The sequence below is a fragment of the Pteropus medius genome, unplaced genomic scaffold (genome assembly GCF_902729225.1).
Source record: "Pteropus medius unplaced genomic scaffold, Ma_sr-lr_union100, whole genome shotgun sequence".
In the NCBI taxonomy this organism is placed as follows: Eukaryota; Metazoa; Chordata; class Mammalia; order Chiroptera; family Pteropodidae; genus Pteropus; species Pteropus medius.
The window spans coordinates 578,313-650,401 of NW_024347788.1; positions in this window are offsets into that span (position 1 = coordinate 578,313).

Below are 72,089 nucleotides of genomic sequence, written 5' to 3' on the forward strand. Positions count from 1 at the left end.
GAGCTTTGGAGAGTTTTGTTTTCAAAATCTGAAGAAAAAATCGAACCTACCAGACTTTGAAAATCAACAGTAGACATAATAAAATCCTTCAATGCCTCCCCACAGCCTTCAGGATAAAATCCCAACTCCTCAGTGTGGTAAGAAAGCTCTCCCTTTATGACTTAGAAACACTCAATTCCTCCCACCCCTGAACAAAGCCATCGTCCCAGCCATATACGATGACTTATGGTTCCCAAGTGCACAAAGTTCTAACACTTGAACCTGTGCAGGCTTCACTCCTTCTCATAGTACATTCTTTCTCCAACTGGTTTTCTCCTATCAACAGCTCCAAATCTCTGGGGAAACAAATTAACATTAATAAGGTCTCTATGCTTGAATGCTGTAGCAAGAAAGAACCCAAGGAAGGTCACATAAAAATCAAGCTATGGAAACAAACGGATCCACCAGTTAAAGTTAAAAAGAAACTTATTCTCTTTCAGAAATCTATGTGACCACTGGGTACTGTCTCATCTAAAGCTCATGCTGTCAAGAGCTGTTTTTACTTTAAGTCTTAAAATAATATCATGTGGCATAACTGGTACTTATTTCACAAGAGATTGAGTAGTTCATAAAGTTCTACATTAAGAGGACTAGAAAAAAGTTCTAAAAATAAAAATTAAAAAAAAAAACCCTTCAAAGGGGAATGTAACAGTTTAAGTGGATCAGAATAATTCTCTTATTTGGATTTGCACTCCTACCCCAATACTGATATGTAGAGAAAAGATTCTTTTTTCAGAGTTTTTGTTTTGTTTTGTTTTGTTTTGCTGGAGGGATGGGTAGAGGAAGAAGGACTTCTGATTAGGCTGACGCTTCCATGCTATAGTCTACCTAAGAGAGAATGAAGTTCAGGAAGGGATGGCACTGAAAATGGACAAAGGAGGACAGATTTATGATACGAAATTTGAACATGTTAGTGATGGATTGATTTAAGGTAGGTGAGCAAATAATAAAGATGGCTTCCATGTTTGATGCTTGAGCAGTTAAGTCAAGGCAGTGTCATTTCCCGAGATGTAAAAGACTGAGGTGAAAATTAGGAACTAGAGAAGAAATTGCAGAAACTGAGAGTAAATTCACCCACTATAAACAGCAAATATTTCAACAAACATAAGGGAAAACAGTTCACAAAACAAATCACCTTTCTATAGTGCCTTATGAGAGCAAGGCAAATATCAGAAGTATTGTTATTATGGAAATCTGCATCAATGAAAATCAAAAATTCATTTTCTTCACGAGAGTTGCAACCTCTCATTTTTATGCCAGTAAACTTTTTTACTGATATTTGGTAAACTGAATTTAAACATAATTCCACTTCAAATGTGAACATTCCTAGGATCTGGGAAAATATAGAACCAATTGGATCAAGTAATTATAAAATACAGATCCAGAAAGTATCTATTAGCAAAACCCATTATGCCTCTAAGAGTTTGGCAAATTGCTCCCCAAAGTGCTTTTGGTAATGCTTTTATGTCTTTGCAAGCAGCATGTTAGATATAGGGTGGTAGTCACTGGTTTATCTGAAATGAGAAATTGTCAATAATACAGAGCAGCCCATGAAAGGGAATCTTGAAATCAAAATGACACACAGCATTTGGAATCTTAAAATTAACTGAAGTGAAAATTATGTAAAAAGATTTTTGTATATTAATTTTATTCAACAAAGTAAAAGATTATTTTGATACTCGGTGAAAACAATTTGAACATGTAAAAACAGAATAATTGATCCTAAAGTCTTTAACAGATAAATGAAACAGAGTTCTGAATAGAAATGACTCTATGCACCTCAAAGTATGTAAATAACAAATTTTTCAATAATGACACACACTAAAAGTCATCTGAAAACCCTTGTAACAAGCCCAGTGAACCCATTTGTTGCTTCCTGAACACACTCATTGCCTCTCCTTTTGAATTAAGTATCACAACACTGCTGTCTATACTTCCAAAATGCTACAAATAACTTGATCTTATTGTTAGTGTATTTATAAAAATGCAATATGTGATGAATAATTCCAGTCTTCCTCCTCTTCAAAAAGAATCACTTCTTATAAAACCACTAATTGAAGCACTAGCTGTTTGGGGTTTTTGCTTGATCAGTCAATTTGACATAGCAGAACCAAATGTGTTGTACTTAATGTAACATGGAATTCTCCATTTAACAAAAGGAAAGGCATCTTTTCTGGGACTCAGATCACTCATGGAATTCAAATCCTTTTTGTAAAAGCTATAGAGAGTTCCTCTTCTTTTGCAAAAAGGATTTCAATTCCATGAGCGAACTGAGTCCCAGAAAATTCCTCTTGTTTTCGTAGATAGAATCCTTGTTGATGCTGAATATATATTTGTTGCACAGATGAATAAACAAACAAATGCGTGGAAGGCAGCCCTTTCTGCTTCTGCTCTTCCCACAACTATGTCTATGCTCAACACATCATCTGTGACTCTGCTGACATAAGAGTTATGTCACTCCTCTGGCTAAACTCTCCCATATCTTCCCACCGGACTAAATTGCAGTCATTTGCTTTACCTACAGGCTTAATAAGATTGAATCCTCATTTCTCCTCTAACTTCACCTCCTTCTACCTTATCTTTGCTTGCTTTGCTCCAGCCCCCAACCTCCTTACTGATAACCAAGCCGCCAAACATACTCCAGATGAGGGCCTTTGTGCACTGATTGCTACATCCTTCACTCAAATGACATTCAGTTGCTGACTGCAAGGTATTGACTTAACTGTAAACTTCTCAATGAAACATTCCCTGACTACTCTATTTAAAAACATATCCTCCATTGCCTTTTGTCTCCATTCTCTGCTTTATTTTTCTCTCTAATATTTATCACCATCTAGCACTTCACAAATTTACTTAATTGATTTTCTGTCTTTACAGACTACAACGCATACATACTCCAAAAGGTTGTGGTTTTGTGTCTTCCATAGTCCCCGTGCTTAGAACAGTAGCACATAGTAGGCATGCAATAAATATTTTTGAATGAGTGAACTGAGCCAAGTATCCTGACAGCTTATAATAGTCCTATGATTTTTTTGTAAATGAGATATATAGTTACTTTATATATAGTTACTTTGATTAAAGCAGTGACTATTTTGCAAAAACATTATTACTCATGGAGATTCTTTCTGGGCGCTCTTCATTTTCAGCCAAATAAACCGGCAAAATGAATCATGACTAGTAGAGCCCTAATAGTCAACTACATCCCACATGCACCAGCGAAGTTTATTAAAGGTTTATGCATGGGCTCTACAATTATTCAGTCTGTACTTCAGAAAAACTTTCATTATCTTCAAACTAGTAAATAGTCATCATAAAACTGTCCATGACTTCCGCACTGGGTTTTTTTATGTACAGTAATCCCTGTCTCACTGCAGTGGTTATCTACATTCCATTCCTCTGAAATGATAAAAGGGAAATCCGGAGGTTGCTGTTTACTTTGATAGCAGTCAATGTTTCAATTGCTATTAACTTCCGCCCTGGATAGCAAAATGGAAGCACTGAAGGACTCATAATGATCTGTCAGGATGGCATGGCTAAGAAGAAATTAATAAGAATATTTTGCAATGAGAGGCTCTTGTCTATGTTTTAATATCTCACCTGTGGTGAGCCATATTTCCAATTAGTGCTAAGTATGGCCCACAGGTGACCTGATGATGAAATGTCTCTACGTTCTTTTCAAAAGCCTGTCAGGGAAATGGATTAACGAAAGGATGAGTGACACTTATAAATTAGTTTGGTTAACTTCCAAGCATACCAAATTAAATAAGCTTTAGCCTTGCTTGATTTATAGAAGATTGCTTGGTCTTTATAATAGCCCCAAAGAGAATCTTTTATAGTAAAATATATTTTATAAAATTTCTGTGGAAGACAAGATTTCTCTTATTTCCCAAGCCTTCTCGCTTTCTTGAAATTATTAACTAAATCAGTTTTTAAGGTTCATTATATGTCTACTGAACTCAGATTCATCAGAAATCAGCCAATGTGCCAAAGGGATTTAGGGCTTCGGGTAAGAGAAAATTGGTGAATCTTTGATTCTTTGCCATCATCCTAGCCTAATAAAAAGGCACTGCTTATTTAATAGCATGATTCATTTAGGAAATAGTTATTACATACCATGAGTTAAATATTGTTCCACGTTTCCTGCAATTCAGAGGCTTATTTTCTAAATGCGAACTACAAAAACGATGCAGATAATTAAAAAGTCCACAAGGTATTAAAAGACTGTGGTAAAAACTCAGAAAGGAGATGCTATGATTCTCATGGGCCAGAAGAGGAAAGAGAGGTTTTCAGAGGAGACAATCATAGAAATCTGTTCTGCTTGGGGATAACCAGTCTGACTCAAATTCATGAAGAAAAAAGAGTCTTAATAGTATTCACCCCTAAAGGCAGAGTAACGTTTTTTGTCATTTGGATGATATGGTATCATCCAACCGGAGAACTGGAACAGGGCATTTTAAGAGCATGCAGGGTAAGGAAATGCTAGGAAAAAGACCAAATTTGGAGGAAGACACGAGTAGCTATATGTGTGTATCTGTGTACGTGTGTGCGTGTGTGTGTGTGTGTGTGTGTACACCTGTGGGCATTTTCGTGAGTCAGAGTGTCCCAGTATATGAATGTATAGGTATGCCAGTAACCACGAGACTGTGAGTGGTGACTATCCCACCACCAGAAAAATACTGTCGGTCCTGGCCACGCCTTCCAGGCACTGCCCATTTGTTCTTATAGACAACCAAAAGTGCATGCCTACAGATTGGTCCTTGATGCCCAGTTGCAGTGTGACCAAGTATCACCCATTAATCATGTAATATGTGAACAGTGGTGCGAAGTGGCACAGGTGGGGTAGTATGAAACTATACCTGGGAGGGAGAAGATTTTGGATCTAGGCTATGTGGCTGGCTAAATGCAGTTTTTGAACCATAAGAAGGGAGAGCTTCAGACTGACATGGCTGTCAATAAGGCCTCAGTCACAATTACCCCAACCAGAACAGCACTGCCACCAACCCCAGCACTTCTGTGAGTTGATCAATAAGACTGGAGAAGCCATCTCCACTGAATATCTCCTGGCCTGATGCTTTCCCAAAAATATCTCTTGATCTCATATCGCAACTAACTCTAACTTGCATTTTTATTTTAAGAATAAATACACGAGTATTCATTTCCATGCAGCCTCCAACCCAGCCCTCCGCATGATCTTAACAAGATAAAGATATATGTCTGTATGACTATAAAAAATGTAAGCAATAATGCCTTCTGAAACTCTGTGCATAGTGTCTCTTAAAACATTTTTTTAATCAAGGGGGAAAAGTATATTTATTTTGACTAGAAGTGTGTGGGAGGAGATGAGATATATAATATGGAAATAAACTCTTAATCACCAAAGACCTCTACAGTTTAGAGATACAAATTTCCATCATAAATGCAGTATATTGACACTATTGCCAAATTATTCGTCTGTATAAGGCAAAGAAGTATTTATGTTTTATGCCTCTGGTGTGTGATTCAAGAGATACTGGAATCACAGCGATGGCAAATTGTTTTATCTTGAATCATTCGTTATACCTCTGCTTTAATAGTGCTGCCCTGAATGTTGAGCTAAGAAGGATTTTAACGTAATGTTTAGAATCAGATAAAAAGTGTGAAACGACCTAGGAGCAATTACAGTGGGAAAACTTAAGGAGGTACATATGTCAAATATTTGCCCTCCCTGATGCTTAACAATTTAAAATAGTATCTTCACTTCACTAAGAAAAACCGTAAGCACTCTTCAAGCAGTAATACAGCTAACAGAAGTAGGCAGGGAGAGAACGATTCGGCCCCTCCCCTTTTTGAGAGAAAAGCCTAGTGTTTGTTCCAAGGCCTGTGGTTTCTTTTGCTCTGACTGGCAGGATGTCAAGATTTCACATTAATGGAGACAAAACAGGACTGAACATCTGGGATTATTGAAAAGAAAAAGATATTAGATAATTTTTTGAAGTTCATTAGACTTTAACACTTTTTAAAAAATGTTCAATGGCCTAAGCAATATTTCAAATGCTCACAAGTTCAAATGACCAGAAGTGAGAAGAAGAAAAAACCAGAAATGAACTTTCCTCAAGTTATAAAAAATAAATTTTTGTCCTTTATTCTTCTACTTGGGGATAAATGACCCCCACTATGTATTATTGTATTTATTTTTATTTGTTCCACATCTATATATATATGAGTTTTTCAGAGAAAAATTTTAAACTATTTACGAATTCTTTCAAATTATCATAACACCATCTCCATAAGCCGTATTGTTTCATTTTGTTTCCCTCGGCACAGCGGCGGCTTCTGACTCCTTTTCATCTCCCTGACTTCTAAATGTTGGAAAGCCCCAAAGCTCATTCCTTAGGCTCCTCTTTTTCCCTATTTGTAGCCACTTTCTTGATTATATCATGGCTTATAAACCATCTTTATACTGAAAAAAATACGTCTTTAATCAAGAACTGTCCCTGAACTCGTTTTCAAGTACCTACTCCATATCTCCAATTGTGTGACCAACAAGAATCACAAACATAACTCATCCAAAACTAACATCTTAATCTTTCCCTCAAAACCCGCTCAGTTTAGTTCATTTATGATAATTCCATTTGTCCACTTGCTCAAGTGAAATCTTTGGTATTATCCTTTTGTTCTCTATTTCTCCATGCCACTTATTGAATCCCTTAGAAAATCTAGAAAATCCTATTGGTTTTATCTTCAAAATATACCCAGAATCCAACCATTGCTCATCATTTCCACTAACAGCACCTTGTGTCAGGCTACGGTCATGTTTTGTAGAGGTCACTGAAAGGACTTTCCAGCTGTTTTCTCCATTTCTACCCTTGCTTTCCTAGAGTCTGTAATTCTCAACCCACCAATTGTATGAGTTTACTACTGTAACTGAAATAAATGATCACAACATTAAGAGCTTGAAACGAAAACTATATCTTACAGTTGCCATGGGTCTGACGTCCAGGCACAGTATGGTTCAGCTGGTTCTGTTTATGCACAGCGAGGTGTCGGCAGGGCTGTGATCTGGAAGCTCTAGGAAAAATATGCTTCTGATCATTCGGGTTGTTGACAGAATTCAGCTCCATACAGGGTAGGTCTGAGGTTCCCGTTTTCTTGCTGGCTTTTGGTGAAGTGTGGTTCTCAGCTGCCAGAAGCTTCCCACATTCCTTAGTTTGTAACCCCCTTCTCACATCTTCAAAGTTAGCAATGGTGGGTGGCATCTTTCTCACACTTTGACCCTCCTCTATGCCCTTCTTCTGCTACATCCTTCTGACAAACAGCAGATGGAGAAATTTCTCTGTTTTAAGGTCTCAAGTGATTGGATTGGACCTCTCCAGATAATCCATGATGAGCTTACTATGATAAGGCCCATGATCTCGGTTACATTTGCCAAGTCTCTTCATAGCAGTACCTAGATTGGTGTTCATTTGCCTAATCAGGGGAAGGGCACCTTGGAGAATATCTGTGGAATTCTGTCTATCATGGCAGCCAAAGTTAAAATACAGATTACGCTTCTCTTCTGCTCTATACCATATAATGGGTCCGTATTTCATACAAAGTAAAAGCTAAATTTCTTAGAATGGTCTACAAAATCTAAGGAGAAGGCATGTTTAAATATCTTAGTCTTTTTGAAAAATTTTAAATACATTTAGTAAACATTCTTTTATCTATGATTTTAAATAACTTTTTAAATTTTATTTGTGTAAACCAATAATTGTGTTTCTCAGGGTCAACACTATTATATTTTGGACCAGATAATTCTTTGTTGCTGAGGGCTGTTCTATGCACTATAGGATGTTTAGTATATCCTTGGCTTCTACTCACTATCTGCCATTAGTACACCCCACTTGTGACAACCAAAATGTCTCCAGACATTGCCAAATGTCTCCTGGTTGGCAAAATTCCCCCTGGTTCAGAACCACAAAATGTCAAAATAAATCTCTTTTTATGTGGCAATAAAAAAGGATGGCTTTAATACTAAAGGTAGGCAGATACTAGTGCCCTTAAACTTCTACTTTTAAGAGTTTCAGAATTTATTTTCAAATATATTTTATATAAACATATTATTTTGAGGAAAAAAAAACTCAGAAATTCCAGAAGTTTCTATATTAATGAACAATCTTCATTCAGTTAGAAACATAAATCAAACATAAGTTAACAAATAAAAACAAAAAAAACAACTACCCAGGAATAAATTTAACCAAGGAGGTGAAATATCTATATACTTAAAACTATAAGAACCTGAAGGAAAAAAAACTGAAAACTCAAATAAATGGAAAGATATTCTATGCTCATGGATTGAAACAATTAATATTGTCAAAATGTCCATATTACCCAGTGTATAGATTCAATGCAATTCCTATAAAAATGCCACGTTTTTCCTCTATTTTTTATAGAACTGGAACAAATAGTTCTAAAATTTACATGGAACCACAAAAGATCCCAAATAGCCAAAGCAATCTTGAGAAAGAAGAACAAATCTGGAGGTATCACACTTCTTTGGTTTCAAACTATATTACCAAGCTATAGTAATCAAAAGAATATGATCCTGGCATAAAAACAGAAACACAGATGAATGAAACAGGACAAAAAGTCCAGGAATAAACACACATACACAATCAATTAATTTAGAACAAAGAAGTCAAGAATATACAATGGGGAAAGGACGATCTGTTCAGTAAATAGTGGGGGGAAAACTAGACAGCACCATGAAAAAGAATGAAACAGGACCATTATCTTACACCACATAAAAATTAACTCAATACAGATTAAAGACTTGAATATAAGACCTGAAACTGTAAAATTCCTAGAGGAAAACATTCTTAGCAATGATTTTTTAAAATGTGACACCAAAAGTAAAGGCAACAAAAGCAAATGCATATGCACAGCAAAGGAAACCATCAATAAAATGAAAAGACAACCTACTGAACTGAAGAGAATATTTGCAAATCATATATCTGGTAAGGGGTTATAATCCAAAATATATAAAGAACTCATACAAATCAATAGCAAAAACACAACGAATATGATTAAAAAATGAGCACAGGATCTGAATAAATATTTTTCTAAAAAAGACATACAGATGGCCAACAGATACATGAAAAGATGCACAAGTTCACTAGCTACTAGGGAAATGCAAATCAAAACCACAATGAGATATCAGTCCCCACCTGTTAGAATGGCTATTATCAAAAAGACAAGAAATAACAAGTGTTGGCAAGGATGTGGAGAAAAGGAAACCCTTGTGCACTGCTGATAGGAATGTAGATCGGTATAGCCATTGCAGAAAATAGTATGAAGGTTCCTAAAAAATTAGAAATGGAATTACCATATTCAACTTCTAGGTATTTATTTGAAGATAATAAAAACACTAACTCGAAAAGATATATACACCCTCACATTCATTGCAACATTATTTATAATAGCCAAGAAATGGAAAAAAATTGTCTATTGATGGATGAATCCTTAAAGAAATGTATATATACAATGAAATATTATTCAGCCATACAAAAGAATGAAATCTTGCCATTCATGACAATATGGATGGAACTTGAGGACATAATGCAAATTGAAATAAGTCAGACAGAGAAAGACAAATACCATATAATTTTACTTATATATGGAATTATCTCCCCCGCCCCAATACCAACTTTACTGATGTAAAGAACAGACTGGTAGTTGTCAGAAGTGGTGGGTCAGAGGTGGGCAAAATAGGTGAAGCAAATCTAAGGGGACAAACTTTCAGTTATAAAAATGTCATGAGGATATAATGTACAGCACGAAGACTATAGTTAATAATAACACTGCATATTTGAAAGTTACTAAGAGAGTAAATCTTAGAAGTTCTTATCACAAAAGCACATTCTGTATGCATGGCGACAGATGTTATCTAGAGTTACTATGGTGATTTCATAATGTATACAAATATCAAATTATTATGTTATATACCTGAAACTAATACAATGTGGCATGTCAATTATGTCTAGATTTATATTTTAAAAAACTAAAAAAAAGAAAAAAAAAAAGAGGCATCCATATTTATTATTCCCAGATAAACTATTCCAAAAATAACAGGATGGTAAGTAAAAGGTGGCTAGGACAAAATGTCATGACAGACCTACTTGGTGTTGTCAGAGCAGTTATTTTTATTGATGACCCACCACCTATTAGCAACATCAATGTGTTTGATTAAATATACATAGATATAATGAATCACTGCTCTTTAAATCTCGGACTTTCTATCATAACTTACAAAGTAGAAATAAAGACACGGCAAAATGAAAGTAACATTACAGCTACACACACGATGCCAGAAATATGTTAAAATACCTTTAAAAAGTCAGATGATGAACGAAAATCATCAGCCTGACTTCACAATAGGACAATCCTGAGAACAGGATTATAAAAGGTGGTTAATATGTTCCCAAATGTCTGAAGCTTCTTAATATATTTTCTTCTTAAAATTAAACCAGGGATACCAATTCAGGTGTAGTTTTATCAGAATTTTGGCAGAGAATACTATAAATTGAAATACAACACAGTAAATCTAATAAAAACAAAAAGCTAAAAACTCTCAAGGATCAAAAACGTGATGTGAAGTCCAAAAATACACAACAGAAGCACATGTAGGAAGTTAGTATGGATCTATGCTGGAAAAGAATTTTATTTGGTTTCCTTTAAAAATGCTAAGGATGTAAGCATTTCATTTCTATTCTTGAGTATAATGAGAGCACAGTTGTTGATTAATTTGCGTAGAGATGAGGGGAAAGCATTGAAAGAGAAAAGAGGTAGATTAGTTATTATTTTATTGACATGATTTCAAAAACCTTAGACTATGGTTACATTTTTTAAAGAGTTGTTGTTCCACTCTTCTTCCTTGCCCAGGTTTGTCTTGGTGTATAAAGACGGAGAGAGATGGAAAATGGAAAAAAATCAAAAATGTTATTGATTATAATTGTGATATATACTAGTTGAATTTTTGTAAGAATTCCAGAAATAATGAGATTTTTATAATTTGTTAAGTGCTATGGTAGCATCAGTTTTTAAGTGATTAAACATGTTAAAATGGAAAAAAGGAAAACAAAATAATAAGACTTTGGCTACAGCAATTACTAGTACAGAAAAATATAAGTGGACTAGTAAACATTATGCAATCCTCATCAGTCCTCTTCATAATACATTAACAAAACCTGTCTTTATATGAATGCCTGATATAAATATCCAATCTCCTGGTTTTAGGAAATCCATTTTCAATAAACTAAGGCTGCATGTTTAAGAAGTCTCTACTGAATATTTAAAATGCATCATGAACAGATTTTAAATGAGAGCTTATTGCATGTCCTCTGGCATTTGGCATAAAGTTAGTTACTGTAGAATTCTAAGGTACTGCAAGATTTGGGAAATAAAACTAATAAATGAATCCAAGTTATTCTCAAATGTTTTGGTGGAAAAATTAGGTGTGATGTAATGGTTACATGTTATTTCCGATTTTGGACAGAAACAAAAATATCAGTTCAGAAAGAATACAAAGCCAAGGGCACATTCTAGTAGCAGCAGAAAAAGAGAAATAAAGCCTTCGGTTACAATGGCTAGCCACCATAATTAAAGAAGTTATCTCCGAGGTCATCAAAGGATGTTTGTACCTTTAAATTAAAACATCATTAAAAGTACACAGCAATGTGCTCATTTCACCAGTCTGTAAGCACACTAAGGATGTTCAGAAATAAAAAAAAAATCAAAATCACTTATTCAATATATTTATTAATATTAATATATTTTTGGTATTAATATAATTATTTTTCGGTATTAATATAATTATAAGCTGATATAATTATTAACTATATCTAGAATATTGCTAGAGTTCACACTTTTCATGTTTAACATTCTTTCTAAGATGACTTAAAGTATGTTTAATTCTATATTTTCAGTTAAACAAAATTAAGAAAATATTTTAATGGTTACTGTTTTATATTTAGAGGTGGCTAGCATCACTAATTTTAGAGAAACTTTCCTTCATCAATAACCAGTCTGCCATTCGATCGACATTTCCTGAGAGCCTGCGCTATGCCAGGCCCTGTTCTTCCTCAGTAGTGAACAAGAGATCTAGTCCCTAAAATCATGAGTTTTGCGTTCTAGTGGAGGAAGAAGCCAAATAAACAAGCAACGAGTAATAAAACATGAGTCAATGATAGCAATAAGGATAAAAAGATAGGCCTGGTAGTTTTCTAGACCAGGTGGCTGGGGAGGGCTCCCAGAAGTGGGTCTACACCAAGCCCAGAATGACAAGAAAATCTCTGATATTCCAGGAAAAAGGAATAACTACTGTGTTGTATAAAATTAAACAACGCTTAGTAGAAAGCTGGAATGTTTTGTCTCAGTCTTGGAGTCCAAAGCATGATGTTTCTCCCTAGAACCGTGGAAGAGGGAAAAGTAAGAAGAAACCAGAAAGCCACAAGATGCGCTTATTACCATGGGAGCAGACGACATAATTTAAAATACATCGTAGAAAGGTGACGCTTTTATGACCTTAGTAATTCTTCAAGCAGAAATGAGTCCTGTGATTTCCAAATGAAAAGTGCAGAGGTCCAATCAAATAGAAAAGTTCAAGTTTATGTGGAAAGAAAATCAAAATTTCTAAGTAGTAAAAACAGTAATCAAATACCTAACGAGAAAGTTCAGAGGGGCTCTAAGATCAAAGGGGAAGATGTGGCTGAAATCAAAGAAATAATTGAAATGTATGTAGGTCCTGGAGTCCTGGGGAGAAGGGGTTAGGGAGTGTTCCGAGTCCAGGAATTCATGATTGTCCTGCAATTTTGAAGAACATGCACATTTCAAATACTCTGTCCTATTTTCTTCAGAGGCGAGGCAAATTGGTGTCTGTCACAGCATTTGTCCTGAGGACGAGCTTGTAAAACTTTTTCTATAAAAAGGAGTGTAATAGTCATGAGTAGGAATCCAATTTTTATTTTGGGGAGCAAAGTTATCATCAGCTCCTGCTCCTGAAAAACACATGACTCTCTAATATGCCAATCTTTCTATACTGATTTGGGAATATGAGTGAGTCCCACAGTGAAGTGATGGGGAAAAATGAGGTTAGGAATTAGGTAAGAATAAAAGTCATGGAATAAGGTAAGAAGAAAGGTGACTTTCTGTTGATATTGTCAAAGGCAAGTAAAGTTATCTCTATATTTAACATCTCTAGTTCTCTGTTCCATTATTATTCATTTTCAGTATACACCCCTCACCTTCTCCAATCTGAATTTTAGACATCTATAACCCTTGGTAATTTCTTTATCAAGTTAATTATAAACATTAACTTTTTACCATTGTTGATCATTAAATTTGAACACTTTTAATCAGTAGTATCAGATTATTTTCCTCGTTTCTTATCCAAATGAATAACTTTCCATTTGAAGTTTTAAGAATTTCTGTGTACTCCGAAGGACCTGAATAAATATGATGAAAGGAAAAATTATATAAAATAATACAATCTTTGGTCTTAAAATAAAAATTCTAAAGTAGAATGGACAAAATTTTGCCCTTTACCCCCAAATATATTGAAAATCATTTGCAAGTCCCTGCAAAGGCCTGTGTGTAATATCGTTCTTTAAAGTTATTTATTCGGAAGTTCTTTCCACCCATTTTCAGTGACAGAAGATTGCTACATGGTTAATTCATTTGTGTAAAAAGTGAATAAGATCTATAACGAGGCATAGGACATTGTCGTTATTTTAAGTATGTGCATTTTAAAGTGGTGATTCTGATCTCCATGGTGATATATGAGTCATTTCCACTTGGTAGATACATTAAATTTCCCAGGATATTGGAAGATCATTTTAATATAGCAAACAGTGATTTATTAAGTGGATACCTGTTGAATGGCATTGTAATTCTTAATATGAAACATTTTCCCTTCTCACGATTGAGACGAGAACCTTGGTATCACTAAGTATTTGTAATCAAATGCCATACCTGTATTTTGAAAACAGTATTAAACATTGACACCCTTAAGTATAAAATGACAGGGTGATTTGTTTTGCCAGAGATTTGATAAATTGCAGTTTAGCATGAGTAATTCTTATATGCACCTATAAATGAAGTGTGGACAAAAATATTGTTTAGGGAATTTTGTATTTGTGTATATTAATTGCCTGTGTTTTCAAGGATGACTGATGCATTATAATTCAAACTTCAAATGTCCTTCAAATTAACAGCCTGTACATGAGTTTAAATCCTCACAAAGAAATAGCATTAGAAGCTCTAAGAATATGAATCTGTTTCTTTTTTCTTTTTTTTCAGAATAAACTTAGCCTACTGATCATCAAATATTTAAATATACCTAAAACATTTTTTTTATAAAAACTGCAAAACATAGTTTGTGTTAATGAGTAAAATTTCAGGGTTATGGGAAGAAAAAAAGAAGTGAAAAATGCTATTCCAAAGCTTCAAAAATTCACTTCCTTGCAATCGAGCACTGGTAGTACAATAAATGAAATAAGTGTCCACTCCTCTCTTCTTAGCATCAATACACTGTAGGATGTGGAGCAAGGAGATCTTTTCAGCATTTGGACCCAATCTCGGTATTTAAATGAAACAATAATCAACTTAAAACCCACTTAGTGTTTAATCTTAAAACAACCCTTTTTCAAGTCTCATAGTCCCTAGATAACTAAATCAAGAAAGAAAAACTTAAAAATATTTTTGATAGTTTTTCTTTACCTATTTTTGTCATTTCATTTCCATTTCCAGACAAAATCAGGGAGTGCTAAAAATAACAAACGTGACTAATTCTCAATTACCTGCAATAAAAAGAAGGCAAATGGGGAACTGGCATGATGGAATAAATTACATCCACTGATAGTTTAAACATCCAATTCTAACCGTTACTTTCAACCTCCTTCTTATTAACAAATAAAATTGGACCTCTCTAAGTTCCATTTCCTTTTCCTTCATCTGAAAAATCTTCTGATACAGTGGCTGCTGAAAATAAACATCTCAAAGATTGGTAAGAGGAGACAAAAGAGAGCAAGAAACATGTATCATTAACAGAGCCGATGTTTCACTCCATATAAATAAAATTAGAAAAAATAACTGAATTGCCTTAAACATGATTACATTATTTCAAAGTACCCTTACTTTAGAGTCAGGGTAATTGGGCACTAAATTCTACACGATACTAAGATTCCTTCCAATTTTAAGAGTACACGATTTTGTATATGATTGAAATTGTATGTCCATATATGGACTGCAAAGTAACATTATATGTCCATATATGGACTGCAAAGTAACTTTTTACATTTCAATAGTAAGAATGTATTTCATTCATTTAAAATATGAATCATTAATATTGTGAGGAAATTTGTATTTGTGCACAGAATTTGGATCTAGAAATTATGAAATCTGGTTCATGACTAACTTTCTGAATACCTGAGCAAATAATCTAATTTGGCTATAGTTTCCTCATTTGTGTAATGGAGAAAATGAGGACATTGAGAACTACCTGATCTCCAAATTTCATTCCCCATTTAATTTTTTTAACTTAAGAAAGAAATATCAGATGTAGAAAAAAACAATTTTTTATAGGGTGGCAATCTGTGCCTGAGGTCTGTGTTATTCTCCATTATACGAATGTATTCTCTTATCCTTTAAAGTTAGGTGGTGAATGGATAAAGGGAGAGATAAGTGTATAGATATGCTAGAAAGCAAATATAGCAAAATAATAATCATGAAATCTAGGTGGTATGTACATGAATATTCATCGTATAATTTTTCCAACTTTTCGGTTTGAAATTTTTCATTAAAAATTTTGTAAACAAAAATCAGAAATCTATGAGAACTTTTCTTCAAACAGATTTAAGATATTAGAATTAATTCATACAATTCATACAAGTAAATATTGTATGAACTGGAGTTCTCTGACCATATAAGTGTTTTTGAGTATATGGAACTACTAGAAGCTTCATACACTGCTGGTGGGAATGTGAGATGGTACCAGTACTTTAGGAAACAATTTGGCACTTTCTTAAAAATTAAAGCATACGATTACAATGTAACCCAACCATTCCTCTCCTAGATATTTATCCAAGGAAGGAGGAGGGCGGGCAAGAATGTACTTCATACAAGGAAGGGTATTCACGGCAGCTTTACATTTAAGAGCCAAATACCAGAAAGAACTCAACTGTCAACCAACATGCGATAAACAGTTTATCCATAGGAATACTGATCAGTAATGAAAAGGAATGGAATACTAATACATGCAGCAATATGAATAAACTTCAGAATGGTTCTGTTGAGTAAAAAGAGCCAGACAAATGTATGTATTTTATACTTGTAGAAAATTCACACTAATCTACAGTAACAAAAAAACCTATGAGTGGCTGCCAGGGCACAGGGCAGAGAGGAGGATGGACGGGTTACAAAAGAGCACAAGGAAATATCTGAGGATGATAGAAGTATTTGATACTTCTATTGTGTGATGGTTTCTTGAGTATATGCCTATGTTTCAAATTGCCAAGTTTTACACATTAAATATGTGTATAGTTTATTTCAACTATGCTTCGACAAAATTCCTCAAAAAAAAAAAAATGGCACAAGTTGGGCTTTTTAAGCATTCTTCAAGACAAAACAAGTAATACCATCAGAAGCACTATAAAGTAATATGAAGAACACAATTTAAAAATGATATGTACAGGGCTTTCCTTGTACATGATGGCTCTTAATGGGTATCATTTCCTGGACATGCGTCTTATCAGATATGCCAGTTTTGCCAATGTGCTTTGTGGCTGTACGACCTGTGTAGTCACAGAGGATTCCACGCTTAGTTTAATGCACTGCTGTTGCTATCTTAAAATGCTTAATAAGCTTAAACAAAGGGTCTCTCATTGTCATTCGCCACTGTACGTGGCAAATTATGTTGCCAGTCCTGTCCCAGATCATGAAATCTTCATAGAGGCAATTTAACCAAGCCTTGTGGCAACAGAGAGTAAATGTGCACTCAGGGCATCTCTATTCATGTTTTGGAAATTATACAAGGGACAAGATACAGAAAATGAGATTGCACAGTGTAGATTTTCTGGTAACGTGAGCAGGATAGAATGTCTATGGACTCAGAGCACACGCGGAACAAAGATTTTCCTGACCAAGCCAGGAAATAACAACTACCACAGCGCTAGATGGTTAATGGGAAACTTCCAGCAGGTCAAAAATTTTTTTTTCTCTTTCTGCATCAGGATATAAATTCTACATCATCGCCCTGATGTGAGCTCGGTAGTTAGAGGCCATCTCTGAGAGTTATTAAAGAATTGATGATGTACGAGTTATTTGCTAAGGGGCTTTGCAGAGACAAACATGTTAAACCATGCGCCACAGATGTTTCTCGTACCACAGTTACCGAAACAGCCATGTACTTTACTAAAATTTCCAAGCAGAAACAGAGACTGATTGTAAGAATGATGACATTATTCACCCCCGCCCCTTCATCTTACGAACAGACATGATGAATATCATCAACACACTGATCCTGTGCTCTCAACAAGAGAAGCTGATTAATAATTTATTCCTAAGTAACTTGCTGGGATTTCTTTGTGAAATGAAAACTTACTTTCTCTGTTTCCTCTCTCACTTTAAAAGCTTTAGGTTTTTGCATTATCGTTGAGTAGAGGCCAAGAGCGAGCCCTTGCCTTAGCTATACAGACACTGACAACAGACACAAGTCCTGTGTCACTTTCTCGATGTCTTATAGCTAGATCCAGCTGCCTCTCAGAGCCTGTTTATGAAAACATGTTTTAAGACTTTGCTGAGCTATGAAACTCCTTCTTCATCGCAGGAAAAATACAGAGAGTAAAAATTCAGAAGCCGAAAGCAAAAAGGAGTTAAGCTATTCACATTAGTAACTGTGAATCAGGTCTGGAGTAACAGTAGATTTATAATAATGTGTATCATACTTCACATTTCAGCCCATAGGCAAATGTTCATATCATTCAGGAAAGTATTATAAACACATTATTATAAGTTAGAGTCAGAACTTGAAGGACACAGGACTGCAATGAGTCAACAAGCACAGTAGATTATTATCTAAGTGTAATGTCAAATGGCCTGGGGCATTCCACAAAAATGGATTTTATGCCTTAAATACTGATGACTTATTTTATCCATGGTTCAAGGGTGTCCTTGAGCTGATTGTTCATTGGTCAACTGGCTGAGGAAGATCTTAAGATCTGTACTTGCAAACGGTTCAAGAATTTGACTCTGTCCTGATTCTTCCTACATCCAGAAAGTATGAGGAAAACCAAGGCAATTACTAGACCACCTCAGGGCTCCCAGGCTCCAGACAGGCTTCCTCAGCCAAACTGTGCCATAACCTTCAGGGTCACAGGACTGCCAAGACTCTGATATCATAAGTAATTCCAACTGCTCTAATCATTTTTAAACCCATTTAAGTGAATGTCCTATAAATTCAAAATAATATATCTCACAGAAAACTGAAATCCCTAATTCGAATTACAGTTGGCCACATAAAAGCAAAGAAGGAAAAGTTGTAGAACCACAAAAGGCAGAAACTGTTAACCCTCTGTGGTGTGAGGCTACGCAAGCAGTCCACCCAGCAGTGTCTCTGCTAAGATCACAGGGAAGAGCGGAATTCCACCTGCCAGAATAAGAAAGACCTCGAAAGAAGGCCATCTAGGTCCTGCTCCTATTCTAACTTTAAAAGCAAACCTTTTCATTTCCACTATAATACTATTATTTGAAATAGAAGGGTAAGTGGAAAAATAAATACTTAAAAAGCAGGTATATAATAAAAACCATTTCACATTTATTTGGAGAAGGGAAAGGCACTAATGAAATTCCTTCCCATGATATCATACTGAGCCCAGCTTGGTTTGGTCTAGTCTAGAGTTTCTCAATCCTGTCACTATGGATACTTTGGGCCATAATTATTTGTCTTGTGCATTCCAGAGTATTTAGCATCATCTCCAATCTCTATGTATTATATGCCAGTAGCCGTGTTCCCCACTCCCAACAAGTCACAACAAGTAAAAATGTCTCCAGGCACTGTCAAATGTCCTCATGAAGAACAAAATCACCCCCAGTTGAGAATCTCTGCCTACCATCGCAGGGGTCCCAAACCCCCAGGGCCAGTTTTGGTGGGTGGCTTGTTAGGAACCCGGCTGCACAGCAGGTGGTGAGCAGTGGGCAAGTGAGCGAAGCTTCATCTGTGTTTGTAGCGGCTACTCAGCGCTGCCAACACCGCCTCAGCTCCACCTCAGATCATCAGGCATTAGATTCTCATAGGAGCTCCAGTCCCTGGTGCCAGAAAGGTTGGGACTACTGCTACATAGTCCTGCCTAGAATAACACAGGGCACCATCTCCCCACACAGCTTTTGCACATACTGTTCCCTCTTCTTGGCTTGGTCTTCTTCAGACACAGACACACACACAAAGACAGACAGACACACACACGCACACACTTTTCTCTCAGATTCTTTTAATTGACTTTTTAAAAGGGAATTTTTAAAACTTAAAAGTTCTATTTCCTTATTTTAATTTAACCAATATTTGCCAGGCATTTACATGTAGGGCAGTATATTATATATTAAAAAGTTCTAAAGATGACTTATCAGGGTGATCACTTTGTAAGGTATGGACATGTCCCATTGCTCTGTTGCACACCTGAAACTAATATAATATGGTATGTCAGCTATAATCGGAAAATAAATTACTTAAAAAAGAAAACAATAAAAGGGGTTTGTTTAGCCCCTAAAAATTCTAAAAATGAATAACAAACTTTCAAAAAAAAAAAAAGTTTGCAGTTTATAGAGGGATCCGAATTACTAGAACACACTGAATAATCAGAAACATAAGGAGAGGAAAAATGGTGAGGAAATTGAGGAAAAATGATGAGGAAATTGAAAGAAGATATGACCTGTGGGCACATTGGGTAAAAACCTCCTGCGGGCTCTTTGCAGAAAACTGTCCCCCAGCCCTGTCCTGCTTCTTGAAGACATGTTTAAAAACTCCTGCACTGAAACCCATCTCCATAATCTCCTTCTCATTTTTAGGAATGTTAGGGGACATAGTTAGAAGAACCACATATTTCCGTCATAGGACATTAAGTTTCAAGGCGTTTAATCAGAGGTGCCTGGTTATTCGCCACTAATCAATGCCCTTACATCACATACCCCCTGAAGATGACTATTTGCTCTTCACAGAAGTCTGGTAATTAACTGAGAAAATTATTAGCTTCCTTTTGTAGGAAGGAACTAAAGGCCCGGGAAACGCACCGAATTTTCAAGGCTACTGTGATAAAGAACTTTGCGTTCTTATTTAACAACTTGCCCTGTCAGCTTAAATGTGCTTTAAAAGTTATATTCTAATGAGCTCGAATTACAACTGACAGTAGCTGGAATCAAAACCTGGTTTGGCTATGAGCTAAAAAGCCAGCTAACCTTATTATTGAGAGAACCGGGGAAAAAAGATCTCATGGATAAACCTTGCCTATACAAATCTTCAATGACCCAAGCTTCAGCTTCAGAAGCAAATTTATGTATCAGAAAATTGATTGTTACAAAAAGAGCTTAATTATTCCTCCCATTTTTCTATAGGAAGAGCAAAGGAGTAAGGCAGAACATACAAGAAATCTACTAGCTGATCTATGAAACTAGGAATTTCAAAGAGGTAAAACATATCATTTCTTTAGCTAACAGCCTAATCAAGATAAATAGAGAAGCAAACAAAAAGTCTTGTTTTGCAAGTATGCCACAAAAAAGGACAATGATCCACAATGGCTTGTTATAATGTACCTCAGAGCTGAGACATAGTCGATTCTAAAAGAGAAATATCCAATATAGTCACTCGAGCCTAGATGTAGACAAGACTAGGACCAAACAAAGCAGAATAACAGAAGGATGTCTGATGTTTAAATGAACCTCTTAATCTGGTACCCTGTTTAAATGAAGGCTGGCCTTAATAATTATTATTAGAGGTTTTAATAGTAAAAATAATACTTAATTAAAATAACATATAATGTTTTGTTTTTGTTCACGTTGTACAACTACATCAATGAGTGATCTGTTGGTTTAGACCATAAGGCAGGACTATGACTGCCACTGTGCCAGTTAATTTAATGGTGAGACTAGGGCACAGGAGAAAGAAAATAGCTCCTGACATGCTGACCTTATAACCGGTCACAAAGTAGCAGTAAGTAGACTACTGTCCAGGAGAATCATCAAAAAAGACACTGACCACATCTGTGTAATAACCATGAAGAACGTGATCTGAGGCAGTGCGTTAACCACTGCTTTGATATCTTGTTAGAATTAATGGTATTAAAAGATTTCTAATTTTTAAATAATTTTAGACTTACAGAAAAGTTGTAAAAATAATAGTGTTCTCACTTCACCGAGTTTGCTCTAATGTTATTTCATATAATTATGAATTGAATAATTAATATTGACACAATACTAGTAAGCAGCAGACATTATTTATATTTCTTTAGCTTTCTCTCTATTCTTTTTCTGGACCAGGATCCTACATTGCATTTGGCTGTCACGTCTTCTTAACATCCTCCAACCTGTTACAGTTCCTTAATCTTTCTTTATCCTTCATGACAGCACATGTGAAGAACATTTGTCAGCTATCTGTCCCTTAAACATATCCCTTTAATTATGGTTTTTCTCATGTTTTCTCATGATTATATTGAGGTCATTCTTCTTTGGCAAGAATACCACAAAAATGACGTTATACCTTTCTCAGAGTATTGTATTAGGAAACAAACAAACAAACAAACAAATAAATAAATAACAGCATGTCTCATTACTAATGATAAATTTGATAATCTGGTCAATATTGTGACTGCCACATTTGTTCACTATGAAGTGAACACAGCCATACTGACATGTTTGTTTCGTCCCAGTGAACCCATTTTGAACTTATGATATCCAAAAACACAAGAAAATAATTTGTGTTATTTCGAGCCACTGAGTTTGTAGTAATTTGCTAGAATAGCTATAGGAAATTTGCTAGAGTAGCTACAGGAAATTTTTATAGTACCCATATTATGAGTTAAAATAAAAATATCCAATTTGTCAGGTATTTCTGAAGGAAAAATATTTGTATTAATCAGCACTTATATCTTTCAAAAAATAATTTGACTTAGTACTCTGGAAAATGAGGATGCCCTAATTTCACAGACAACAGTAGGTTGGAAGTAGAAGATTTTGATCTGAAAATGTTACCACTGTATTTGTTTTTTATTTCAGGTCTAGTCTACTCCAGGATCAGTAGAACCAGATGCACTTCTTCAAAGAGGTAAAAAACAGAATAAAACCTTTCAACTAGGTTGCATACACGAGTGAAGTAGAGAGTACATCAAGTAACATCCAGGTTTCACAGAAACCAATAAATGAAGAAAACCATAAAAGGTTATCTAACTAATTTGCCTTGGTATTTAACTAAATAAAACCTTTCATGTAAATTTGTTTTTCTGTAACCAAATATATGTGTTTGCATTCATATGTGTGCCTGAATTTCTTTTCATAGCAAATTAAATATAGAATTAATGTTTCTATTTCACTAAAACCACAGGTATTCCACAACTGTCTTCTGTTGTTGATGGGGAACAAGATGCTAATAATGATGAGAAAAACATTCATGTTATTTTTTTTCTTAGACCACTGCAGGCATTCATTAATATCGATTGGATTTTCCCTCAGTTAATTTTTCAGAAAGATCAACTTCTTTTGCCCTCAGTTTTATTGAAATATAATTGACATATAACATTGTATAAGTTTAAGATGTACAGTGTAATGATTTAATATAGGTATGTTTTGCAAAATTATTACCATAACAAGGTTAACACAACTATCACCTCATAGAGCTACCATTTATTTGTGTGTGTGTGTGTGTGTGTGTGTGTGTGTGTGTGTGTGGTGAGAATATTTAAGAACTACTCTCATCAATTTTCAAGTATATAACACATTATTAACTATAGTCTCCATGCTGTACATTACATCCCAAGAACTTATTCATCTTCTAACTGAAAATGTCAACTCTTTGATCAACATCTCCCTATTTTGCCCACCTCCCAGCCCCTGGCAATCACCAATCTACTATTTGTTTCTATGAGTTCAGATTTTTTTATTGCACATATATGTGAGATTATATAGAATTTTCTTTGTACAGCTTATTTCACTTAGCATAATGCCCCTCATGTTCATCCATACTGTCGCAAATGCAGGATTTCTGTCTTTCTTATGGGTAAAAAATATTTCATTGTGTGTGTGTGTGTGTGTGTGTAATGTATATATACACACACATACGCACACACACACACATCACATTTTCTTTATCCATTCATCTGTCGATAGATGCTTAGATTGTTTCCATGTCTTAGTTATTGTGAACAATGCTGCAATGAGCATAGGAATGCAGCTATCTCCTCAAGACAGTGATTTCATTTCCTTTGGGTATATACCAGAAGCGGGATTGCCGAATCACATGGTAGTTCTATTTTTAACTTCTTTTTGAGGAACCTCCATACTGTTTTCCACAGTGGCTGAACGAATTTACATTCCCACCATCATGCAAAGGGTGTTCCCTCTTCTCCATATTCTTATTAAACATAAATATACTTTTGTACCTTTTCTTGAACATTACTTTAAAAAGTCACATACTGCTCTTATGGTCACAGGAATAATACTTTCACTTTGCACACATTCCTTCTTAATCTCACTTTGCTGCTCTCCTTGATTAGGACATGAAATGAAAGCTTGCTTTTTTTAAAAAATGACTACTGATAAAGAACAATTACTTTTCTTGATTTAAAATTTTTAAATTGTTGCTAGTTGTCTAAATTTTGAAAGTATTCCCAAATAGTTATCTTATTTTGGTAAAATAATTTTAATTTCAGGAATACTCTTTAAATTTAGAAAATTCTAAATGGTGTCTTACGTCTATTGAACTAAATACAGTTTCTTCACATTTACTTAATTTGTTTCAATTTAATTCCTATAAAAGAATCTGCAGTGCATAGCAGAAGCTAAAATGAGATGAGATGATAAAGATGATGATTCAGATGAGTCTTTCTTCATTTGGAAATATTATTAAATCAAGAAACACTCTCACATTTCCTCAGTTTCTAAGATGCAATAGGGAAAGCAAGATTTTTCTTACTAATTTTCTAGAGTTCTAACAAATACTCTTCTTTGCTCAAAAATGTACTTTGACCAGAGGCAAGAGGGAGTGGATGGTGGATGGAGGTAGACAGGGGTAAAGGAGGGTCAAATATAAAATTTAACTTTGGGTGGTGAACACACAATGCAATATACATATGACAAATGAACTGTACATTTGAAACCTATATCATTTTATTAACAAATGTCACCCCAATAATTTTAATTAAAAAATGTACTTTGTTTCTCAGAACATAATGCAAGGAAGACTTCGTAAACTTGACGTTATCTTATATAAAAATGACCATAAAAAATTTAAACTAATTTCTCTTATCATTGACTGAAAAAAAATTTTCTGAGTGCCCACTACATTCAAGGCACTGTGCTATAGCGACAAACATAACCAATACTTTAAAATACATGATAGAATACTGAGAAGCTAGCTGGAAATGTTATTAAGCTTTTGGCTGGATTTCGCTTGGGTCGACTGGGGCCAAGAATGGGAATAATAAACTATATTGAGGCAGCCCAGGATGTCAGGCTAAAGCCTGATGAATGAGATGGAAACACAAGGCATTACTGAGTGGGCTTTGCTTTCACTGATTTAAGTGTAAGAGATGAAACTTGGAAAAGTAAAACTTTCCCTTAGGCAGGGAAAGAGATGCATGAGTACTTCTCCAGGGGAAGGGCAGCTGCCAGTCTACAGAACAAGCTAACCAGTGTCCCAGTCACTGCCAAGAAAGTTGGGAAGCTTTGCCAAGCAGGCAAAGATAATTAATATTCAATCATTTATCCACCTACCAAGACTCATTCACACTTCAAACGGCAAAAGTTAAACACAAAATGCAATCTTTCTTCCCTGAAGATTTTTGTGATGGTCACTGTGATGAAATTACCATATTGTCATCATTTTCTTTAATAACTTCACATTCTGGAAATATACAGTTCAATTGTTGGTGATCTGTTTCCTGCTAAATATTCTGTATTATATGCTGAGATTTTTAGAACCCTGTAGAGTGCCTTCACAGGTTTTTTGTTCTAAATTTCTTTAGAAAATTAACAGGAGGCATAGCTCTCTTGGAAGCTCAGGGACACCTTTGTATTTCCCAAAACTAATGATAAATATGGGAGCCAAATGCCATCAACAAATTCAAGAGGTCAAATAAAGGTGACTGGGGACTTCACTTATTTGTTATGCTACTTTCCTGTGTCCTGTTTGCTTAATGTTGCTCTATTATTGTCAGAGCCCCTGCTGTTAAATAAAAATAAATCATAATTAGCATTAAAAATTACCTTCTGGGTAACAGGATTCCTAGGTGGGTCTGGCACAGATTAAGCCTTCCACAAGAGTCTAATTACAGTGTTATTTATTCTCTAGCTACTACTTGCCAATTCTTTAACATAATCTTTGATCACCAGCTTATTTCAACATCTAAAAATATTAAGGCACAGTCAGAAAAAGTCTTTTTTGAGATCAGCTCCTATACTTTCTGGACACAAGTATGTTTCTAGGGCAGGAAAAGAAGGAAAAGCCAAGATTATCTTGCTTGGATGATGTGGAACATGAAACGCCTATCTCTATTTCTGTAGCATAATTCATTCGCTGAAGTTCATGACATGATAAGGCTCACAAGACTTCGGAAATTAGACCCAACTTATTTTTATGAACATCTGTTTAAACTACTATATTCTTTGTAATATTTAGGAAAATTTGGAAGAGCGTAGTAAGTTTTCAGAATTCCCTGAATCCAGCAATTAATAAAATGTGCAAAATATAATAAAGATTCAGTAAAACCTTTCCGGCAGCAGATTAAAAAGGGAGGATTTACAACCTTAGGCCTTAAATTGTGAAATACAATAGCCAAAACAAGAAAAGAAATTTTGTGTTCAGCTCCTACTCCTCCCATCCCTAATTAACCAGCAGAAGGAAAAGAGGCAAATGAAAAACATTCTCACTAAAATCTTCCCATTTTCTGAATTGAGGAGTATATACAGTTAGTAATGATAAAGGTCAGGGGCAAGATTTCATGAGAAGAAGCTCTAACACATGACTCTGTGAGCTGTAGCAGAGACAAGATGGATATTTAGGACTTCTATTCCCTGAGGACACAGCGCTACCAAAGAAGATAATCAGGTTATAAGGGGATCAGTGAATAGCCCCTTTCCTTTCCTTAATCCGTTTCTGAACCTGGTAAAATGAATAAGAATAAGAATAAGAATAAGAATAAGAATAAGAATAAGAATAAGAATAAGAATAAGAATAAGAATAAGAATAAGAATAAGAATAAGAAGGAGGAGGAGGAGGAGGAAGAAGAAGAAGAGGAGGAGGAGGAGGAGGAGGAGGAGGAGGAGGAAGAAGATAACAGAATCAGCATATGAGGACAAAAACTGTCTTTACGACGGATGAAACTTCACAGGAAAGTACAGCATATACCTGCAAGATAGTGGGCTTCCTAATACTAAATCACAGGTTTTGACCAACTTACCATGCATTAACGACCAGGGCTGGGAATCCGCAGCCCTCCCCACATGAAGGCCCACCTTTCTAAAAGTTAACAGAATCCAAGAGCAGACTGAAGCTCACATTTCTTACAAGTACCTTGGTTCCCAAGAGGAAAGAATGGCTTAGCTATGCATGCCTACTCCCATAGCCCAAACACCTAGCAAAACTTATGCCAGCCTTTCTAATTTCCAAAGTTGGTGGGAAAAGGTGGTAGTCAGGTCTACTGAGAGAAAAGGTCCTATTGGTAAAAGCTGGGGAACTGAAGACTAGGCACCTTTTCCAACTAGGGATATCTATACTCCTCTGCTAAGAGAAATATAATCAGGTCTTAGAATAAAGACCGAAGTCTTCCGTCGAAGCCAGCCTCATCCCTGCTCTCCTTCTGTGCCCCGGAAATCTCAGGCCTCAAGAAAATGAACAGAAAGAAGTGGTAAACTGGCAAAGGAAAGGCACATCAGTCCCGAAGCATCGGAGGGACATCTCATTTCGTCAGCGCAAATAAAAACTCTGGACAAAGATGGCTGTATCTGAGAGATAAATAAAAAGTAATGGCATGGCAATGTGGAAAACATACTGTAAACACATTTGAAGGAAAGAATGAGCAAAGGGAGGAAAGCAACAATCAAGAAGTACAGAAGAGAGACAAAGAACTCAGTGTGGGAGAAACTATCAACGAAGAAATTAAAGCAGCACTATACAGGCGCTACAGGAGAACATAAAAAATAACAATGTAAAAAGCTCAAAATTAGATAATTAGAAAATCGGAAGGAGATGAAAATGTGCTATACATTTAAGGGAATAAAAGTAGAAATAAATAATTTCATTACAGACATACTGCTTAAGTTAAAAAACAGTGAAGAACAGAAGTCGATGAATAGGAAAAGATTTGACACAATCATAGTGAGTAAAAATAAAGAAAAAAGAAGAGAAATAACTAGTAAAGAGGTGAAAATTACATAGACAATAATGATCCAATATGAAGACAGTATCTCTGAGATGGCGAATATAAGATATGAAACAAAATATTCAGAATATAGGATAACGGATCTGAAATGTAAGAAGACATGACTAAGAAGATTAAAAAAGTACACTAGCTCATGGGAAAAACTGATAAAAAACGAGCACATCAAGATAAATCATGGCTAACCTACTGAACAAAGGAAGACCTTTGACATCCAGGTACAAAAAGTAAATCATCTACAAGAGAGAGAAATTAAATCTAGACTTAGCTCAGACTTCACCACAACAGCAATCAATGTCGAGAGATATACAATAATTTCTTAAAAAATCTAGGAAAGACATTTTGATTCAATAACATACCTAGACAAATTCTCCTTCAAATTAGATGAAAATTGGCAAACGCTGAAAACATGAACTAACTCAGGGCATAAAGTAACATTAAAACAGTTCTAAAAGATAGAAATATATCTAGATTTATCAAAAACTAAATCATAATCATCTAATAATCACAGGGATAAAACTGGGTAGTATAGTTTAGAATAGTATGGTATTCTTCTGTTTTGTAGTTTGACTTTATTTAAAATGAACATGGATCGTTTTAATAAAAAGCATGAAGTCTATATTTTATAAGTGCAAATAAAATGATTCCATTTAGGTAGAATATTAAAACAGTCAAAATGTAATTTAAAGTTACAGAAATAAATCAACATTTGACTGAGTCCAAGAGCGAGAAAATTACCTACAAAGGTGAATGGGGGAATATTTTTGGTGATGGAAATTTCTACGTCTTGACTGTGGTCGTATTTACGCAGGCGCATAAATTTATCAAAACTCACATAATATTATACTGATAATAGGAATTTCTTATCAAAATTAAATTATACTTCAATAAAACTGAGTTAAAATGCAATATGAGTAACTCATAAAAAGTAATCTGGTGGCATGGTAATTGTTAATCTTATACAAAATACACACACACATGCACTTTCTACTTCGTGGCTATGATTACTTTCTTACTAAATGCAATCAAAAAATAGAATTTTGATAACACAATTTTGATAACGCGATCAAAAAATAGAATTTTGATAACACAATTTTGATAACACAATTTAGGTAAAGAGGTTAAACAAAAGCTCCAGAAAATTTAAATGACTGGCCTCTGTGAGATCTACAAAGTTTCCTGTAGGTGACAGCTCTCCCCAAAGCCATTTCTCATCTCTAGCCATCTATATGAATACCCTCATCTATCCACAATAATTTATAATTTACAGGAAAAAAATATCTAAAATTATTCACTAATTTTCCTATTAGACTTTGGATTCAGTATAGTGAGATACAGAAAAACTTAGTATCTACAATTCAATTTGATTTCTTTCATTCTGAAATACAATTTCAAAGAAATCTAAGTTGGTCATTATCATTTTCATAGTTAATTATATATTTAAGGTCTGCTCAGAATACTTTAATCCTAGATACAAACTATTTTAATACTCCGTGAATTTTTATGATCCATATACCTTTTGCAATCATAAATATCTATGTTTTAGTCCATGATCCATGTATATAAGTACTGTTTAGATAGATGACAGATTAGATAGATTGACAGATGCTAGACAGATAAAGACTGACTTTGTTTTTCTAGACATTTCCCAAATCCACATATCCTTTCCAATTCTGGGAAACCATTCTCAAAGTAGGATTGAGTGGGAAATTAATGAAGCTCTAATTTTATGCACTCTGACTTGCAGAAGCTTTTATGAGTACTAGAAGTTGGCACTCATTTCACAATTTGTGCAGTTGGCACAAATTTCACTAATTGTAGATAGCATTGCTTTAAACTTTGCACAGGTGATGGGGAAATAAAACAGTATTTCATCTTAATTATATTTCACCGGATTTTAGAGATATAGAATATTTTGCATTAAGATGTAAAACATTTTACTTATTGGTCATTTACATTTTTCTTTTGGGAACTGCAAAAGGGAATTTTAGAACATGCAACTTCTGGATGAAGGTAGACATGATGGAAATCTGTCTTTATTTGATGAGATCCCTAACCATAAGCCTGAGTTTGAGAAGCAGAATTCCTTTTGGGGAAAGTGTAAGCACAAGGACGTGCTTTGAAAATATAAGGAGCTTGACACATTATTTATTAAAAATTAAATTGGGCAAAAGAGACAAAATAGGTAAACTTGAGATGTAATGAGTGAGGCCAAACGCCACAGATAAGTTAGTAAAAAACAGGCTTGGATTCAAGTATCCAGCACTGTGCTTCACATACACTAAATGCCCAACAAATTTATTGAATGAATGAATAACTGAATAAATAATAGAAAACAAAATTCTCTAAATGTCCTTGCCCAGTAAGAATAAGTATTTTAAGTATTTGTTTTCCCTAGTATTTTTTTTTTTTTTTAGCTAAAATCCTCATCATGTTACTTCTTATGTATCTTTTAAAATGTCAATCTTCCAACCAGATGCAGGCCTGATGATTCAGCATGTAGCCCAGATCTGTACTGCATGAAACATAAAATAAATATTTATTAAGTGAACAAATGAATGAAGGCCTCAATGATAACATATTTCATATGCTAGAGTTTATTACAAATTATTGAATATATTTGACATAGAGGCACTTTTATCACATCGACAACATTCTGTTTTATAATTGAAGATGAGTTCTCAGATTTTGATGGTGCCTGAATTTGTGAATTTGGACCAAAAAGATAAAGCGCTAGAGTAATGATCTTCATCACCTAGAAAAAGATGCAATTTTCTTTCTCACTGTTTCCAAACTTTTCTTGCATCCCATTTTTTGAAACTACATGTCAATTTATAACTCCATTTTGCAAGTAAAACTATTTAGTTGCTGATAAAAAGCAGTTTTTCTGAATTCATTAGGATTTATATAATGCATCAAAAAACTGACGACACATTAATTTAATTTTGCTTTTAAAAGAAAGTTTGTCAGTTGTCACTTTTGCTCCAGGATTATAACACAGGTCTGATCCCAAAGATCTTGCTCTTTCCTGTCACTATCTTAGTCTTCCATTACTCGGTGTCACTGAGCATTTGAAACAGCAATGTGCCTCAAGAAGTTTAGGATTTTTCACTGCAATTTTAGATTGAACTTTACAATAAAATAAAAGTTTTCCCAGGAGAAGTCAAGTCAGTTAAAAATAGTTTTATCTGTTCCCCTGATATGCCTTACATATCTTGCCTAAGGTTCTACTCAGTGACAGAAAATAGTAATATAAAAAAATCCCGTGGAGATAAACACAATGAATATTTTTAAAAAAGAATATTCTTGCTTGCATATCAGAATTAAACTATCTATTTTAGATTGGACTGTTTATTGTCTTTTAAAATTAAATTTTATTTTCTCAAATCTCAGTATGATGTTCACTTAGTTTCCTAGTCTTTTCTTTAAAGTCATGGAACATTCTTTGATGTAAAATATGATTTAAATATTTTACTTGTACTTTATTCAAACAGAATTTACTCCATATTTAGAGAGGTTTTTGAAAGTCGACTTTTTTTAAGTTTAATAACTCTTAAGTAGCTGCAGAATTTTATAACTGCAGTTTTCACTTTCTCTACTTAAAAAAGCACAGATACACATTGGTTAATATCATATAAGCTTTCGTTTATATTATTTTTCAGTTTCTTTGTTTGCTCTCTATTTAAAACCTGTTTCAAAGTACTTATATTTTAGTGTAATTTTTAAAAGTCAGCATCATTCTTAATTATCACTTAATTTTATTAGTCAATTACATAATGCATTGCCTTTTTATTTTTAGAATAATTCAACATAAGATTTTCTAAATTCCCAATTTGAAAATCACAAAAATGTCTTAAGTCATATGGGCAGCAGACCTTTCAAACAGAGTAAAAGAACATATCTTGCTCTTCAGTCTTGACATTTTATAATTGTGGCTTCTAGAGTGGAGACATAACAGAGGGAAATAGGAACTATCTGTCAAAAAGTATTGCTAGAAGCTATTCTGTTAAAGGCCAATATAAATTTCTAGGACTTGGTCAATAGTAGTACAGCAATTGTACAAAATCATGCATTGCTTTAAGCTTCGTAAGAAAAATAAATCAATATTAGTCAGAAATTCTTTCGATATATTATTACCATTTTAAGTGAATATGTATGAGATATTAATAAAAAAGCTTTACCTTTTCTGTATATTAAAGACTGTCTTGTATCCAATCTTCAGGTATATTTATATTTAAATTTTGATGATTTTTTTTCTCATTTATGTTTAAAAAAAATAAAAGCTTAATGAATCTTTTTAGAGAGTATTTCAGAGAAATTTATCAGCAACTATTTCCTAGGCTAGAGAAGTTAGGACAAATCTTACTTAGTCATCTCTATAGCTATTACTAGTCATTACGTCCACATCACTCGTAATCCACAGGGTTAGATTTAGAAGGGCCTACACAAATGGACAGATTTTTGGTAATTTAGTTAACTTGTGAGGATGAATCTCAGGCTTCTGAGCACAGCTATTTGTGAGCCATTCTCACTTTGTAAGGAGGCGTATTTCCTGGCCAGAGGTGACTAACGCGCATATTGTCATCTTTAATGAACTTGTGTTAGTCATCACCACCCTTTTCCCACTTGCCATTGATGTTACCAGAACCAGTATGCTTTGTAAGCCTCATCCAAGTTGTGTTTTATTTTTAGAAGTACTTTAAAAAGAAAAATTCTTGGCTAAAGAATCACTGGAGTAGGGATGCATTTTAATCTTTATATGTGGGTCACTTTTATATTGAACTCTCTACGCTTTTTAAGATGAGATCATCGAAATTTCCATATTAACAAATCGTCCAAATAATCCAGCATTCTGAATCCATATACGGCTTAAAATAGATGTTTGCAAAGAAAAAAAAGAAGTGAGATATATAAATGTTGGCTTAAATATAGACGGGGAAAAGCTTTTGTAAGGGAACAGCTTGTCCTGAAAATTTTAAGTGTTGATTATTCACTGTCTTATCTTATTCGTCATTTCTGTATATGTTGTTAGTATTTTCTATTGCCAGAATTTTTCACTGACACCAGTTTCACATAATAACAAGATTATTTTTGAAGACTTTAACATTGCTCATTGGGCTACAGCCAACTCTAATGAAAATAAATTCCCAGAGGTAGGAACACAGCATGGTGGTGAAGAGACTGTAGTAACAGAGAGCTTGGGCTCTACCAAATGTGAACTGTGTGACCTAGAGGAACTTGCTTAGTGCCCCTATGCCTCCACAGCTCCATCTCCACTCTGTGACGATGACGTACCTAAAGCAAAGGGTGTTCTGAAGTTAAATGAGATAATACAGCGCTTTGAAATAGTGAACGTTCAACTATCACGATTATTGCAAATAGCTTCGGGAGTCTCTGCTGCTGCTCTATACTTTCCACAGCAGCAAGAGGTATTTAAAACTGAAAACAAATAATGTCACCACTGAACTCTCCGGGAGCCTTGTGTACATTTAGAATAAATTTCAAGCCCCTCACCAAAACCTAAAAGGTCACGGTGATCTGTGCCCTGACTGTCTCTGGCTCCATCCCCGAATGCTTTGTGCTCCAGCCACGCCAGCCTTCCCTCCCCTGGCACACCAACGTCTTCGTGCCATAGCACTTCCCACTAGCTCTTCTCTTTCTTTGGAGCATAAAATCTGTACGTGGTTCATCCTTTATTTTCCTTTAGGCAACATCCCTAATGTTAGAGAAATCTTCCTTAATCACCACATTGCCCTGGGTTCTTTTTGCCTTAAGATTCAACACTAGCTAAAATTATCCTACTTATCCATTTACTACTTGTTCTCTGCTTACCTCAGTAGACTAAAAAGGTCCACAGGTGTAGGGATATTTTTTTGTCTTATTTTCTATTATCTCCAATGTGACAAAAGCAGTTGATAAATATTTGCTTAATGACTAAATATATAATTATAGCTTTATTCAAAAGTTATGAAATTTATGATTTCTCCAAAACTCACAACAGAATGAAAAGTATCTATGGCAGGAAGAGATGGTTTCTAGGCGAGGCACGCTTATATTATTTAAATTTTATAATTCCTTTCTACCAGGGCTATGCAAACCTGGTAAAACGGCGGGTCTGTTACTGTTGTTTTTCAAATCACCTATGATCATATAAGACTCAAAAACCAAGTTCTAAGTCAAAAAGTATGTGAACATATGCAAAGGCTACAACATGGCAAAAATTTTATGAAAAGTCTAGATATAGCCAAAAAAATAACAAGAACAAAACAAAAACAAAAAACCCACCCTGGCCTGACAAGTTTCCCTAAACAAAGCTTTCCAGTCTTTCATAATTATTCTTTTTCAGCCAGAATTGACATTGGCTCATTCTACTCGAGTTTTTACAGATTTATTGTTCCCTCCTTCCATTTCTTCTGGTCTTACACACATCCTTCATCAATTATGATATTGGTAAGAAACAGATGACACATTCAAATTGGAAAGCTTAAGGAAAGATTAATAGGGAAATTATTTCCTGCAAGAAGGCTGGTGTGCAAGTGATACCTCTCACCTGTGCTGAGCCTTCACGACCCAGGGACAGGAGAGTACAAACGGAGGGAGCAGTGACCAGAACTCAGAGTTTATGCCCAGGGAGGGTAGCCAGACCACAGCTGGCAGGGAGCCAGGGGATACAAAGCCCACCCCACTTCTCCCAACCTCCAGACATCTCCTGCCATCCTCCCACTGGCTGGCAGAGGCAATCCATAAAAGTTATCCCTCCCTCCCTGTCTTTCCCCCACGGAGAGGAGGCAAATGAGTGAGAGATCTGAAGGTACAAAAACAAAAACAAAAAAAAAACAAAAAAACACGCAGTGCCTCTGCTCATTCTCTCCCTTCTTCAGTTGGTGATCCACTTCTGACTAATTTGAAAGGACACCTAAATCTGGCAGGAACTTTGCTGTCGATGCCCTTCTAGACACCCCCCCGCCCCCCGGGCTCGTAATACTGCACATTCTCTGTACTTCCCACTCTCCACTCTGCAGGACCTTAACCCAGAAAGATGAAGAAATAAAAAGCAGAGTAGATTTAAATGGCTTCTACTTTTTCTCTTTTCTTCTAAACTCTTCAGAGAAGTAATCTATTACTTTTGCTCCAATTTTCTTATCAACTCCTCTCTTATTCATTCTGTCATTTCAATATCGCCCACTAAATCTTCAAACACCCACTAAAATTATTTTAAGTTCGGTCTACCTCTAAACAAGTCACGTTATATTTCCTTAATTTTCCATCTTCTTTTCCATGTTTCTAAAAGCATTGTAATCTTAGGGTTCCTCTCCTGCAATATTTTTATGTGCTATGTTTTAATTCTATCCTAACTCTAGATAGTGTTAAGTCTCCTTACTTTTTCTCTGTTCAATCCCTAGCTTTTTTCATACCATGACTTCAAATAACTTTCATTATCACGCATATTAGCAATGCCTCCAATTCCATTTTTTCCCAACTAAATAATTCTTCCTACTTGATCTGCTCTCAAGTCTCTTTTACTTATCTCAGTTTATACTTTGGCTATCCTTCTAGAATCGTGGAAGAAAAATTTTTTTCACTATTTAATATACCAAATAATGTAGTATCCAAGTTCTACTACATCTTCTTTTGCAGTATCTCTACTATCCATTTTGATTATCTCCACCCTCCTAAATTTCAGCCTCAAAATTTCTTGCCTGGACTGTTTAGGCCACCTAAAGTGTTTCTTTCCTTCCCTTCAAATTCTTCCCCAACAAACCAACCCTCTCACCACTGTCCAGAAATAACAAAAATCACAGAACTTGTAAAGTAATTCTACTGAGGAAAAATTTTCAATGGAGCTTCTACTGCATTTTGAACAACTAATTCCAACACCAATACCATGTAAGCAATTCCCCAAAGAACTTCTAAGCATCTATCTGATGTTTAATGTTTATTTGACATAAACATTACAAAGAACAAAACTTGATATTCCATCGGTTAAAATGCAAATATTATTCATAATTTTACTAAGTCACTGAGAAAAAAAATCCTTTCTTTTGTAATGATTTAGCCTAATATTTCAGTTGTCCTCATGGTTCATTTTCTGAATTATTGCTAGATGTGGGGGAGGAAGAAAAGCACTGAAATTCACATGGATTCGTAAAATTTTCAAATGAAAGTATTCTCATCTTGTCAGTAATTAATTTTATGTTAATTTTTTATTCTACATTTCTTTAAGTCCATGACAGTATGTATGGACATATTAACTTAACTGAAGATTTTAACTGCAAAATTTCCTGTTTATAGCTAATGTTGATTAAAATGGTAATAGGAAATGACTATACTTCAGATATTAAATATACATAATAGAAGTACTCTGATAAGAGCTCTACAGAAAAGAATCTAGGCACCTCATGCAGAATCATACCACCATAAAAAGAACTTAAAAATTATCTCAAAATGAAACATCAGAGTGCAACAATTTAGCAGTAAAATGTAGTGGAAGATTCCATGAAAAGACAATTGAAACTATGTTAAGAAGGCTCTCCACATGGATAAATGATTTTTATTATTTGAATGAAATTTAAAATGTATGAAACTAATTACTTACATGCTTATCTGTGCAAACATTACTTGAAGTTTCTAATTATGCTTTAATACTCCTACACAGGTCTCGAAGCAAGAATTTGGTTAATATCCATGTTATAAATAATAACATTTTTGAAGAATTAAACCTTTTCACCTTCACATAATTATCCTTAGAATTATTTTATGAATCAAAAATATATATTAATTCAAGAGGATTATGATAGCGTTATATTTTATAGAAATCGCAACATCAGAATAACATAACATACATTGCATTAGCTGCACTGTCATCTAGACATAATACAAATCATCTTCAAAGATAAATAACTGATTTAATGCGAAGATATAAAAATGAAATGATCATCATTAATCTAAAATAGTCATGTGGATGTGAATGTCTAAAAGAATTTTGTGTAGGGCTAAAATATCTAATGGAATAACTGCTTGAAAATGTATTTTTATCATCTTGTTATTTTGTTATCTGATCATTCAGCCTACTGTTAGAGCATGCTCCATTAGCCAGTCAGACTAGCTGAACTAAAAGACTAACTATGATCTTGATTAAAAACATTCAAAAAGTTTATTTAATCTTCAAAAACACTAGGTAAAAATTTAGGTATGTTCAGCCAGCTGAAAATAACTGAATGTCAACCAGCCAAAACCTATTGCCAAGTATACATTTTTGCAGTCTTTAGAGTGTTAATAAGCAGGTTTTAGTATGCTATTAACTGCCAGGCTCAACAATAAGCACTCATCAGTATTCTGCTAACCTTTTCAGAATGAATTGCATGGGATTTACTGTGAACTCCAATGTTAACTTGACCATCTAGTAATAGTGGTCAAAATTTTTACAAGATGCCCTCTCCCATATAACAATATAACGTTATCAATGAGAACAGTGCTTTAATTTTTTAGATTATTTTTCAGTCTTTTATTTCCTTTTCTCTATTTAATCAATTTGTGAACTAGAGAGATCAGATATTTTTCTCCCAATTAACTAAAGGAAGAAAATAATTCATAAGAAAGTTAATTAACTTACTAAAATGAATACAGATATACAGAAACAAAAGCCAATACCTAGGCTTCTTGACATCCTATGTTTTTTCAATGAGCAACAAAGCCTGAAGGGGAGTGAGTATATTTACTCAAATGAGATTTTATCATAACCATTATCTCCAGAAACAGTTCCACTGATAGGCTCAACACAACCCGTCTTTCTATTTCTGTTACCATGGGGCTTTCCTGATTAACATTAGCTAGCACATCTTTCCATTCTTTCTTTCTAAGATATCTGAACAGCATGACCCTGACCTCTCTCTCTAGCTCCCCATCTATAGTCTTGCCTCTCTTGCAAAAGACTCTACCCAGATCCTCTTGACCCTCAGAATGGTGGTCACAGAAACTCTTACAGGCCCATCTAGAATCTAGTATATCTGAGATGGCCAGCAAATGGTTGTTTTGGCTCACATAGGTAAGATGATTGCTGATAATACTGATTCAGAGATTCAGGGACAAATAAGCTCTGATTGCCTCCCTACTTTACCTATTAATAAATATGTCTTAAAGAATCTCATTATGGCAAAGGTTAAAAACAGGCTGTTTATATGCTCAATTAAAAAGAATACAGAATAATTTCATGGAACACAATATGAGGAAAAATATCCAGGATCCAGAGAAGTAAAAAAGCATCAGTTTGCTAATACCCTTGTTGTTGTTTTTATCTTCCCGGAACCTCACATTCTCTTTTGCTTTTTCTCTAAGTGCATCTACTTCATTGTTTTTCTGAAGATCTACATCTCCACTCATTTAACAAATTGCACATGGCCAATCACGACCTTCCTAAACAATAACATTAATTCTTGGCTTATGATATCTGTCTTAGATTTTCCAGTTAAGTCACCCAGTTTTGATGTCTCAATTTTACTTAGTAGGAGACAATCTAATGAATACAGTCTATTTTGAGCCATTTGCCTCAGCCCCTGAACCCTTCGGCCATATCCAGAGTTGTAAGATCATGTGACATATGCAGGGCTCCCTCTCCAGACCTGGGAAGAGCCAGTTGCCCCTTACGGAGAAGTGGCTTTGGAATTGCCCAGTATCTCTAGTACATTAGCTTTCAAAATTGGCAAAGATGTTTTAAAGGGTTCAAATACAGTTAATTAGGGTTTAGAGAAATGATTCTAATAAAACATTTTCAGTTGTAAATTGGTACTACTTCTACGAGAAAAAAAAATGCATCATTAGCATTAAAAATAATCATATATGTTTACCCAGCACTTCAATTCTAATAACTTATGTTAAAGAAAAAGGCAGAGCTGAGCAGAAAGATTTATATATCATGCTTAATATTATAAATATTGACCAATATTTATAATAATTAAAAACTGTAAATAACCTAAAAATGCTAATGCAGAGAAATTACTTTAAAATTCTGATATGTAGAATACTGTGCAGATTAAAACAATAAATTAAAAGATTATTTAATGATATTTTTAATAATTTAAAAATGTATTTAAAATAAAGGACAACTTTGTAAGTATGCTGGAGTGGAATGAATAAATTTAGTGCTCAGAAGAATGCCAGATGCTAAGTAAGCACTTAATAAGTATGAGATTTTACTCCAGTTGGGTTTACAGCATATGTGACTGCATAGGTGTAGATATATATACACTAACAGGAAAATTTTTTATACTTCAAAAATCACCAATCCTTTCAATTAGCAAATAGGATGAGATATTTCTTTAATTTTTATGCAGCTCTGCCTTATTTAATATAGTAATCCTCTCAACCACCTTTGCCCAAACTCTATCTTAGCATACAACAGCTTGGCAATACAGGGGAAGACTGATTGTAACACCATGAATTCTGAGACATGGATTTCCAAAAATTATAATGAAGACATAGAAAGAGAAAAAAAATCTGGTAACAGGGATATAGATTTTCTCCAAGTTATTCTCAGATTTTTTTTAACAGAGTATCATTAAAGGTAATAGAAAGGGGAAAATATTTCCCAGTGAAGTTAAAGAATGTAGTTTATAAATTTCCTATCACATATGAATTATCAAATTACTTTTCTTGTTTTATCTTCAAACTTCAGAAAGATCTATTCTGATCCATAATATGTGTATGAATGTTTTAGTATTAAAAACAATGTTTTATTTTAAAATATAAACAAACACACCACTTTTGTGTAACATTTACTCTTAAGAAAGATAAGGAGTGCTGTATTTGTCCTTTAGACATACAAAACCACTGGGACACTGTCACGTGTCCTCCATGGCAACCTATGCCATTCTTTTGAGAAGCACAGAATTCCATGAATTCAGATTCTATAAAAGCTGTTCAAACTCCTTTTGCCCCAGACTTCCTCAGTGCAAGGATAGTGTCTAATTGACAGTTAAGATTTATTTTGAGAGAGAGAGAGAGAGAACGTGTGTGTGTGTGTGTGTGTGTGTGTTCACAGAGTCCTCACTTTACATGGTAGTGCAGGACCATAAAAATGATTACGCATGCTGATACCATGCAAAGCAATCTTTATAATCAATGGAAAATGTTGCGATTGTTCTCTGACATCTGACTTGCTTCAGATAATCTTTTCAAAGACGTGTATAGTGGGCACCTTTGGAAGGCAGAGACACGGTCTACAGCTGGATGTTTACTTACTGTCCAATACAATAAAAATCAGTTCTCCCTCTGGAGCACTCATGCTAACGTGGTTTGCTAGCAGCTCCCTAAATAAGATCGGGCTTCCTGTACTCGAGGTTCTTCTGTAACACACCCCACTGCATGTCCAGGCATCACTAGGCCCTCATCTTGCTGTCCTGTGGGACCTGGGGCTCAGGGAGGCAACTCGACAATGTTACTCTAGCTACTGCTGTTGTTATAAGTCATTCCTTGTTTTTTATCACCTACTCAGCAGTCTCCTGTCTTCTACCAGAATCCATGAAACTGTGGCAAGTTAACTTGTTAGCCTGCAAGGAAAAAATCTCAAAACGCTTGCATGTTCTTAACAAAACAATATGGAAAACATCCTAAGTCCTTGAATAAAGCTATGATAAGTCTACTATGTAAATGAGACAGTGAGACTACACAACGAAAACTTCTACAAACAAATTTAGGCACAAAGGTTCAAAAATCCTATCTAAAAATCAGCACAGAATTCAGATTAATTCCATTCTTATTAGAAAATGGTATATGCTATTTAAGTCACATGTATTCTGGGAATGTAAAGATGGGACAAGACTAGAATTATATTTGGTGTAATAATATTAATAATCCCCCCAAAAGTTTAAGAAATTTGGTAACAATTAGTTATTTAAAATGTTAAAATGTTAAATAATATCTTTTTTTGTCATGTTCAAGATAGAATATATGTTAAGATAGAATATATGTTAAGTGAATTAGGAAATGACTAAACAATCAAAGAGGAAACTGTTATAAAATTTCCACTGAGATCATGAATAGGACAGAATTCTACTATTACTTCTATTATTCAAAATTATTAAGATTTAGAAAGCAATTACCAAAAAAGAGCTTTATGTATTGAGGAGGAATAAAATTTTGTATGATTTTCTGATAATATGATCACATAATTGCAGAAGCGAAAATTATCAATTGTGAATTTAATCAAAATTCTAAATATCATTATACTTTGAACTAGAAATTAAAGAACGGAATAGCCTTACTCCCTTCTAAAACAGTTAAAAATAAAGAGTAATTATAATCCAAACTTAGCCAGATACTAAAATTTAATATAAAGCTAAAATAAAATAATCAGTTACTTTACCGTATATACCACCTTGCGGTTGAATTGACAGTCATTCCTAAACTTTAATATTAGTTTTATAGTTTCCTATTTTTGTATACATTGAAACTTTTTCAATGTTAACTAATTTGGGGGTTCTCTTTTTTAGTTGATAATATTTATTTTAGCATATTTAAAAATTCACAAAATGTATTAAAAAGGAAATAGAAATAAACCGTAATTCCATTATACAAAGAAACATTTGCTTATCTTTTTTTATTCATTATAAAAGCAATACATCTTGACTACAAAAAATGAGAACTTAGAGATAAGTCAAAAGACAAAATAAATTTAAAATCTTCCACATGCATACCTCTCAGAGATAACCATGAACACTTCCATAAACTTATTTCCACACATTTTTCTATGCATATACATAAAATGGCAATATTCTGTTTAGTAACCTGAATCTTTCACTTAAGTATACATCATAAACGTCTCTTGATGTCAATATTTATCTACAATACCATTTTTAACTGAATGAAAAGTGATGCATTTTACTAATGCACTATAATTGAATACCTATTTACAGATATTAATGGATTTTCCCTTCAATATTTTAATATAATAAATATAGCTACAGTAACTCTTTTTCAGACCCAGTAGATATATTGCCTGGTATTTTTAATTTAGGCTCCTGACTTCAAAACTTACTTCAATGGCCAATAATAATCATTCTGTTTTCCATCAGTGTTTGTAGTTCATTCAGCCAATGTATCCTGCTCAGAATCTTATGTGACTGTGCAGCCATTCCCTCCCCCCACACAGCATTCAACTCGCCCTGTAACAAAAGGAAGAGACACTCCAGTTTAACCACAGGGCTACATTCTCTAAAGAGAGTCCTGATCAACAGAATCTCTACAATGATGAAACTCTGGATGTCATGGATTAATGTTCTGTGGCCTGATTTCATACGCTTTTGGACAAAACAGGGGACTAAGAAAGAGATAAGTGGCCCTTGACATTCGGGAACTGGTCTGGTAATATCAAATAGGCTTTGCTTTTCTCCTGTTGAACATAAATCATTTTATAGACCAGCCACTTCTTAAAAGGCCACATGTGACTGTATGACTATGATGGATCAAGACCAAAACAAGGCTACTCTATAATCATGCCTAAACACAGCCACAAACCTGAACATTGTCCAAACAACAAAAATAGCCCTAACAGTTCCCTATCCTACCTAATGAGTGACTTGTTTCTTTACCAATTACAGCTTTGGCTTCATTCTAGCTTATCTCCCTTCTAGGTAAGATTAGAGTAACCAATCATAGAGATACGCCTCCTTTCTGACAGCATGCAATCCAGAGCAAAGCCCTGCTTCCTTAAATTCTTGCCAAAATCACCTAAATCAGGATATTCAGCACAAATCCTATACATTTTTTTAATTCTTTTAGACACATCCCATGATTCCCCAGGATGTGAGCTCTTTCTCATTACAATCATAACCAGTGGAGTGGCTGGAGAGCGCCGATGCTTTTAAAACACGTGGAGGAACTTCTCGTACATGGTGTTTAATAAACGTGAGCTGTAATCATTAGAGGATGCAGCTTATTGTTAAGATAAAATCTATGGATGTAGAAATCAGACCTCATTCTGCTCTATTTTGGCAAAATCCCAGAATTTTCCAAACCTCAGTTTCCTCATCTGTAATGTGAGTGACAGCCACACTCTCCTGTAGAATGACGAGTGTTATTAGGTGAAGCACTCATTTAATACTCATTTCCATTCTATATCTTCTCATTTATTTTACAAAATTTATACTCCATTTTTAAAACAGTAAGTGAATTCTCAATGGAACAATCCATTTGTTTTCAGTTCTCTCCCAGACACCGTCAGTAAGCGGAAACAAAGACACAAATAAACCCTCTAAATACAGGGATCATTTTTGTAGAACTACATTTTTTTCCATACAACAGGCTGCTGCAGACTCGGGAAGCAGAGGATAAGGAATGACGGCAAAAACGTGACTTTGCTTCTTGGCCAAGACAGAAGTGACCAGAACAAAGTGAAAATTTTTCTTAGAGACTGGACACCAATTTGTACACAGTCACTCCTGCACATATATAACACACGGTTTGATGTCATAAAAATTCAACTTACATACACTTCAATAACCATTTACTACATAAATGAAGCTCCACTTGAATATACATACTCAATTAGTCAATGCACTAACCAAGGACATTTGGCATGAAAAGAAAGTAATAAAACCTTTGTCTTCATTTTTGAGCACAGGTCCACTATAGGAAAAAAAAAAAAAAAGAGCTTTTTGATGGCCCCACCCTGCAATCAGTATTTCAATGGGAGTATAAAAGGGGATGAAAAAAGACAAGGACAACAACAGGTCATATTCAAATCAAACATAAAAACTTAAATTCAGTGAATACATTCCATGAACATCTTAATTCTCTTGCTTTGGCTATTTTTAGGTTTATCTAACAATGTTATTTTACTTACTGTTCTTTTTAAAGAGACACAGTCTCCTTTTTGTGGAAAACAAAAACCCTCCGATTAAAAAACTAACATGAAAAAAAATTAATGAAGGAAATTGTGCCCAGTGGAAATTAACTTTTAGTATATTAGAAAACACCTAATCAGTTTGTTTAATTTTGCCTTTTTTTTTTCTTTTGGTTACTTATCAAAACACTTAACAGAACTTTAACTTCATAATTTAAATTAGTTCGATTCTGATGAAAGTAATAGAGGAAAATATCAATCCACGGGTCTACTAAAACTGGGATTAATCAGTAAATCATTTGGGAGTAACTTTATTGGGATTTATTGATATGTGTTATTCATCAGTCATTTTGTAATTTTTAAAATCTTTTTTGATACTTATAGTCTAATACACCTAGATGTGTATCCATTTATATGCATATATTCCACGCTATTAACCATCCCATACAATAATATATTCATATCAATTTAAAATTCATTTCTTTACATCATTTTTAAATGTAGATGTTGCATTCTCTCTTATTCACATTCATATTAAATTATTGTCTTCCTCAAAATTGGTTACTGAGTTCAGTCACTTACTGTTCTATTTGCTGATTTTACTACACAGAATGAAAAAATGTTAACGTCCTGTAGCTTTCACCATATGTAGATAGCTCTGAATTTAAAAAACCTGATAAAACTTTAATATTTGTGATTAGTGATTATTAGTTTGTGATTCTGGTGGTAATTTGGGAAAACTTTAAATAGTAAGTCTTTTAAAATTTCTCTAAATAGTATGTAAATGGGAAAAAATAATTAATCTTCTGATGCGTATTAATGAACCTGGGTAGCCAGGCCAGGTGTGCAAGAAGTTCTATATTTTATGTGACAATATTATTTCTGACTCCGTGAATACATTCCACCAATCTAATGGGAAATAAAAATAACTTCCATTTTTTTCTGTGTTTCTCCTTCCTCCTCGTGGAATTGACCAGGAAATTGGAAAGGAATTTAGGGGTGACCCTCAGCTCGTCTAGACTTGAAACAAGTTTTTTTCTGACTCTAGGCCCCTTTCCTCCCTTCTATTAGAGCATTTACTTTAGAAAATTTGTAATTATAAATTCTCTGCCCCTTTGAAATGTAAATCTGTTTAACAGATTCTTTCCAGGGTTACAATCCAGGAACATCTTTCTCAAGGACCTAAGAGCCATCTCTTTTAAATCAAGAGTGATAGCAGGTACAGATGGCCTAATCTCAGAGGAAACCATAGGCAAATTCGGGAAAATTTCAATGTGCTCGTCACACCTCACTGATGAACCTCCCCACTAATGTCTTCCAGTATTTTTCCACTAGCTCACCCCAGCACTTAAAAACCTTTCCACCCTTTATTCTTATAGACTATCAGACACCTAAGTTTTCCATTTATCTTTGAAAATTACTTGTCCTATCACACTTGCTCAGGAGCTCACCTACACATTGGCTAAATTATTTTAATATTCTCCTCACCAGAATGCCCCTGGATCAGATCTGCAAGCAATAGAACCAAATCTGGTCAACTTATACAAAAATGGCACTGGTTGAAAGGGTTGTCAAAACATCACAGGGTGAGCTCAAAATTGTGGTTGGAGGCTAACAGCCAGAGCTACAGTGTAATGTTGCAAGGATTGTGATAATCTTGCCTCTGGTAGGCAGAGACACTACTCCTGGCTCTGGCAATTCCAGTGACCATGATCTTGGCATACTGTTGCTCTGCTTTCTCTGGAAACAGAAGTAGTAGCTCCTTTGGCTACTGATGCTGCTGCTGATACTCTCGACTGCCACCCAGGCTCAGACCGAATCCAGTGTGGACTCGGCTTCCCCATGGGTAGCCTTCTTAAGCAGGGACCTGGTCCTTAGCTACAAAGGGCCCTAGGACAGTGAGCATTTTTGCATTCTATAGTGAAAGATGAGCTCTGCCACATAAGCTGAAAAATTCTAAAATTATTGAGAAGTGTTTTAGATGCTTAGCTCTAAAATAATGACAAACCCCCACATAAGTTCCTTTTCCTATCAATCTTATGTAACCATCTAACATAGGTTCCATTATCTTGCCATGTCCTTGCTTTAAAAAATCCACTGGTTGCAACAACATGGATGAACCTGGAGAATATAACGCTATGTGAAAAAAAGTCAGACACAGAAGGACAAATACTACATAGTATCACTTAAATGAGAAATCTAAAATAGCCAAACTTAGAGAAGCACAAAGTAGAATAGTGGTTGCCAGGGATCGAAGAGGAAATGAAGATTATTAGTCAAAGTGTTCAAAGCTTCAGTTATACAAGATGAATAAATCCTAGACATCTACTATATAGCATAAAGCCTATAGTTAACAAAAATGTATATTTAAAAATTTGCTAAGAGAACAGACTGTATGTATGTTGTGTTTTTATCACATACACACAAAATAATAAAATTATTATTATTATAAATAAAGAAGATGGGAGGAAACTTTTAGAGGTGATGGGTAGGTTTATAGCATAGATTGTGGTTTCATGGGTATACTCTTATCTCCAAACTCATCAAGTTGTATATACCAAATATGTACAGTTTTTTGTATGTTAACCATATTTCAGTAAAGTGGTTTTAAAAAAAACAACCCACTGACTCTCAGTAATCAAATGAGACTAATATCCTAAATTAGGCACCTATGATCCTTTATTATTAGGCCACACAGTAACTACCCAACCTCCCTTCTCCTATTACTCAGTGTAAATCTTAAATTTTTTTTCCCTAGAACACAAAGCCCAAGGCCAATCTTTTGCACATCTTACCCTATGCCTGGAACACCTTTTCCTTAATTTCTCCATGCAAATCATAAATGGTACACATTTTTCAACTCTAATGATATCTGTGATGAAATGAAGGGTCTTCCTGAAACAATATACTGAGAAGACTTAACACTGCTTCTGGGTTCAGTGGGAGCACGAGTGATTAGTGATGTCTGCCGTGGCTGACGAGAAGGAAGCGACTCTCTCATGCAAGATCTCTGTACCCCCTGATGCAAATATACTTAACTTTCAAAACTCTAGTCAAATACAACTTCTTCTCTTAAGCTTTGCCCATCTATTTTGCTCACTATGACCAATCTATTTTAAAAACTTGAATAGCACTTATTTTTCATACTCATTTTGACACTTTTCTATCACTTTTCGCAAGATCAAGAACACAGCATATCTGCAGGTATCATGTCCCCCAGACAGTAAGCTCCTAAAGGCTGAGACTCGTTTCTTTCCTTCTTTTTCACATCGAGCTGTGCTCTGTCCTTAGCAGACTATCAAAAAGTTAATTTATTGAAGGAGCAAATACCACTGTGAACTTACCTCAGATTTTGCTTTGCTCTTTAAGATGCTGAGATCTCATATTCTCCACAGTGACTCTTACAGTATTTTATGTTCTTCCTGTACATGGCTGGCTTCTCAAGTTCCGTCCTAATACACCCCTGGCAATGATGCTGCTAGGTAAACTGGCTCAGCATCTCGAGTGGCTTCCCCAATGATCCTTGGAGCCCAGCAGCTGCTACAAATATATTGTACTTGATTTCCTGGGCAGGCTTATTATGTTCCCTCAGCTACCTGTTCTCACATCGCTTTGGCAAATTCAACCATTGTGGCAAATGCCCTTTCTTTTCCACAGTGATTCAGTAAATATCTTCACCGGGGATCCCATTGTCTAAGACTTTATATACATTCGTTCTTCTTTGGTTGTACAACCACATGTATTTATTATAATTTCTTATTCCTATGTGCTAAGGAAAATGATGTCTCAGATTCTAAAGGAAAAATCCTCTCTAAAGAGTCTAGTGTGAAAAACCTACAGTAAATTTTTTTGAGTGTTATGGTTTTGAATTTTGAGTGTATACCTACTAGCTCTTGGCGATTCAGCAGGAAATTCGTAAAAAAAAAAAAAGTGAGTTTAGGGAAATATTGTATATATATATATATGTATGTGTATGCTTATAACCACTTTCCATAAAACATCATTAATTTCAGAGAAAACCTGAATTACCTATATCCCTAGCTTTAATATGCAATAAAGTAAAATGAACAAATCTCTGTTCAAGTAAGAAGCTGTTTAATTGTCTTCTAATTTCTTTAAAGAGAAAATATATATTAAATATCTTTTAATATGCTCATTCATCTCTTAAGTTTCCAGGTTACTAGATATTTTCAATACCACAAAATTTTCAAATTCCTAAACGAGCAATTCTTAAAAATTCACCTTTCCAAGATTATCACCCACCCCACAGCTAAACGCATCCCCTGGATCACTATCACATTCCATTCCTCACCATCCTCAACATTCCTAACTTTACAGAACCTTTGAATTTGCTTCAAGTATTTCTTCATCCTGCAGTGCCCCCAAGCCCACACTTTCACCAATTTTCTGCTGAGCCACCAAGAAACAGCTCATCTACTTCCTCTTCAGTTAAGCTCTCCTCAGATGTTCAAGGCCAATTATAAATGGTCCACTGCCTAAGTTCTCCTAGAACTATTCTCTATAAAAACTGACTGGATTTCAAGGTTTCTACATTATTGGTTTCCAAAAGTCTCCATGACTAGAGGTTGTCAGCTACAGGAAGGCAGAACCAGTTTCATCTTTTGTGTCCCTAATGCCTGCACTGTATATGACACATATGATTAACTCAATAAGTATTAGAAGAATGACTGGAAGTGTGCAGTCACTTTTGATAGATTTCGATTGTTCTTTTTAAAAAAATGAAATAGAGATATGTATTTTTAGCATCATGATGGATTACATTTCTTCAGTAACCCTCCCATTGAAAATAATTTAAAATGCTGCATAAAATACAAAATATATATATAGATATAGATATATCGATCTAGATCTATAAAATACAAAATATATATATAGATATAGATATAGATCGATCTATATCTAGATATAGATCGATCTATATCTATCTATATAGAGATATAGATATAGATCGATCTATATCTATATCTATATATCTATATATCTATATATCTATATCATTTAAAACCCATTGCTGAATTGACAGATAGTTAGAAATCCCAAAGGCAAAAGTAAGAGCAAAAGAAAACCTTGGTGGTTTTGAGGTTTCTTTTTAGTGTCTGTAGGAGGTACAATGTGTTAGAAGTAAGGGATGGGATGGTGTTAACTCCACCCAAATTAGTGAGTTGACAAAAGACCACTGAATAATGCTGGCAAGCAAAGCTGCACATGGTCAGTGTCCTGAGATAAACCTGCTGTGTGGGAGAGAAAAACAGCAAGAGAACTTTCCCTTCTCCCCTTCATTATGGGGCAGAAGAGAAAAAATATTCTCTCTGCATAATTTCTAACCATGAGCTCAGTCTCTTCAAATCTGTGCCCCTAAATCATTGTACTTGGATGGTTCAAAAATCCGCAAAGGGAAATTATAAAGTGATGCCAGTTAGTAGCACTTCTTGAGTAACGAGAATATAATGTGTTTTTGTGTGAGGAAACATCTAAGAAGAACCAAGACATACCTGGAAAAGAACAAGAGACAAACCATACCAGATATCAAGAACTGTTAAAATATTATAATTAAAATAGTGTCAGTAAGCACAAGAGTAGGGAAAGAGACTAATAAAACAGAATGGAGAATTCAGATTAGGGTGAAAATGCATAAAATGCTACTCAATGCATGAACATGGATGAATATTACGAATGTGATATTGAGCATAAATCACATCATGAAAGAAACATCATTATTCCATTTATATAAAGTTCAAAATTATATATAAAAATAAGTGACATATATTTTAGGAAAGGTTCACATGTGGTAAAACAGTAAAGAAGTACAAAATAAGAGATCTAATATCAAGAGAATGGCTACTCATGAGGAAATCAACAGGAATAAGCACCCAGCAGACTTCTAAAAATCGGACTGTATTCTCGTTTATATTGTGTAGTGGGATTGGAGATGTCTGTATTGTATACTCTTTATGCCTCCATTCATATATGCTAGAAACACTGCTTTATTTCTTTATAATAAAAATTGGGATTTAAATTCGTGTAATGAATTTATTAATTAATTCAACAAATATTTATTGAGAACCTTCTACAGATGAAGCACTGTTTCATGTTGGAATACCATGATAAATAAGCCAGATTGAGCTTTTACTTTGGTATGGCTGGCATTTTAGTGTCAGAAATAAAACGGTGAACATAACCTTTTAATTCATCAGTGAGGAAACTGAGAAGTCCAAAGTCCAAATGACTTTTATGAAGTTCTAAAATGAGGACAAAGTCCAAATTAAAAAATGAAGGTTAGGGGGTGAAGGAGAGAGGGGAAGGTGAAAGAGGCACAAAGGGCCATGGGGGAGCAGGGTAGAAGTGGAAATGGTTAAAGGGGATCAAATATATGGTAGCCGAAGGAAACTGGACTCTGGGTGGTAAATACACAATAAAATATATAGATGTCAAATTATAATGTACACCTGAAAATTATATAATTGTATTAACCAATGTTACTCCTATAAACTTAATTTAAAAAAAAAAAAAGAAGCATCTTGATAGCCAGCTTAGTGTTTTCTTCATTACAAATTCACCTGTCTACATGCAGAAGAAATGCTACCTGATAGCGAGGTAGAGACAGATGAAAGGTGGAGAGATAGAGGAGGAGAGAGATGCATACTTGTATTACATCTAAACAAAAGCAACACGATATACAAAGGGAATGTTCATATAAAGATTTATCTGTTGGATGACAGCATATACTCTTTCATTTCTAAACAGTCCTGATAAAAAGCCATCTGCTGAAAAATGCAGCCATTAGCACTCATATTTATTTTAAATGGTAATGAAGACACTAAAACATGTCTTTCAATATTCTGAGTTAAATGGGAATAATTTAACATGGACAATCAATCAATAATGAACCAGCAATAGCAAATTGTTTAAATAGATGAACTTTTATAATTTTTAGTAGTGACCTAGTGCCTACAGTAATATCTTCCACAGTGTGTGTGTGTACATTGTTGTTTTGTTTTGTTTTATTTAATGCTGTCAGGGCTAATTGATAATTGATCGAAGCAAAGAAGTCTTTGTTAATTTGGGAAAGACCAGGCCTGGGGGATACCCCTTATATTAAAAAGAGGGTGTAAATTATGGGTTTACGCATCTTTAAAATTAAAGTGTGTAAAGCACAAATAAGCACTTAAAATTCTATACAGACAACACACACTTGTAAATATCAAGAAAACTTCCTATATTATAATATGCAACTCCACCTATCCTTTCTTCTAGGATTGTCGATGCTGTATATAATAATATAATAACTCATTGATTAAAGGATTTAATGCAATATTCCTGAGGCTAATCTGATTACTAATTTCAAAGGGCAATCATTAAGAACTATTGACTATTTTCTCTTGAGAAGAATAATCAATCATTCAATAATTACAAATAGTTTTTTTTCCCTTTTGTCTCTGAACCAGTGAGAACATAAAGTTATTTTTATTCTGGGACAACAACAGTTATAAGAGACATGCTACATCATATAACACATTTTTACATAATGCGGATAGGAGATAGGAAAGAATTGGAAACACTGTCAGGGGAGAACACAACCCAGCCCCAGACATCAATAGTAAATTGATATGGATTTCTCTGAGGATGTCTTGAAATTTGATTTTTATAGAAATATAAAGCGTTTGCTACAAATGCAAGCTACAAATTGTGTATATTACTAAGTGAATTTAAAAGAATTGATTCAAAAGTACCTGAGTCTCTTATTGTTTCAAATCAGCCATTTAAAAAAAATGCTTATTAATAAGGTCTATTATTTTCCTTTTGTTGTAAATAAAGTGTGACTGGGTTGTGAAATCATCTCCTATTCAGAGAAAAACTTATTCTCATAGACATTCGTAAATATAAATAACATGGTGTGATGTGACCCAGAATTCAAAATTACTCAGTGAGGAAAGTTCAGTATATGGTTTTAGTTCATTTAATATCTCTAATAAATAAACCTAATAGTCCTAGAATAGATCGAGAAAAATGGCATTTAAAAAAGCATACAGCATTAATGGCATCATCATTTATATTCTGAATCAAAATGATAGGATTACCAACAAAATATTCAAGTCCTTTTGATCTGGGAATATAATTTCTATGCTTAAAGCTCTACTAGTCAGGGGTAGTTATAATACTTATTTCTACTTTGCTTAATTCAGTACCAACTATAGACACAAGCATTTCAATAACTTAACATTATTACATCATATCTTTTGTTGGGGTTCAGGTATTCAAATGTTAGTTGAATCTACTTGCTCAACAATACTTAGTTCTATTTTATTAAAATCTTAAAATTTTCCCACATCATGTTCATTAATTTATTCTATAATATTCTACATGTTTGGGGTGGAAAGATGAATGAGACCTTGCCACTGCCCCTGTGATTCTCACATCAGTGAGACAGATAAGAACATTAATACTTATGACACCTTGTAGAGAGTGTTGTACTCATAGTGCTTTGAGAAATACAGTGTGATGGATACTGTATGTTAACATATCCCACCGCCACGCTCACTCTTTCTCCTTTACTAATTTCTTCTACAGGGATGTATGAGCCAAGATCCAATGGTTAAGCTTAAAACCGATTAACTACCAAGCTGATGCAGAAACAGTTCTGAGTGACTTCTCTAAGCAAGCGGAGAAGCTGAGTTCGTGGGAAGTCTGAAAAGTCATCGTTGGCTGCAGCGGTGATGAAGCGTGAGCTCATGGTGAGATTTGGCAGGCTGTTACGGCTGACCTACAAGACCTCCTGAGAATAATGGCTTCCAGTTTACTTCGCTTTCTAAATCTGTTTGAATTGTGTGCGTTAGCAAATGTTAACCCAGGACCTTGCGTTGGACCGTAAGAAGACAAACAGAACGCAGTACGGATAATGTTCTGCTATGCCCCTAACATGCAGCTCTCTAGCACCAACATAGTTCCCTGCTTTAAAATATAGATCTCTGAACTCTTGCTAGCTAACATCTAAGATAACCCCCGAAGGTATAAATCCACCACGTCAGCCACTTATAATCCTGGTATTCTACTATAACTGACATGCGGATGCCCCAAAAGCATCCCATCTGACCTTGATGTCACTGTAGCCAGGAATTGTTTTGCTATTGAATTCTCGTCAAAGAAATATAAGCAGACATTTGCTGGGGTTGCCTCTTCCCTTTTCTCTTTCCTCTTCCCTGGAATGTGATGTGATACCTGGTTTGGGGCTATTTGAGTTGTAACCATGAGGACAAAAGCCACATGCTAGGAATGGCAGAACATACGTTGATTTCCCATGTCAAAACTTAACTACTACCCCGAATTTCTGGTTGTGTGAGATATAAAACACCCTCACCTATTTCAGCTACTGCTATAGACTGTTCTGTTACACATGGCTGAATCCGACCCCAAACGATGCATCAGAGAAGAGTAGGCTAATTCTGCTCGGGACATAAAGGGAAGTTCCTCATCTGAAAACCCAGGCAGGACTTTGAAGGAAGTACAGGAGCTCAGAAACAGAGAGGGTGAGGAAGTCTGAACAAAGCAGAGGCAATCCCGGCATTTGTTCAATGCACAGGTTTTGGGGAGCAAGTGCAGGGGCCCAACTTACGCCCTTAAAAATAGAAAGGTGGTTGGAGTTAGTCAAGGGAGTCTATCTTCGCTTGCTGTGCTGAATGATCCGTTGTCAGCCTGACTTTATAACCATTTGCTTTAAGTTCTGGGTTAACATTTGCTAACACACACAATTCAAACAGATTTAGAAAGCGAACTTAACTGGAAGCCATTATTCTCAGAAGGTCGTGTAAGTCAGCTGCAACAGCCTGACAAACCTCACCGTGAGCTCACGCTTCATGACTCCGCTGCAGCCGACGATGACTTTTCAGACTTCCCACGAACTCAGCTTCTCCACGTGCTTGGAGAAGTCACTCAGAACTACTCCTGCATCAGCCTTCCAGACGCTTACTCCCCACAATTCCTCCAACATTAATGCAAGCCTGATTTTTATCATCAACATTTATTGGTGGTATATCACGTGTGAACAAACACACACTGGTGTACCTGGTAGGTGCCGAGAGGCAAATTTTTCATTAGTCTTCATCTGGTTCTTCTGCCTCTATTATCTTCTATTCCATCTACTACACTATGACCAGAACATTCTTTCAAAGCACGTATTAGACTATACATTTTCACTGCTTCTATCCCTTCAGTGGTTTTAGACTATACATTTTCACTGCTTCTAACCCTTCAGTGGTTTTCACAAGAACTGATCCTGGGACCCACTAAACATTATAGTAGAGCAGCCCCCTTTTGAGGACGGTTTATGAACTTTCATGGTCAGATCCACGCATAGAGTCCAACTTCAGCTCGCTCATTACCTTACGTCCCACCTGACATCTATCTAGTCACACCAGACTGTTTGGTTTCCTGTTTTAAAACGCTTTTCTGCACCTCTGCACCTTTGCCCATCCTTTTCTATGGAAGCTCCCCCTCGATCTTCATCTCAGTAAATTCCAATTCATTTATTCAAGATACAACACAAACTTCCCTATAATATGTTCTTTCTTTACCACTACCTCCAACCTCCCGCTTGATCGGCACTGCTAGCCCCACTACAGGCTCCTGAGCAGCTCATACACACTCCTAAGACAGACCAGTCATATTTTTTTCATTTGTACTTGTCTTTCTTCCCCAATAGGACATGACTCTTTTGTTAATAATCTTTGTAGCTTTATTCTTTAGTAACATATCCTAAACAATTTTGAAATTGATGGTTATGTTATTTTTAATTGAATGTTTTTAAGCAAGTAAATAACAATCTGATTTGCATCTAGATAGATACTGTCATTGGAAAGTGAAAGATTGGAGTGAGAAGAGACAAAAGGAAACTTAAGAGTCACCAAATTTATGATTAGAAAATACATAAGAATGATGGCATTTCTATTTAGAGTAGTTACAACTCACTATTTTGTTTCTACAAGTCTCCTGAAATCCATATATTCCTAGGCATTTTCAGGCTGAGAACATGGTGATAGTTTCCCAACACATTTTAAAGCTGAATTAACTCTCCTGAGCATCCAGAGAGACTGCTGCTCTTCTAGGATCACCATTCTACTGTGCTAGGAATGTGTAGGATCCTCCAGGGTCAGGATGTGCCACGTTTTCAGGGCCATCAAAAGGCTCCCAGACATCAAAATACCTCTTCGACTTAATCACTAATACTTGAGGAATAACATCTGTCATCAAATAGAGATAAGACATAAAATTGCCCCATAAGAGATTCATCACTCTGGCTCTGAGTCATATTTTTTAGTACGACTAGCAAGTGATTTTCCTATACCAGGCTTCGTTGAATGCAAAAGGATAACCTGCCAACGGTGTGAATAACTGAAACAGAAGGAAGAAAATCATGGAATTGAATACACCAATTGAAAACTTACATCTGTGATAATTTTGGCCTTGAATTGCCTTTCATTCACTCATGTAGTTACTCTGCAAAAGTTTACTGGCATCTACTATGTATGAAGGATATAATTGGACCCTAAGGTAAAGGTAAAGGTAAAGGTAAAGGTAAAAGATAGAGGTAAAAGATTGTCATCAGTTATGTGTTGGACAATAAGGGGACTAAGAGAATACAGTATGGATAATGTTCTGAAAGGCCGATAATACATAGCACTCTAGCACCAATATAATTCCTTGCTTTAAAATATAGATTTCTAAACTCTTGATAGCTAACATCTAAGATAACCCCTAAAAGTATAAATCTACCATCACATCAGGCACTTATAATCCTGGTATTCCACTATAACTGACATGAGGACACCCCATAAAGCATCCCATCTGACCTTGACATCAAGCATACCTGACCCATGTTATTTCATGCCTGATCCTCCTAGGGCTCTATTTTCTTCAGCTAGATATTGCTTATACATATGTACCTTGTAGAGCATGCAAAAGACACATTCTCAGATGTACTTCCACCCAAATTACATGCCAACAGGCCTCTACGGTGACTCACTCCTATACTATTTACTGCCACTGCCACTGCTACTCAGTGAACTGCTGACTCTTTTAATAAGTGGAGTGAAGCACACAGCCCTCCCTTCCCTGAACCCAACATCTTTGAATACACACGGTCAGCATCCACGGTCTCTCTGCCAGTTTCACATCTCTTGTTATTTCACTTATATAAACGTTGAGCATTCTCTGTGTGGATACAGCTGGTGCCCTTCTCAGAGGAGATTCTCCACGATCCTAGAAATTCCATGTCTCCCCTCACATTTGCTCAATACACTTCCTCAGACCTTCAGCTCAGTACCTAATAGTTTTCTTCAGCCTTCCTACATTAGTGCTACAAGGATCCTATTTTCCAACTCCTCATAGGACCCCAAAGCTGTCACCAATAACATTTAGAAATTCTAAGCTCTTACTATGAGCTAGCAGACACATTTCTAGAGGGAAGCTCCATCCAGAACTTCACTGTTCCCCCGGACTTTAGAAATTGAAAATGACAAATTCTCATCACAGTTCTTACACACTGACATTTAAAAATGACATTAAAATCACCTTTTTATTAGTTTTTAGCCCCAGTAAACTAAAAGCTCACAATATTTGACGCCATGTCTAATTTGTTCATTGTTATATCTCCCACACTTTTCTGACTTATACAAAATGGAAATGCAAAAATATGTTGAATGAATTAATGAATAAATGCCTAGATGACTCAACTGATTTAGGCACCTCTTAGGGTCCATCAGCTTTCCTGTTCAACTTCACACACTGAAGTCCAGAGCCCTCTCAGTGTCCCCTGGACTTTGTCACACGGACAAAGAACAGCTCAATTTGTTACCAAGACTCATCATTTAGTCTTAACACCTGCCAGGGAGACTTCTGTAGCCACGTCTTCTCTCTGCTCAGCTATCCCACCTCTCCTCAGTGATTATTACCTTTCTCTGGTTTAGACAGCTAAAAAAATTATGACTCTCCTAATAACTAGTCTTAAAAGTCTGCCTGCAAATTGTTTTATTTTAAAAAATAAATAATCATTCATTTTGGGAATAAAATTTCAGGAAAAAATATCTAACCAAAAAACACACTGGGAGCAACATATTTTTCTAGTTGTTTCCTATGTTAACATTTTAGGAAAAAAAACCACCTTAGACATGTTGTATGCTAAATACTCAGGCTCTGCTACGTCAAAAAGGTAAATGGTAGCCACGTACTTTTGTTAAAACACTGCGTCAAAAGAGATGTAGATTGTAAATCAAGTTGTACTATCATCCTACCAAGTCCTGATGAAACCACTGGTGTCCACACATAATTTCATACAGAGAAGCAGATAATGGGTAAAGGAAGTAAAATATACCATGCCATACTTTTAAATTTATTTTCCACATGCTGCTCTCAATAATGACATGTGGCTGCAAATACGAAAAGGCTAAGAAAGGGGTATCTCCAAGCATTCTCTTACCAATCCTAGGTTCAGCACTACAGAAACCACAGCACCCTGGCAGCGCTGCGACACCTTAAAAATGTTGGTACAATGTCATATGTAAGAGAGAGAATTGTGTTTTACAGGCAGAGAGATAATGCATAAATCATGACTCTGGCCCTAGCTATGTAAGTTTGGGAACTTAAAACTTCTTAGGGCCAGAGGGGAGCGGGGAGGGGGAGTGGAGGAGGTAGACAGGGTAAAGGGGGTCAAATATGTGGTGACAGAAAGAACTCTAACTATGAGAGGGGAACACACAGTGTAAATATATATATGCCTTACTGTTAAAATGTACACCTGAGACTTACTGGATTTCGTTAACCAATGCCACCATTAAAAATTAATTAATTAATTAATTTAAAATAAAAGTTCTTAGGAAGTTTCCCCACCTGCAAAGTGAGGCTCAATGACAGGATCCAATTCAAAGGGCTATCTGTCATAAAGCTTAAATTAGATAAACTATGAAAAATGCTATTATAGAGTTTGGCACCTATAAATACTTCAGATTATTATAATTAATGTGCTATATTTGCCAATTAATTTTGAGGAAAAAATGACTCAGTTTTGTCCAAGGAATACTTCCAAAAGAAGAGATTTTCTCATGCCTCTGTACTCCTTAATCAACAAAGGTTCACATACTTAATGCTAATATGAATTAACATTATGATAGGTTCTTCAGGAATTCAAAGCCTATTTCATTGCCTCTCTCTTTTCCAAAAAGAATTTGTTAGCATGAGCTCAAATAAAGCAGAAAAAATTTAAGCATGACAAGTAAGTAAATGTTAGAAAATATTCTATGTAAGATTAAGGTTTTATCTTTGTAGAATTTAGCAATCTATTGTCTATTTAATTCAAAGACTGTCTAAAGAATACCAAGTTAATTCATTTTTTCCTGTAATGAGAAATATATATTAATTTTTGAAATATGGTCTGAGCCATTTTCTCTTTTTATTTCAAGGACATTTTGACATTTCTGCAATTCAGTCTTTTATTGTGATAATATGCTGGTAAAGTACAAAGGCTTGCCTATATCAATACCTGACTATTCAGGTGCTAAGACAAAACTTTAATAATCGGTGATAATACTATACTATCTTATTTTAACAGAGAATACCAGTGTATCTTTAATGTGGTAAACTCTGACTGTACTGCATTCTTTATATAGCTTCTTTGGTAAGATCCAAGGGAAATATTACCTTTCAAATTAAACGATATTCATGTTTAACTGATTATCCTTGAGAAACATAGAGATTCATTTGTGTTCATCAGAACTCTCTTTGGAAAAAAAATACTTTACATCAGAAAGCAGCAAGGCATATTTTATTGTTGTTCACATATGATAAAATAAAAGGGAGATAATCACATTGACAAATTTACTCTGCTCTATTAATTTTGGTAATTAAACTCAAATTGTCCATTCTAGAAACAAAGTATAAAGTTGTGCCTTATAAGCAAGCACAGAAATGCTGGAATATTTACTTGTTATATTTGTGATAAGAACACTTAATACAAGATCTATACTCAGTAAATTTTTAATAGCACAATACAGTAGTGTTAACCAAAATGATAATAAATAAAGATAGTGGGAGGAAACTTTTGGAAGTGATGGGTATGTTTATGGCGTAAACTGTGGTCATAGTTTCATGGGTATACACATCTTTCCAAACTCATCAAGTTCTATAAATTAAATATGTACAGGTTTTTGCGTGTCAATCATAACTCAACAAAGTGATTTTTTTTTAAATACTGAAATTTGTTTCAAATCCTCTTATTAGGAGTCCTCATTCCAGAATTTCACTAAGCTCTTAAAAAACATTATTGTGACTTAGAGAAAAGATTTCTTATTTACTGGGATTTGCTAAAAAATTATATAGTTAAAAATGATATGATTTCTATAATTTAGATTGCCCATGTGAAAGTATTGAGCTCAAAACATTTAGCTACATAAAACTACTTAATTAAAAAATAAACAGCAACACATTATTTGACTATGAAAGTTATTCATTTTCATGCTTTTAAGATTTCCAAACTTTTTAAACACTATGCCCTTCTTGACAATTTTCAAATGAAATGTTGAGGAAAAAGAATGACTAATGAAATTAGGATATCCCAATTACCTTGTAACTTTTCCTCTTAATCACCTGAATGGAAATCAAATGGTTTTTAGAAATAGCAGGGACACTCTGCCAAAATGTAATTGGCTGTAACCACTGACTGAATTTATCCTTTTGCGCCTCATGTTTAATTATTTTACATTGACAATTTATCCTCACTGGGATTACTTCATGTGGTCATAGCTATCTATATTCTGTATTTCGATCTGTCATTAAGAAACACAGTTCCTGCTTTAATTTATATAGCCAATGAGAATACTTGAGACCTAACATTCTTGAATACACATTACTTGGGAATCAAAACGAAAATTAATGCGTTGAAGAAATTTCTGGTCACAGCCTTTGGTTCATAATTAAGGACGTATTTTTGCTTGTGACATTTCCCCACCAAAGTTATTATCTGCTTCAGTCTGCTCACATGTCACTAAATTATAGTCCCTGAGGAATGGAAAAGTTCCAGAGATGAGCGTAGGGAGTGGGGCAGAAGAAGACAGTACGATGCACAGTGAAACCTGCAAAGCTTGGGGATAAAGAGGAAGAAAAAATCTTTCTCTTCTATATCAGACACGCCAAGTTTTGTGACAAAAAGTAAACAATCATGGTAGTTCCAAATGTTCAATTTTCAACCAAGAATTTGGTTGTCGAGACCTTACCAATTTAACCTTCTGGAGAGAAATGTAATGTCACTCAGGCTTGAGGCAGAGTAAGTGTAAGTTTATGTGAAGGTAAGCATGTTGACATACTGTCATGAAAAACTACACTTTTCTCTATGCTTGCTAAAGGTCGAAGACAGAATACATGTGTTATTTTCTTTTCCCAAGCACATAGCGAAACCAAGAAACTGTATACCAAAGATACAATAGTTTAAAAAATATAAATTGTTTCAAAAAGAATTAGTAAAAATTGAAAATACTTTAAGTAATCTATAATAGGTAATTGATACTTCTGGTAGATGAATTCAAAGCAATCATGAAAATGCACAATTAGGACCAGCACAGAAATATGTATAAATATTCATAAAATAATGTTAAGTAAATAAGATTAATACAAAGTCTACGTTTAATCAATCAAAATTAATAAGGTCTGGATGAAAATAAAAATAAAACACTTCATGAGTTAGTTATTAGAATTAACAGAACTTTCCTGCTAAATGTCTTTCATATACTTTTATTGTTTACACAAAGTTTTATGCAGTAAAATAAAATAAGAATATAAAGTGTCTTATGTATTATCAATTGTAATAGCTAGTTAAAAGAAGGCTAGAAAATAATAAGTATATAAACTGAACATATTCACTCTCTGAAGACCAGAAATTTCATTTCTAGGCACATAAACAACATAAATATGTATATACATTCATCAAAAAACATGTTCTAAAATATTGTTGATAGCACTATTCATATTAGCTCCAAACTGGGAACTATTCAAAAACCCATCAACAGCAGAATGAATAAATAAACTGTGATATTTACCCAGTTGAACATCATACAGCAATGAGGATGAACCTTCTACAATATGTACTGCAATATGGACAAATCTCAGAAACGTAATATGGAACAAGAGAGAAGTACATACTCTTTTGTCTCTGGCTTTGCTCACTCAGTACTATGTCTGTGAGGTTCCATCTGTATAAGTAATTGAAAATCCACAATAAACCCTTCCTGGCCAAATGTACAACATTTCAGGCCACAGAAAAACATCTGCTAGAGAAAACTAAATAAGACACTCAATGCACTATTGGGAGTCAACACATACATCAAAGTTGAAATATTCTACAAGATAAATTCATTTTTACCTAAAGATCTTTAATATAATAATTATCCCTTGTAGTAAAACCTATGTTCATATATATTCATACATGCATACTGAAGGTGTATACATTATATATGTATACATGTATGTGTATGTGTGTGTGTACACACACGAGGGACTACATTTACTAGCCCTTCAACCCTTCTCTCTCCAGGTGAGATGGGAAGACTTTCTAGCCAATGAGATGTAAGCCTAAGGGACACTTTGATTAAGAACAAGTGTGCTTTCTTCTCACTACCCACCCCTGTCTGCCAACAACATCCAAAAAATCCAGAGCAGGACTCCGAGGTCCTAGATTATGGACAAGTTGTAAGATGAACAAAGCACAACTCTCTGCGTCTCTGCATAGAAGGCCGCTTGTCTAGCAGAATCATCTGCATTGACTGAACTGTTCCATGAGCCAAAAATAAACTTTTGTTGGGGCAAGTCTGAAATTTTGAGCTTTATTTCATAGCAAATTAAAATATAGTTTAATATAGTGGGGTTTTTTTGGTGGTAGTGGTGGTTTTCAATGCTGGCTCGACCCAGTTTTGAGACCCTGGTGAGAGGTTGGTCAGTTTCCTTTTCTGAGCAGCTGGTTGAGACCACACTTCTGGGTGAGACCACACTTCTGGGTAAGACCACGCTCCAACCACTTTTCTTATTGGGCTTTTACACACCAGGCCTCTAAGCACCTGCCCTAAACAACCTTGCACCAGGTACAAGACAACTAGAGACAGTCCTTAGGGCCCCAGAGCTCATGGAATTATTCAAATGAGCCAATCCACAAGGAGCCCAAGTAACCTAGGCAACCCCAGTCCTCTGCACATCAGGTGACCCTGTCTCTAGGGGCAGTTCCCTGTGCGACCCTGCCTAACAGCCTTCTCCTTTTTTGGAGCAATAAGTAACAAAAAATTCTATCCAAGTATTGCGTCCCACCACCAAAAGAATCTTAAACCTTGTAAAACACGAATTCAGGGTTAGCTTAATTAAAATTCAGCCTGAGCTTCTTTCTATAAAACATAGTCGCTTAGCATTCATACATTTTTTGCCCCCAAGAATACCAAAGATTCATTAAATATAGTAGTTTGTAGATTTGCTGAGACACAAATTTGAATAACTTCAAGGATCGTGGCTTACACATGCTATTTAACTAGCAATCTTGTTTATCAAGCTGCCCAGCATCTACATTTCAATGTGGTTTTGTTCTTGCCTCATAATTATCTTTGCAGAAAATATAGTAAAGTGCTAAAATCTGTATTTCTTTGTGAAAAATAATCATCAGTGAAAAGATAAATTTTAATGAAATCTGAAGGAGGATTAACATGGTACAAGACACAAATGACTTACCACAGAAATGTAATTCAGAAGTAAGTTAAGAGCCTGTATAAATGCATTAATTTACTTGAATTTCATATCTACCACATCTCTCCAAAATAAGAACTAATCATATAAATGTATATATCTATTATAAATAAATATGTAGTTCGATTTTTTTATCTATGTTGGTTTAATCTTTGTCAATCAACTATTTTTCTTATATAGTATTAATCTGAAAAATGTAAATTATTTAAGGATAGAGGATTATGAGAAATTAGCTAAAATTTGGAAAGAAAATTAGGAATTTTGATATCTATTCATCCTACTTAACTCCTGTTGACCTAAAAAGAAAGAGGTAAACTGACACAAGCCCGAAATTGTCAAAAAGAAGGATTTATTTGGGAAGATCAGAGGAATTGCAATTTGGGAAATGCAAATTGTAGCAAGTCACAGGCAAGTCTGTAGAGGGTTTGGGGTATGCTGTGTTTATGGGCAGGGAATATAAAGAGGGGAATAGCTCAGTTAGAGTCTGTTAAAATAATTAAAAAAAAAAAACCACAGAAACCAGCTTTTGAAAATTCTGCAGGCAGACAAAATTGGTCCAGTCTTACAAACAAAGCTCAATTCAGCTTATTTTGTGAGATCAATCTGACCTGGGTCATTTCTTATTCACATCTCTGGAAACCATAAGCAAAATTTCCCAAGGTTTAAATGAGACAATCCCTGACCAACTTCCTATCATTTAAGAAAATTCCAATATTATCAGTTTTCTGTCATCAGGCATTTATGGGAAGTCAGTCTCTCAGTCTTTATGTTTTGTTTTCTCAAAGGCAAATAACTGAGATTTTCCATTTTATATCTTTCAATTTTAGACTGAAATTCTTTCATAGTGCAAAAAAGGGAATATCTGGGACCATTTGACTAATAAATTTGCAATTTGGTACTTCTCGAAAATGCATGGGAAAGAAATATACATTAATTTTGAAAGTTAAAAAAAGCTCCAGATAAAATATACATACTGTCATAAACACATATTTATTGTATGAATAATATCTATTTATATATACACATTAATTTAGTTAAATTATCTATTAAAGAATCTAAACAATGACTATGCTGCACTACTCAACTGTACATTTAAACAATCAGCTAGGGGACACAATACAGTACAGGGGCTAAGGCCACAGACTGTGAAGCCAGATTGCCTGGCTTTGCATCCCAGTTACTGTTTGCCGTGTAATCTTGGATGAATTATTCACTTGCTCGGATTTCAGTTTAAGCATCAATAAAACAGAGATAATAATAGTAACTACTTTATAGTGTTGTTGTGAAGATTAAATGAATGAATACATGTAAAGTGACCAGAGCTAATTAATTCTGCCTATCACCATTATCTGATACCACAGAAAGAGTACAAGTGAGGAGATTCTAGCTCTGTAGCTAATTCTCTATATAACCTTAAAACAGTTATTTACAAGCCTATATCTGAAAAATAAGAGATTTGGGCTATATAGTTCCTGAAGTCTTTCCTAGCTCTAAATTGTTTGAAGTAAAAAAATATTTTAAAGAAATCACTTGACCATCACTTCAGTTATTACCCTCCCCGCCCCCCATCACATCCTCATAAAATGTCTTAATAGGCTGCATGCAAAATCGTTAGTGTTGTAGCTGACTGGCTGGAAATGGGTTCTAAGTGAGTTGACTGCTAAGATCTTTCCCATTTCATATTATATTTTCATTGCTATTAACATAAAAAGATAGGAAAACGGTGAGTTTAAGAAGTTCCATTCCATAAGAGATATTATATCATACTTATGGATCAACAATGGAAACCAAGCGAAAATACGTTTGCATTGATATTTCCCACATTGTGACTCTCTCAAATTTATCTTAACTTTTGAAGTAGTATATTAATGACATCTCATTTACAATATCCAAAGTAAGATTTTCTTTTGTTAGGCTAGCTCACCAATGAAGAGCACTATCTGTTGCATATAATAAACTCAGCATAACACCTGATTCTGTATTTACATTATTGTACCGTATTAAAGTGAATTTGTAGTAAGAAGAAAAAAGATCGTTTAAAAGCAGTTTCAGATAAAAAGTAAGTGTTTGTGTAAGGTTTTCAATAGTAGAGATAATCAAAAGTACCTTTCTCTTTCAATATGGCTGTCATCCAGTACTGTGGCTATGGCCAAAAGATGCCTGTGGAAATTAAGTTGAGGGATTGCACCACTTGGAAAATGATTATTAGTCAATTATCAACTTTTAGATGTAATTCCTTTCAATCCTCACTTACTGAAGTCTGTAACTGCTGTCATTTTGCTACAGATTGCATCACATTTAATCAGTTTTAAAATAATATACAGATGGCACTTGTTCCATAAAATCTCTGGTTTCTCTCCTTCACTGACCACACAGTCAATATGTACAAATCACAAAACCGAGACTTAATGTTTTCTTCAATAAGCCTGGGGCAATAATAAATCAAAGGTTCATTTCCGGAGATGGTGAACCTCATAGCCACAAGGCTGCGGAGAGCAGACATCTGTTTTATGAAAGAATGCTAATAGTGATCAGTTACACATTAATGCATAATTTTCACTCATCTTTTATGGGTCAAAATCTTATTAGGTTAACTCCGATTTCTCGTTACTAAAGTACAGGCTGCTTTAACGAGATGAATCCATAATACTCTGAATTTACTCAGGTCAGACATAAGCACTGCAAAATTGTTCTACTTCAGCTTCCTGATAGATCTTAAGCAGAGGGCAGTAAACTGAACCCAACTAACCATAGCTAGTATGAAAATACTCTTTGGAGAAACATATTGGCTTTATTTAGAATATATTTCGATAAGAGCTGAGGGATAGAAACTGACAGAGCCGAAACATCTACAGAATGAGAAGGGGCTGCAATTGAGATTTCCCTGAAGAAAATGAGGAGGAAAAAGCCCTGAGGTCTGAGGCTGGGTGAGGAATGAAAAAGGAAGAGGAAGACCCCATGGGGAGAGAGAGCGCCAAGGAGCCACTTCAAAGGAAACACATGTGTGAGACGTTTTCATCTGAAAAGTAGTGCTATGTGATTTTGACACTTCCTGATGACCCCTAAAGTTTTCAATTAAATTACCCTCTACAAAATTCTATTTTAAACTTGGTATGAATGTGTTTTTATAGAAACAGAGAAGAAGCCCTAATTTTGCAGTGGGATAGGAAAGGGATCCTAACAGTAGGAGGCAAGGGCAAAGAACAGAAGAAAACACTAGCCTAGGGATTACGGCACTGAACATGGACCACGTCCCCAAACCAGGCAGGAGTCAGTCATCGAAATCTCTCCGTGGGACTCAAGTCAGGTTCACAGAATGGATGCTTAGCATTTGTGTAAGTAAGACACTAAGGGGGTGACACTTGGATGCATGCATCTTTAGTAGTGGAGAGGCGCCGAGGCCTAGCATGGATAGAGTAAGAGAATTTTCCTTGAAGAAAGTATCATCTAGGTAAGATCTGAAATGTATAAGGGAAATATCCATGTGGAGGGGAAATGAAGAGTGATGAAGGCAGAAAGAAAAGGCGGGGGGGGTGGCGTTTCATACAACAGCCCAGGTGAAAGGATACTTCTTATTCAAGGAGCTAAAACAACTTCTGAATTACTATTTTATAGAACAGGAGTATAGTATATTTAGGTGTAAAACAGAGGAATATACGAGTCATATAATAAAAAAAAAAAGTTCTCTAGTTTATACTAAAAAGTTTGAACTTGATCCTGAGGAAAACAGGAAATAATTAAAGAATTTTAATAGGAGAATAGCAATATCACAGCATCCCGCTTAGACCCAGAAAAACAGATCCTTGTCCATGGCTTCCTCTGACCGTGCCTCCACACAAAGGGCAAAGAGTCCAAAGGGCCCAAGGCAGGAACCCAGCTGGCACCTCTGCCCATCCTTCTAGAACATGCTGTGTACACTGACACAGAATTCCATGCCCAGATGATCCCGAGCTGCTTCTCTGCCCTGTTTGGTCTCTTCCCTGGTCTGCCCCTGAGGGTAGATCTCACCTACGGGCTTATCTCTGCACTCAAGGGGAGGCCCCTGAACAGCTGTTAAGAGAAGGATGGCTGTGGACAATGATCAAATATACAGGTTGGGGTGTCTATATATAAATGCCTGTAATGGCACTTATTACCTTGGCTATAATGGATGGAGCATGAAGGCAGAAAAGGAGAAAGATGATGTGTCTCCATTTATACTCTTGCTTAAGGTCCACAAATTTTGCAACTAGGCCAGATTATTACATTTGTGCTTTAAAAGATCACTCTGTCTATTCTGCAGAGAATGGAATGGAGGCACAAAGGACTGGTAAAAATAGAGTATTAAACGATCTGTTGAAATATTCCTGGAAAGAGTTAATACGGTCTAGTCCTAGGTGGTGACAATGGAAATGGAGATAATTTGATAGAACTTGGTGTTGGATTGCTGTGTTTGACTAAGATGGAGCTATAAGTCACAAATAATAGCAAAGTTTCTGGTCTTCACAACTGGATTGATGGCAGTAGCTTTTATTGCAAAAAAAAATAAGAGGAAGAATAGTTTACAGACAAATGATGTTAAGTTCAGTTTGGAGCATAATGAATTTAAAGTGCCTGTGGGAAGTAAGATGAAGCTATTCGACAGGACATTGGATTTTGTGATCTAAAGAGCTATGTGCTGGAGAAATAAATCTGGGACTTATTAGCAAATGATAGTAACTGATCCCCTGGGAGCAGGTGAAATCTGAAGAGTGGCAGATGAGAACAGAGCCAAGGACAGATTGGTAAGTAAAGACATTTAAGGAATAAGAATTTGAAGAGAATTTCACTATTAAATGTGTCCAGTGACATAGGTAGTTTGTTGCAAAGGATATTAATGAAATAAGGTAAATAAAATGAATAACAAAAATTAATTCACAAAATGAATTAAGAAAATTAAATACAGATTATGCTTTAATAGCCAACACCACTAATCTTAGGGGTACAGCCTGCAAAGACGTTCAGCAATTTTAAAAATACTATTTAATACATGCGATGCATGAGCCAGTGTTAGCACCCCACTTTCCACCAAAGATATTCTTTAAATGGCTGTTTTTGAAGATCATGAAAATATGCCTTATTTAGTAATTATAATTTAAATTGAAAGTAATTTAATTGTATTAAAATCACTTATGTACTCCTCATTAAGTACTATAGGCCAGACATCATGCTGAGAACATTTATTCATAATCTCATTGAATCCTCATGCAAAACTATAAAGTAGCTACTATTATCTATTTTTCACAAATGTGCAAACTGGAGTTCAGAGAAATGAAATAACTTGACTGTGATCGCTGAGCTTATAAGTAGTCAAATTTAATTTTGAAATTAGACTGATTAGCATCAACTATCTTAGCATTAGAAATTTATTTTAGTACCATAAAAAAAAGAGATAATGATACTCTTAGTAGTTGACTTAAGTTTGAATGGCCTTCCTCGACTTACCATAATTTATGATAATAAATAATTTTAGGGCATCCACATATTGACTTTCTTATAATATGCTCAACTATTAAAGAAAAAAATGAATCAACTTTGAATTAGCTTTTTCTTTCAGCTACATAAGTGACCAGAATATAATCAGTTATAATTGAGGCATTTAAATATTAATTTATCTTGGTATAACATCCAACCATTTCTTGGCACCTGTACAATTCAAATTATGTAGGAAAATCTCATTAACAAAAGAATTTAGAGAAAAACACCATTGGAATATGCGAAAATTCCTAACTAGAGAATATTTAAAATTCAGATTATAAATTAAATCATATCTAACACCATGACTGATTCTTTTTTTTTTTTTAATAGTAACATTGGTTAACGAAATCCACTAAGTTTCAGGGTATGAAATTCAACAGTAGACTAATTCTAAATAAAATCATGAAGAGTTAAGTTCTAGGTAAAGTAATATAACATAACATAACATAACAACATGAAATAAAAGTAAAAAAATAAAATGTATAAACTGAAAAAATTTTAATTGACCCATTGATTTCAATCATGCAACATGGCACTACCAAGGACTTGAAATATATTTTCACAGTTAAAAAATCCTCCTAAATTATGTACACTAAAAATTTATTTAATAAACATTTTTTCCCTTTGAGCATAAAAGCAAATTTTGGCATATTCAAATCATCCTAAATTCCTAACGAGTTCATCTTACCTAATAAGATATGACAATTTTTTAATACTATACTAACCTGTAAGCACCTTCATATACTAATTTAAATATAAAGATGAGATACTCAAATGGGTTTTAGTTAGCATGTTATGAGGTAGGTCATATCGTAAAATTGTATGACAACACTGAGCAATGTAAGGTTGATGGAGGATATCAATAAACAAACATTTTCCTTCCAGGAGTAGAACAATAGAAACTTAGGCAAGAAATAAAACACATACTGGGAGAGAGGGAAATATTTACTTTGAGCAACCCAATTAAATAAAGATGTTCTGTCTACTCACACATACACATAAAACATTAAATATCCATTATTCTCTCTTTAGACTGATATATGTGCACATAGATTAGAGAGAGGAAGAAAGAGCTAGAAAAAGAGAGAGACATTTTAGTAAAGAAGAAAACAGGTAAATCTAGCATTTCTTAAGTATTGATTTTAATTAACATTTTAGCCTTCTTAGACTATAATCTTTTTCCATAACCATCATCGTCAATAATGATATTTTATTGAGCCAGAGCTGCCCAAAGTGTGAATACTCTCTTCAAGTACATTGGGTCTTCTTAGATATTGCATCAATTTTTGCACACTCTGAGGGCTTCTAATTTGTGAATTACTCTAATATATTGAGCTTCTTTCTCTACCTTCTGATTTATCAGGTTTTTATATACCCTAAGATGATTTTAACATTCACTAAGATGAGCTAAAAGGGAGAAAGAAGTAGTAGGGATAGTATTACCTATGTGTCAATCAACTAAGAAGAAAAGCTATATGCTGCCTTTGCTTGGGGATTACATGCTTTTATGATAACCCTATTCTCTCACCTACCTATCTATCCATTTTTAGTTTTATTTTCAATTAATCATTAATTCAAAAAATACTTGATACTGCCTCCTATACACACATTGTATTTCGTGTTTAGAGTACAGAAATGAACAACACAGATCCTAATCTCAAGGACATCATTGCCTATGGGGAAAGAAGTGGAAAAAAAAACAATGATTACAGTATCGTTCGTCACTGCTCTCATAAAAGCATGACCAGTCACTTCTATACACACCTAGATTACTGCTACCTGTTCCAATGCAGGAATGGTTTGCAAAAACACTCTTCTACCCATGGACCTAAGGTGCTACCCACCAGAGCCACACTGATCTGAGCAGGCGGAACCCACAGATGACGGAACCCACATCTATGAGCTAGAGAGAAGCCTCTGGCTGTGAAACATCCGGGGCCAGAGCTAGGCTACATAAAATGCTTCTTAATCTTACTCATATGTTTTAAAAACCTCTCAGAGGCTTTCCCAAATTTGAAAACAATTCTAGAAATTGCATGACATTTTTAGTACTATATAAAGCTAAAAAGAACTCATGAGCTATCAAAAATAAATACATTTTGAGCAAACATGCTAGGAAAAAAGTGATTATTTTTCTCTTCTCTATGTGGAAAAAGATACTGAAAAAATTGTAATATGACTTGGTAATGTTCTGGAGTTTTGTGATGTTTGTGGGTTTTGATCATTTTTTCAAATGTAATGTTAATTATGATTTCTTTCTTATTCTAAATACTCACTTTTGTACTTAATTATATATTTATAATTTTGCATTTCACTGTTAAAAAGAACCCCTTGAATTGTATAACATTCACTTTCTACAAAACCTAATTATTCCTAATGCCCTCATCACTGCCATAGAGAAAGGAAAACAGCTTGAAAATATTTCTTTAATATGGCTATATTGTGTATTGTTAAAAAAACAGAGAAGAAAGTTATTGAATACTATTCAAAGATATTTATGAAAATTACTTATTGATGCTCCACTGACATTCTAATTTCTTTAAATGACTTTTAATCCACCAAATACTATCATGATAGGTAACACTATTTCAAAGTCATCATTGCTATGTGACAAATTTACAAGAATTGTGCAATGCAATATCTACAAATTATCTATTTAAAGGCATGTTAATCTCTTTACTCTTTTTAAAAACACTTATTATCTACTGCTTTGGCAAAACAGAGAGATTATAGTACAGTGTACATTCTTCTTACTTTATTGCTTAAGCAGAAAAAACGTACTGAACTTCAAGTTCTCAAAAAAATAGTTATTTTCCAGGTATAATGGTAGCTTTTTTAAAAAAAATCTTAGTTTTTGTTCTTTTTAGCAAGTACATCACTCTGACACATTACAGCTAAAACTACTCCTAGGTGTCTTTGAAGGACAGAAAGCCCCCAAAATTCATAAAACTCACTGTCCAAATATGTCAAGTGCAATCTTCACAGGTTTAGAGATGAATAAGTGAAAAAGCTCATTTTGCAAAATGTTAATTGTGCAGTTAGTGCTGGCCTGAAGCATCTCAAAATTGCAAAATACTCCCTACCAGACAATATGAGAAGTGTCACCTTCCAAGCCTAGCAGAATGGGAAGAATGAATTTCTGAAAACTAACCACTTTTATAATATTTCTCCTTAGGGCTGAGTGAATTTAATATATAGACATTATCCTTTTGAAGTCATTTATATCCTAATTTATCAAGATCAATATTTTAAACTCTATATCTATAGGTTTTTATATTTTATTTCCCTCTAATATAGGAATTTATAGTATTAAAGAACTGAATGGGTATATTTTTCATATTATTTACATCTAGAAATGTATGTCAGATTATTTACACAGGAAAATTTCCAGCTTCCAAACGAGGTTTATATGTCTAGGTCTTCAGAAAAAAACACAGGAAGAATTCCCCTGAAATCTCTTAGATGTAAATGTGTATATAAAGTGCAAATGTCTCCATTTCATATTACCTCTACCTTTCTCAGCTCTCTCTATCCCCCTTTAAATTTTCATCGAAATAGCAATTTGGACATATATGAAAAGGCATACATCTAACAGTACAGAAAAATATGGATGGCCATTGACTATATACCAGAATCTGGAAGGAATTTACCCAAACTATATCACAAGAAGGCTGGATTTAAAAATCTAATTAGTGTCATGTTATTATTCATATTCTCCTTCTTGCTCTAAATATATAGTAGGTCATTGTTCCCTGAAATATCAAGCTACATTGTTCATATACAAACAACATCTCACCATGCTTCATATCTATTTTAACTTAGGGGAAAAAAAAAGAGAGAGAGAGAGAATACAAGCAGTTTTCCAGTAAATGTTATTTGTTGTTTTTTTTGTAACAAACTCAATGTAAGTGTTAGTTTCTGAACTACAAAACAAAAGTAACGCTTCGGTTTCTAATCTAATGAATCGTTTAATTTTACATTGTAAACATTCTATTTAAATTCATATATCTGCTAAATTAAATCTTGAAAATTAAACTCTTGTTTTTCTTATAGATCAATCAGAATTATGTTTGACTGGGTGATTAATTATGGTTCTGTGCTTATAATACACAAGAAACTGCCTGAAGCTTTAGCTAAATGTTTTTTGCTAAATCTGTTAGTAATTTAATCATCTGGGCTACCAAATAAATTTCAATCATTCTACAGTTGGTTTGAGGATAGTTTCCCTAATAAAGTATATAAGGACTACCTGGTGTGGCAGAATTTTTTTTAAGTTTCCAGCCTATTCC